At 37.9% G+C, this 72,089-nt stretch overlaps 1 non-coding gene across 1 annotated transcript; it reads left to right on the top strand.

Annotated features, from left to right (window-relative positions):
- The first annotated feature begins 51,344 nt into the window (after positions 1-51,344).
- On the top strand, positions 51,345-51,455 carry LOC121211990 (small nucleolar RNA R71). Its single transcript, XR_005907203.1, has one exon. It is a non-coding gene; the product is annotated as a small nucleolar RNA R71 (small nucleolar RNA).
- Positions 51,456-72,089: the final 20,634 nt, after the last annotated feature.

The following is a 72,089-nucleotide window of genomic DNA, read 5'->3' as shown; positions in this document are numbered from 1 at the left end:
ACACACAACCGACTTCTGAACCTCAAACAATCGTTATCATCAATTTGAAACTCTGATTCCATATTCAGAACACATTCAGCCCGTTTTGCAGCCAATTCATCATCGACTTTCTGGGCTTCACGAATTTGATGAATCAATAATGGTTTGGCCTTTAATTCTGCCACTAACACATTGTGGGATAGAACAGACAAGTGTACATTCATCGCTCGTAAAGCAAACAGTGATTTATGACTTAAGGCATCCGCAACCACATTAGCCTTTCCCGGGTGATAGTCAATGACAAGCTCATAATCTTTTAACAACTCGAGCCAACGTCTTTGTCGCAGATTCAAGTCTCTTTGAGTCATCAAATATTTGAGACTTTTGTGATCCGAATATACATGGCACTTCTCACCAAATAAGTAGTGTCGCCATATTTTCAAAGCGAATACGATGGCAGCTAGTTCGAGATCATGGGTCGGATAATTTTTCTCATGTGGCTTTAATTGTCTCGACGCATAGGCCACAACTCGACCTTCTTGCATCAATACGCAACCCAACCCAAGTAGGGATGCATCACTATAAATGACGAACTCCTTGCCTGATTCGGGCTGCACTAGTACTGGAGCTTCCGTCAAGTGAGTTTTCAATTGTTCGAAACTTTTCTGACACTTTTCTGTCCATTCAAACTTAACATCCTTCTGAAGTAGTTTCGTCATTGGTGTGGCTATCATCGAGAAACCTTTCACAAACCGTCGGTAGTAACCGGCAAGTCCCAAAAAGCTCCGAACCTCAGTAATATTTCTCGGAGGCTTCCAGTTAAGTATGGCTGAAATTTTGCTAGGGTCAACTCGAATACCCGATGCGGATACCACATGACCCAATAAGCTAACCTCTCTTAACCAGAACTCACACTTACTGAACTTAGCATATAACTGCTTATCCCGTAAAATTTGCAACACTAATCCCAGGTGTTCAGCATGATCGGTTTCATTTCTCGAATAAACCAAAATATCATCGATAAACACGACTAAAAACCGATCCAAATACGGTCTGAAGATCCGATTCATCAAATCCATAAATACCGCAGGGGCATTAGTGAGCCCAAACGGCAGCACTAAGAACTCGTAGTGGCCGTATCTCGTTCTGAACGCAGTTTTGGGTATATCTGAATCTCGAATTCACAACTGGTAATAACCCGATCTCAAATCTATCTTTGAAAACATCGAGGCTCCCTTTAGTTGATCAAACAAATCATCAATACGCGGTAACGGATATTTATTCTTTATTGTCACTTTATTCAGCTGACGATAGTCGATGCACAACCTCATGGTTCCGTCCTTCTTTTTCACAAACAATACTGGTGCACCCCAAGGTGAGAAACTTGGTCGAGCGAAACCTCTTTCCGTCAACTCTTGCAACTGAGCTTTCAACTCTTTTAACTCGGTTGGTGCCATACGATACGGAGCTATCAAAATTGGCGTAGTCCCAGGTACAAGCTCAATACCAAACTCTACCTCCCGAATAGGTGGTAAACCCGGTAATTCTTCGGGAAAAACATCCGAGTATTCACAAACCACCGGCACAGATTCTGGTTTCCTTTCTAACTCTTTGTCATCGAGTACATACGCAAGGTATGCTTCGCACCCCTTTCTTACATATTTCTGAGCCAACATTGATGATATTACCACTGGCAACCCCTTTAAGTCCGTAGACTCAACTCAGATTATCTCGTTATTTGCACACCTCAAATCAATAGTCTTGCTTTTGCAATTCACAACCGCATCATGCATGGTCAACCAATCTAAACCGAGGATAACATCAAATTCATCAAACGGCAAAAGCAACAAGTCCGCCGAAAAACAGGAACCTCGAATTACCAGGGGACATTTCTTACACACTTTGTCGACAAGCACGTAACAATCCAAGGGATTTGACACCCGAATTACGAACTCAGTAGATTCAATAGGTAAAGTCTTACTGGATGCTAAGGTTTCACATATATAAGAATGAGTAGAACCAGGGTCAATCAAAGCAATCACATTAGTATCAAAGAGAGTAAAAGTACCGGTAATAACATCTGGCGAGGAAGCATCCTCGCGTGCGCATATAGCATAAGCCCTAGCAGGAGCACGAGCCTCAGATCTGGTCGTAGCATCTCTAGATCCTCTCTGACCACCACTAGCATTGCCCGTATTTCTAGATGGTCTACCTCGAGCAGTGGTAGCACCCGGTTTCCCACTCTGATTTACATTCTGTTCAGACAACCTCGGGCAATCTTTAATGAAGTGGTCAACTGATCCGCACTTGTAACAGGAGCGATCATGGAATCTACAACTCCCCGAGTGCCATTTACCACAATACTGACACTCCGTTCTGTCTCGACGATCATTCCCAACACTGGCGACCGAAGTGACTCGTGCACTAACAGGGGGTCGATCACGGTCTCGTCTAGAAAAACCTGAAGTGTCCCTAGACCAGCCTAAGTCATCTCTAAATTTCTTCGATGACTGTTGAAAGGGCTTTCTTGAAGATCTCTTACGAAACTCCTTTGCTCCCACATCGGCTTTCCTTTTCTCCTTACTGAGCTTCTCGGCTTTGCAAGCTCGCTCGACAAGTACCACAAATTCTCGGATTTCTAAAATGCCAACATACAGCTTTATATCATCATTCAGTCCATCTTCGAAATGTTTACACATCACAACTTCTGAAGAAATGCATTCTCGCGCGTACCGGCTAAGCCTCACAAATTTTCGTTCATAGTCGGTAACCGACATGGAACCTTGTTTGAGTTCAAGAAATTCCTTTCTTTTTTGGTCAATGAATCTCTGACTGATATACTTCTTTCAAAACTCGGTTTGGAAGAACTCCCAAATTACTTACTCTCTGGGCATAGCAAAAGTCAACGTATTCCACCAATAGTAGGCAGAATCACGTAGCAAGGAGATAGTACACTTTAGGCACTCATCGGGTGTGCAAGATAGCTCGTCGAGTACCCGAATAGTGTTGTCCAACCAAAATTCAGCTTGCGCGGCATCATCGCTGTCCGTAGCTTTAAATTCAGTAGCCCCATGCTTTCGGATTCTATCAACTGGGGGCTTATTTGACCTTATTTTGTCAGCTACCGGAGGTATCGTAGGTACGGGGGTTGTGTTTGTCGGGAATGGAGGTTGTGGAACAGCCGTATTAGTTCGAATGTATTGGTTGAACCAATCATTCATCACGCTATAAAAAGCTTGTCTAGCTTCATCATTCGGATTACTAGCATTAGGTTGAGAGTCCGCTAGCGCTGTCCCTTGTGCGGGAGCGGGCGCTACACTCTCGAGATCATCAGCTACCGCTCGGTCAGGATCGGGATCCATTACTATAAATACACACATTTGCAAATGTCAGAAATCACCACACTATCAAATAATCACATAATGGCATGTATAGCTAGACCCAAACGTAGTACGGTAGTCCTAGAATCGACTAAACCGTAGCTCTGATACAAATGAAATTGTAACACCCCGTACCCGAGCCCGTTGCCGGAGTCGAACACGAGGTGCTAACAGACATAATACATTTATTTCCACAGTCCATTTAAAAATTTCCAGACAAACGGGTTACTGCGTCACTGTCGCCTTAAAAATCATATCTTGAGTTTCAAAACTCGAAAACTAGTTTCGTAAAATTTTCCTGAAACTAGACTCATATATCAATCTACAAATGTTTTTATAGAATTTTTGGTCGAGCTAACTAGTACAGTCTATTAGTTAAAGTCTCCGCTGTTTCAGGGTTTGACTACTCTGCCCTTCACACATTACGACATGGATATCTCCCTGTACAGGGCTTCAATACTGATGCCGTTTGTTTCTATAGAAAGTACACTCGAAAAGGAATCTATACATATTGGCATGACTTCTAATTATCTCTGGTTAATTTGTAATGAATTTCCAAAGTCGGAACAGGGAATCCAGAAACCGTTCTGGCCCTATTTCACGAAAACTTAAATATCTCTTAACATACGACTCATATGATCATTTTGTTTCTTCCATATGAAAATAGATTCATCAAGGTTCGATTACATAATTTATTCACTATTTAATTCCATTCCTACTGCTTTTAGTGATTTTCCAAATCCACACCATTGCTGCTGTCAGCATCTGTTTTTAAGGTAAACTTTACCTATTTCATGGTTTTCCATGAATCAACTAGAGGTTGTCATACATAGTACCAAAATGATCATGATTAACCATTCCAATGGCTAATCGTTACCAAACATTTCCATACCTCTCAACGAACAACATACAAAACGATTATAATGTTATGATCAAAGTATATTTAAGCCATTTTCACATGGCTATCCAAATTTATACAAAACCCAAGGGTACATGACCAACAACAAAAAGGGCAGTCCTATACATGCCATTACAAAGTTCAACCAAAAGTGTACCAAAAGGGGCTTTGATAGTGTGGGCGACTTCGACTTCAATAATCCCGAGTCCGATAACTGACGAACCAAAATCTATAAAACAGAGATTCAAAGAAGCGGAGTAAGCATTTAATGCTTAGTAAGTTTTGAGCCATAAAATTAGACACAACTAAAATGTAGCATTCATATGGCTAAACGGATAATTTCATATGCACAAATTCTCAATATCATACTTACTTCACATTACCAACCCTTATATTCACACACAAAAGATCAACTTAGCCAAAGGCCGGAAGTTCATTAATCGACTGAGCGAATACTACTTAAAAGGAATCAATTAATCCAATGCATGTACAAAACATACCTCATTGTTGGGATTTTACGAGCGTATTAATTGAAATTATTACAGCAAGATCGCTCATTCCCAACCCAAGTATCTTCGGGATTTAGCCGGATATAACCACTCGCACAAGGCCTTCGGGTCTTAGCCCGGATATGGTCACTAGCATAAATGCCTTCGGGACTTAGCCCGGATATAGTCGCTAGCACAAATGCCTTCGGGTTTTGGCCCGGATATAGTAACTCGCACAAATGCCTTCGGATCTTAGTCCGGATATAGTCACTTAGCACAAAATCCTTCGGGGCTTAGCCCGGATATCATTCGAATAACCATGCACATATATAAATAAATCATGACACATCCATATTTCATTTTCATTACCAAAGCTCAAGCACAAGACACTTATCACACTTACAAATTTAAGCTTAATAGCCACATACAAAGAATTTCAAGATGTATTTCCAGAGGAACTTCCTAGATTACCTCCAAACAAAGAAGTCGAGTTCGGAATCGACTTTTTACCTGGAACAGCTCCAGTGTCCATTGCGCCTTAAAGGATAGCACCAAAGGAGTTGGTAGAATTGAAAGCTTAGATTCAGGAACTGTTGGATAGAGGGTTTATAAGACCAAGTGTTTCCCCGTGGGGCGCACCAGTGTTGTTCATAAAGAAGAAAGACGGGACCATGCAGATGTGCATTAACTATCGACAGTTGAACAAACTGACGATCAAGAACAGGTATCTTCTGCCAATAATCGACGATCTGTTCGACCAACTAAGAGGAGCCTCGGTATTTTCTAAGATCGACCTTCGGTCAGGATATCATCAGTTGAGAGTCAAAGAAGTGGATATTCATAAGACGGCATTTAGGACTCGATATGGTCATTACGAGTTTCTGATTATGCCTTTTGGTTTGACTAATGCACCGGCATCATTCATGGATTTAATGAATCGGGTGTTTCAGCCATACTTGGATCGATTCATAGTCGTTTTCATCGATGATATCTTAGTGTACTCGGAAACGGAACAGAGGCATGATGAACATCTTCGTATTGTGCTGTAAGTGCTAAGAGAAAAGCAACTTTACGCAAAGTTTAGTAAGTGTGAGTTTTGGCTGAAGGAAGTAACTTTCTTGGGGCATGTTGTGTCTGCTGAGGGGATCAAGGTGGACCCTCGAAAGATTGAGGCAATTCTGGAATGGAAGCCACCGAGGTCGGTAATAGAAATTCAAAGTTTTCTGGGGTTGGCAAGTTATTATCGAAGATTCGTGGAAGGATTTTCTATGTTGGCAGCACCGTTAACGAAACTTATAAGGAAGGGAGCACCTTTTATTTGGACAAATAAGCAGCAAGAGGATTTTGAGAAGCTAAAAAAGGTTTTGACTGAGGCACCAGTGTTGATTCAGCCAGAGTCTGGCAAAGATTTCACTGTGTACAACGATGCGTCACACGTAGGTTTGGGCTGCGTGTTGATGCAAGAGGGTAAAGTGGTCGCTTATGCTTCACGACAGCTTAAGCCTCACAAGGTAAACTACCCTACGCATGACTTGGAGTTGGCAGCAGTGATTTTTGCGCTTAAAATATGGAGGCACTACTTGTTTGGGGAGAGATGCATTATTTATACGGATCACAAGAGTCTTAAGTACTTGTTAACTCAAAAGGAGCTGAATCTGAGACAGCGAAGGTGGATAGAGTTGTTAAAGGACTATGACTGTTCGATTGAGTACCATCCAGGTAAGGCAAATGTCGTGGCTGATGCATTAAGTCGAAGGACTGTGGCGGAATTGAAGGCAATGTTTGCTCGTTTAAGTTTGTATGACGATGGAAGCTTATTGGCAGAGTTACCAGTGAGACCGACTTGGGTGGAGCAGATTAAAAAGCAGCAGTTGGAGGATGAGTCATTGGTTTCTCGGTTTCAGCAAGTCGAGAAGGGGGAGAATCAAGATTTTGGGTTAAATAATGATGGGGTTCTTTGTTTTCGAGGAAGAATTTGTGTGTCGAAGGACCCTGATTTAAGGTTGATGATTTTAAGGGAGGCACATAGTGGACCATGTGCTATGCATCCAGGAGGGAGTAAGTTGTATCGAGACTTGTGAGAGCTATATTGGTGGCCTGGGCTTAAGCGAGAAGTGACCGAATTTGTGGGGAAATGTTTGACGTGTCAACAAGTAAAGGCCGAGCATCAATTGCCTTCAGGATTGTTACAGCCAGTAAAGATACCACTTTGGAAGTGGGAAAGGGTAACTATGGATTTTGTAAGTGGGTTAACATTGACACCTTCCAAGAAGGATTCAGTTTGGGTAATTGTGGATAGGCTCACAAAATCTGCCCGTTTCATACCTGTGCAAACCAATTACTCACTTCAGAAGCTAGCCAAGTTGTATGTAGCAGAGATAGTGCACTTACATGGGGTGCTAGTATCGATAATTTTTGACCGAGACCCAAGGTTTACATCTCAGTTTTGGCAAAAGTTGCATGAGGCGTTGGGAACGCGATTGTATTTCAGTACGGCTTTTCACCTTCTGTCGGATGGGCAGTCAGAGAGGGTCATTCAGATTCTAGAAGACATGTTGAGAGGTGGTGTTATTGAGTTTAGGGGCAGTTAGGAGGATTACTTGCCATTGGCGGAGTTCGCGTATAACAACAGTTACCAAGCAAGTATTCAGATGGCCCCTTATGAGGCACTATATGGGCGAAGGTTTCGTTCGCCTACTTGTTAGGCAAAGCTGGGGGAAAGGCAAGTACTTGGCCCAGAGTTGATAACGGATACTGAAGACAAGGTGAAGGTGATCAGGAATCGGTTAAAGGAGGCAGTGGATCGACAAAAGTCGTATGCCGATCTGAAGCGTAAGGATATTGAATATGCGGTTGGGGACATGGTCTTTTTGAAAGTTTCACCTTGGAAGAAGATATTGAGATTTGGTAAGAAGGGCAAGTTGAGTCCACGGTTCATTGGGCCTTATCGAATTATTAAACGGATAGGGCCAGTGGCTTATGAGCTAGAGTTACCTCCAGAGCTGGATCGTATTCACGATGTTTTTCATGTGTCCATGCTAAGGCGATATCGTTTTGACCCAACTCATATCGTGCCAGTTGCAGAAATCGAAGTACAGTCGAATTTGACGTTCGAAGAAGAACCTGTGCAGATACTTGATCATGACGTCAATGTGCTAAAAAGGAAGTCAGTCCCATTAGTGAAGGTACTTTGGAGAAACCATGGTAAAGAAGAAGCTACTTGGGAGACAGAAGACACGATGCGTCAATAGTACCCTCAACTGTTTGGATCAGGTAAAATTTTGAGGCCAAAATTTCTTTAAGGAGGGTAGAGTTGTAACATCCTGATTTTCGGGTTTTTTTGTGATTCGCGAGATTTTGGTAAATTTTTAAAAGTTGGTATATGGTTGTGAAATTAATAATTGGAGTGTGTAAATGGGCTTATGGAAGGCCCATGTGATGGCCAAAACCCGATAGAATTTTTGAATTTTGGACTTAAGAAGTTAGAGGCTGTGGATAGGTGGTCTTATTAAAAATTGTGGGTAAAATGTATCATAAGAGAGCCTCTAGTAACGTGGCTAAGTGATGCCACTAAGGAGCTAAAAAGGTGGCGTGTAAGTGGTAGTAGGAAAGCCTAGGTTCGATTCCCTGTGATGACAAGTGTGATGTTAATGATTATGCTTTGAGCATGCAGGAGTTGTAGCCGAATGGAACTCTGTGGGAGAGAGTTTGAATCAGTCAAACGCATGGATTAAGGAGGGATAAGGGGAGAGATTTTAGGGATTTGAGAGGGAGATAGAGTTAGCCGAATAGAGGGGATTAGAGAGGGGATTTCGGCAAAGGGGTATTAGGTAAGTATTTTCAGCATTAGGGACTTAGGTTATGTCATTTTCTTCTTTAGGATTAGTCTTTTCTTTTTCTTTCTTCTTCTCTAGCCGAATCTACCACCCTTACATCCAGCATTCCTTCCTTTTCTTTTCTCCAAACCCAACCCACTACTCCCTTCCGTTCACCTACTACTTCTTTCCTTACCTCCACATTTGCCGAAAAGCAGCAAAAAGCCGAACCTGTTAAGCTTGGTGGTGCCGTTTCTTTATTGACCAGCAACCTTCTTTTTCCCTTCACGTTTTGGTGGCCAATCCCTTTATCTTCTAAGTTTTAAACGGTTCAAGGAGGGAGACTGTGGTAAGTATTCATACTCTAAACCGATTCAGTAGTAACTTTGACAAAAGCCGAAACCCCTATAGTTTAGAGAGGTGGCCGATTAGAGATATAATCCTTATTAGGCTTTTTTTTTTACTTTTTATGGTTTGATCGGGATCGTTGGAAAAGGTAAGGGCATGATTTTGTGCACGATGGTAAGTTGGGCCTCGAGGGGCTGAAATCGGGCCCAATGGGCTTTCGGACCCATTCGGGTAAATTTGGTAGAAAATGAAATCCTGTAAAATTGTACGTTAATACTGTTAATACCCTTGTGGAATATAGGCTAAATGGGCCTAGTTGACTAAATCGACATTCGTAGGGCCTATTAGGGGTTTGGGCCCAAAAGCTCGAATTTGATAAAGTGCGTTAAAATAATTGTTTAAACACTTGGAGTGATTGGTAATGGTTAATGAACATGGAAACCCTGATATTTTGGTAAAATTACAAAATTACCCTTATAATATGGAAAATGACTGTTTTGGCCCTAGGTAAAGATGACCATTATACCCCTAGGGTTTAACTATGAGTTTGATGCATGAGACTTTGATATGCGCATGATATGTATGATATGCACATGATGTATTCATTTATGCATGGGTTGGGTTTTATATGGATGGAGGAAGTGCAAAAGGGCTTTTGCCCCAGTTTTCCGAAAAGAGCTTTGCCCTAGTTATTAAAAGAGGCTAGGCCTCTAATTATATGATAAAGCAGCTATGCTGCTAGTGGAGAGTTTGGTTGGGTGGGTTGAGTTATTCCCCATGGAGAGCTTGGTTGGTACGGGTGGAGAGTAGCAGTTGGTGGGTTGAGTAGTCTCCCCAAATGGGCTTGCATACATCCATTAATAATGCATGTGGTATTAATTTGGGCCTATGGGCCATACCGTTTACAGTAAAGGCTTCGGCCCAATGATATGATAATGAAAAGAATTTGGCCCAGTGACATGAATAATGCAAAGGCTTCGGCCCAGTATATGTTGAGATTGAAGTTGGGCTTAGGCCCAGCAGGCTGATATTGTTTTGGCCTCTGAAAGGGGCTTATTGTACACTGAGTTTCCAAACTCATCCCCTTCCTAACCTTGCAGGTGAGCCTTGATTTAGGGACTTGGAGTCGGAGGGGATTCAGAGTGGCCACGATGATCGCTTTTGGGCTTTGAAATAAGTGACTGGTTTTCTTTAGTTTATCTCATTTACTACTTATTTTTGGGTTGTAATAAGGACATTTTAACTTTGTTTTCTTCTCTTTTCTGGGATTATTTTATTTTTAATAACTTTAAACTGGTTGATAATAATTCAGATGGGCTAGACTTAGGGCGCGTTTTCAAAATGGTACTTGTTTTCAAAATAACACAAATTTACAATTATTCGATTTATCTAAGATATCCACTCAAAGAAATTTCAACTCGTTATAACCAAGTGTGGCAATGGTTGTGGGCATGTCTAGGATTGGATCCAACCGAAGAGCTTGGTACTTAAGCAGCCTTCATGGCTCACCTCCTCTGTTATGGATACCTACCTGGTGCCCAGATTCCATTCACTTTGTTAACTTAACAAAATTTAGTTTTTAAAACACTAAAACGAGACATGGATTTTTAACTTTAATGTGGCACGTCAGATTCGGTCATAACGTCTGGCCGGGTTTGGGGTGTTCCAAAATTATTAGTTAAAAGCCTTTCTGAATTGACTTCTGTTAGTGAAGGGATAATATGAAAATTTCTGATGGTAGAATTATATAGTTAAAATAATGTTGAATTGTATTGATGGCTGAGTGTGGTGGTTATAATCGGCAGTTATTATGATCTCTTTTGAGTATTCCATGTGTTCATTTATTCTCAGAAGTATCAGTGATTGTTTGATCTCATAAGGAATTCTTATAATATGGGAATATTAACTAAACATACTTATAGACGGAAGCATCGTTGATCTGTTTGGGTTATGTTCGACATTGTTCTGTCTTTCTCTGATATTTATTCAATTATGTGGATATTAAAATCAATAGCAAAATCTGTACGATGTTAATATTTTGTTTCTACTGAATATGGTTATGTTAAAAATATGCAAGGACTATATTGCTCCTGTTACTGTGGATTCTGATATTTATGGGTGATATTGTTCTTATTGGACATTTTCTGAGATATCATCAGAACTGATACCATTCTTTATGGGTTGTAATTTCTTGGTAATCTAGGTAGCTTCAGACATTAAAATTTCGCTATTCCAGTGTTCTTATAACCCAATGTGATTATCTGTAAGAGACTTCTTTTAGACCGAAATGGCTATTTCTGTTATAATTATAATTTCTGTTCTAAAAATTTGAGAAGTACTGTAGCATTGTTATTAGAGTTATAAAAGTTGTGTTTCTGCACTAGTTGCTGTCAAAATCATATATGGTTTTCTTCTGGGTTCTAATACTTCGTTAACAATTGGAATGTTATCTATTATTTTGGTACGACACTAGTTTCATTATAATATTATGATTTCTATTGGATGATTGTGACTTCTGTATAATGGTATAGTTTAGTTATTTCTTAAACAGAAAGAAATAATTTCTTCGAAAAGACTGATCCAGTTGTTTAGTCTGTCCTTAATTGTTTGATTTAAAAGAAGATTGGATTATATGTGTTTGAATCTATTCATCGGACTGGTAATAAATTTTGAATGTATATGTGTGATCTGAGGAGTAGTTTGGAAGGAGAATGTGTATTCTTGAGGATTTGATACAAAACTATGTTTACTGGAACAATTTTATGTTGGGGTAAAATTAAAGTTAGTTTGATTGATGAAGTGTTAGTTTGATTGATGAAGTATCCCTTATTATGTGAAAATATTGTTAATCGAAACATCAGCTCTGGTTCAGCTTAAGTCAAAAAAAAAAAAGAAGAAGAAGAGAGAGAGATAAGCGATATATTTGATGGTTTGATTATAGCTGAGTTCAAAGTAAGACTGTTATATATCCAACAGTTTTGTGAGACTCAGAAAGTAGATAACGGATTGTTAGTAAGTCAAGGTAAATGTGATTTAAATGTTGACTCAGAGTTCTAGATTGATGCTGAAGATTGTCTGAGGTTCAGAATTGAATATGTGTTCCAAGGAATTTAGAGTTGATTCAAATGATTTTGAATGAAACTCACAGCAGTCGGTTATCTATTCATCCGAGTAGTACGAAGACGTACAATGATCTGAAATAGTTTTATTAGTGGTATGGTATGAAACGAGACATCTCTAGCTTTGTTTTGAAATGTTTAGTTTGTCAGCAAGTAAAAGCCAAGCATCATGTACCTATTGGATTTCTTCAGCCGATTGTGATACCTATGTGAAAATGAGATAGAGACATGATGGGTTTGTATTCGGATTTCAGTTGACATCGAGCAAGAAAGAAGCAGTTTGGGTTATTGTGGATAGATTGACTAAAGCGGCTCATATTGTTCCGATAGAGTCCAAGGTTTATTGGACTGTATGAGATTGTAGAGCTTATAAGGCTGCCAGTTGAGTTAGAAAAGATCCACAATATGTTCCATGTTTCGATGCTTCGTAAATATCAATCTAATTCCTCACATGTAATGAGTCCACTTGAGATTGAGATTAAGTCTGATATGACATATGAGGAAGAACTGATTTGTATCCTGACTCGCGAGGTTAAAGAATTGCTAAATAAGAAAATTCTGTTAGTTTAAGTATTGTGGAATAAACAAGGAGTTGAGGAAACAATGTGGGAACAAGAGGATATAATGGAAGAGTGTTATTCGAACCTATTCATCTATAAGATTTTCGGGGATGAAAATTCCTAAGGGGGGAGAGTTGTAACAGCCCGATTTAGACCCTAATCAGAATGGTGCTTTTTGGGACCACGAAACCGAGTTAGAAAAATATTTTAAAATTATTTTCTGTGTTTATTATGTGTGAATTCATATCTGTGAAATTTTCGTGATTTAATTTTATCGTTTGGGTGTCCGATTAAATAAAAGGACTTAATCACGTAAAAAGAAAATTTGATAGTTTATAGTATAAGGGCCGAATTGTTAGTGGCTTTTTAAATTGAAGTATTTAAGTTGTAATTAGCCATTTGATTACTAGTGGGACGGTGGTAAGTATATACCATATGGTTTTATAATATTTTATTAAAGATATATATATGTGTGTAAATTAAATATTATTTTATATTAAGGTATAATATATATTATAAGGCATAAACGTGAAAGCCATATCATGTGCATTAGCTTATTGTTTGGATGGTAAATGATATATATTATATGATTTTATTCTTATTTCAGTAAAGGCATATGTGAAAACTAAAAATTATAAGCTTTATAATATAAAATATATTATAAAGTAAAATATGAGTGCACATATGTTTTATTTCAACTATGCCGAAACAAAAGAAAAGAAAAAGAAATAAGGGAAGCTTAGGTTCGTTTTTGATAATTTTTACGTTTTTGAGATCGTTGCTTATTGTTCGGCCAACTCCCATGCTCAAATCCAAGGTTCGTTCTGTGTTGGTTTTTGATAATTTTTACGTTTTTGAGATCGTTGCTTCAAGTACTTCAAAACCCATGCTTAAATTTAGAATTTTGATGAATATTTTGACTTCTTCCATTGATGGAAGCTTGTGATTTTTATGGTTTGATGGTGAAATATGAAAGATAAGTGTTAGGTTAACATATTTTGTATTGGAATTTTTAATGGTTTTGAGTAATTAGGACTTAATTGAAAAAATAAAAATTTGAGGGACTAAAATATAAAATTGATGAAATATATGGACTTGTATGGGTATAGGTAAAATTCGGCCCAACATATTGAAATTTTGTATATTTTGTGTTTTGTGTAATAGGGACTAAATTGTAAAAAATGTTAATGTCAGGGGTAAAATGGTAATTTGCCCATTTATGTGTTTTTAGACTAAATTGAATGAAAATATGTTTGAATAAGCTTAATTTGAATTTGTTTAGATCATGAATCAAAGAAATCAGGGGAAAATGAAAGTTGTCGACTAGTTGTTCTGTTCCGTTATACATTGTCCGAGGTAAATTTATAAGCAAATAGACGTTGTATATTTTAATTATATGTGAATTATACATGCTGAAATGGAATAAGTATATATATGTATAAATTAGTCGAATGTGTACAAGTTTGACAGCTATGTTTATGAATTCATCTCAATCAAATTACAATGTTTGAATGACTCGTATGAACCTTAAGAATAGTTAGGATACATATGTCATGGCAAAGGATTCCGATATATGTGTGCGAGTATGACCATGGCATCGATATGTGAGTCCAATATATGTATGCAAGTACGACCCTGTCTGGGACAGTGGCATCAATTTGTGGTTACATGTAAGACCACGTCTGGGATGTTGTTATTGTACGATATATGTGATTATCTGAGTTGCCTATCCGATTCCGAATGGTTCATCAGGCAAAGATAAGTTGTGATTGAACTTGTAAGATGAGCTTAATGAACAGGTATGAGCTAGTTGATTTCCTATTTGAAAATAAGGTAAATTGGTCATTGGATATGTGATAAAAATTATATAAGTTGCTAATGTGAATATATGTACATTGGTGAAGTATATTCAACCATATGTGATGTGTATGCATGTGATATTATTTTTTGATTCATGATTTTACGTATATGAGCAAAAATATATGTATTCTGTTACAAGTGGATTTGATGTATAGTATGTGCTTGATAAATGTATTTTACGATTGTGGAAATGTACATGAAAATTGAAAACATGATTTGATTTTGATGTAACGAATTGAATTAGTTGGTTGTCTACTTAAAACAAGGTAAGTATGTGACTTGAAACTTGTTTAAAACTATGTGTGATACAAATAAGGATTTCATGTGAACTTGGTAAGAACATTCGGAATTTTATATTTAGATATATGTAAATATGATTATGCATATTCCATTCGGATAAATAAAAAGTATATGTACTTCATGTTTTATTATGATTCTCAAGCTTATTTATATGAACATATGTATAAATGATTATATATTGACTTATTAGCTTTGACAGTTGAATGACATTGGTTAATTTGTTCATATTGGTATTCGGCCTTGTGAATGTTATGGAATAAGTTTCAATTATGTACATATGTGATTATTGAATAATCGACCATTTATCTAATATATGTACATGAAATTATTTTGTGAAATGTAAGCTTATGTAATTGCACGTATGTGAACTAAATTTATAAGGACTATTTGACTTTGAAAGTTAAATGATAATAGGTTCATTTTGCTATATGAGTATTCAGCCAAGGTGACGTTAATAAATGAATATGTATACCTATATGAATATGTATTTAAAATATGAGCTTATAAGTGTTGGGATCTAAATGTGTTATGATAATACAGTTTGATTTAGTTTAATTAAGCTGATAATTTTATTGAGTTGTTTATTTGCTTATGACTTACTAAGCTATGATAGCTTACTTTGTGTTTCCATATTTACTTGGTTTTATAGATTTTGAATTCAAGTTACGAATCTGGGAATCGTTAGAGGAGCTTATCACGCTATCAATTGTCTTCGGTATTTTATAAATTACGTTTTGGAACTGTGGCATGTATTGGCTAGCGTATGTTTTGGATAGGTTGGAAGTTATGTAAATGAGCGATGCGAAAATGGCTTAAATTTCCTTACTTAAATATGACTTTGTTTGGTTGTGGCTTAAGTCCATTTTATTATCATGTTATCAATTTCAGATGGATAGTTTTTGTGATATCTATATTGTACGTTGAAGTAGTTGATCATTGGGTTGTGCATATAGTTGATTGGGTTATAGACTATGAATAGGTAAAAAAATATGTATATGTGAGAAAATGGGGTTCCTATAATTGCTTAGTGTTATTCTATGAATGGAATTTATAAAATACTCGGCTATACTTCGGGGTGGTTAAGGTCGATGTTAGTACATGTGCTATAAGCTATGTTTAGTACTTGGGAAAAGGCGTACTAATTTTGGCTCAGTACCGAAGTGAAACAATTAAGTTAAATACGCATGTATTTGAATGAATTTTAAATGCTTAATTTTGGTAAGGATAGCTATATAATGTTTTGACCAAATAGTTACAAGTTGGATATGTTAGTTTAGGTTACTTTGTGGTTCGGCAATTGCAAATAAAATAGGATATAAAATATGTTTTAAAATGTATTCGGTTATGCTTATAATAATTTAACTTGATATTTAGCTATTGCTATAGCAATGTATGGATTTAGTAAAGGTACTTAGAAACGGCCATTATTAGTCAAACTAAAAGTGCATAATTTCGAATAGTTCCTTAAGACACTTTGTAAACCAAAATATAACGTAGGCATATGTCCTGTGCATATATGATGTATGCTTGAATGACTCTTATTTAATAAAAAAAAAACAAATGCAATTACTTGTGAACTTGCTTGTTCAAATTATATTATAGTCACAAAGCTTAGAAACTTTAAATTGCTGGCCTAAAACGTGCATAAACAATTTACGACATTTGGTATTTTGTTTTATTTCTGTAAGTGTTCGAATGCTATTTAATTTTTGAGTACATGATTTGATTAATGTATTGATTAAATAATTATGACTTGAGTCTCAAAACATGTGCATTGACTTGTAAGTGTGACGTATGTTTAATATGGATTTAGTAGAATTTCAACATATCACTCGTGTAATTAAAGTGACTTATATTTTATGTTAAGTTTTAAATAATCATATGTTGCACGTATGTATACAAGTACTCGAATGTAACTTAAGAGAATGTGTAAATTTATGAAAGATGTGTCTTTTTGATAATGCTTCGTAACCCCAAATTTGGCAACTGATACGGGTTAAAGCTGTTACATGATTCGTACACTTTGATGTAAGTAAAAGCCTAAGTTTGAATAAATAAGGAGCTAAAAACTGGTGCATTTGGTGTACAACTTTTTTAGTACGTAGTATAATTCATAATAGTGAAATTCATAGTCTGGGACATGGGTAAATGATATCCTCTCATTGGCATTACATGGTTGATGAAAAGTAAGTGTGGCCATGGGTTGTTCATCTTTGTGATGAATGACTTTATTGGTATTTAATAGTAATTGACTATTCATGAAGAAAGATGTAATGGTTACCATGAGATAAAATAGGATCATATTGGGAGAGCAGCTATTATCTAAAAGAGATTAAGGATATCCTATGAGGGTAACACACTTAAAACAGTGTCATTAGACGAGCATTGAGTAGATGCTTTCGTAATGGTATGACATTAGAGAGAGCTTAGTCATGATACTATAGTGGAATGACTTTGTGAATAAATGAGTTTATAATTAATAGGTGAAAATTCAGAACTTATATAAATCATTTGAGCCCTAATTGCATATATTCAATTGGTCCCTCTGCTCGCTCGTTGAAACTAGAAATGAATTACTTATTTGAATCGAAATGAACGAAATAAATAGAAATAGAGAAATGGGAAACATTCAAGAATGATTATGGTTTTCTCCAAAATAGAGAAATGAAAATTATTTGGAAATGCATGTAGGTTTCTAAAAATGGAAATGGAATGGAAATAGAAATGAGAAATGATACATTTAAAAATGTACATGGATTACTCAGAAGTGATAAGAAGAATGAACTTATGTTTTTTGAGCTATTTTAAAGCCTGAAAATGAAAATAAACCACTCGGACATAGTGAACATGTTGAGTGGTGAAATATTAAATATATTTTCTCAAAAATTTTACCACGGTTAAAATCATCATAATTTTATCGGGGGTAAAATTAGGATTAGAAAATTATTTAATATAAAATATTGAAGTTCATTTTGGGAAATAGAAGAAGAAAATTAGGTTGGATCAAATTACAAAGTACTAGGTCAAAAAGTATGGGAAATATTTGTAATTAGACCCAACATGAAATAAACCCAAAATCCTTTCGTGGAATTTGAAGGGGTGGAAACACTAGTAGGAAACTAAGGGATGTCGTCCACCCTACTCCTACTCTAAGTAGGAACTTGTTTTTCTAGTTGAAATAAACTTTTACAACTCAACAAATGTTCTACTTTCTCTTCATATAAATAGATGGAATCAGTAAAGCTATTAGTACAACTTTGAGAGATTGTTACTCAGCCAAAAAATAGAGAGAATTTATTATCAACTATTAAATATAATCTTATGGAATAACAATTCTACCGATTTTTATGACAGAATAGAGAATTTTAGTTTTCCCTGAAAAAAAAAAGAAAACTTTTTCTAGTTTTGTGTTTTGATTCAATTGGTTCAAGCCTACACTTGAAGCAGTTCATGATACGAGAATAGCGAAGATGATGGTTTGGTTGAAAGTCGAAAAACATGAAGGATCCATTTATTCGAAATATACAAGTATGATTTCGATATAAGGTTTATTGCTATAAATATCACAAACTAGGTTAGTTTTCAAAATTTTAATTTTTCGTTGTGCAAGAAAACCATTTTCCAACCGGATTTGTAATTTAATATGTTTTTTGGGCATGTATATTTTAGACCGTGGACTATCACTTCCACATAGGATTTTAATTTTCTTATTTTAGAATAAAATATATGCGTTGAAAATGGACATAGGAATTTTTCTAAAATTATTTTCTGACAAAACTAGAGAATTGATATGACACAACACGAACCTATCCGAAGGGTAGGGGTTGGTGGTCCAATAGCAGGAAGTTATTGGTGGCTCGACGGTGGCATACGATTACCCATTTTTTCTCGATGATGGCCGAAAATTTTTGTAGTGGCCCGACGATGGCTAGCAGCGACGATGACATGAAAGTAGCAATGGAAAGATAGCAGTGATAGAAACATGAACCAGTACCGCAACAAAAGTCTGTGGTGGCAAAATTGAAGAACCAATGTATGTTTTGGGGGAATTTTATAATTTTATAATTTCATTGTTTTCTAGGCTGGAATCTTGGAAACTTTGGCTTTCCAAAGTTATTTAAATTTTTTGCTTTTATAATTATGTGATAAGCATGATGATATTTATATGACTACAAATATATGTTCATGCATATATGAGATAAGCATGCCATATATATTAGGGAATAATGCAACATGTACTTGTCATGAATATATTTATCATTCATGATTGAAACGAAATTTAAAAACCTTGTATATATTTTTTTAAAAAGATATTGAATGAGAGAAGGTTCCTAAATAAGACCTACAACCTCCATTAATGGTCTTCTATGATGGCATGACAAGTGCACTAGCCTACGGTAGGATTGCAATGTGGATGTCACTGAGGAGATTTTTTGAAAGTAAAAAGAACTATCTTCTATTCATATGATAATTGGACCGACCTATTTGGTAGGTATTATCATATGGAATAGCTAGAAGTTCTATCTTCAACAAGGACTAGTCAAAGCATGCTAATCTATAAGAATGTCCCATGATGACTCATTTTTGGTGCATGATGCGATAGGTGTTGAGTTTATGGTTATACGCTGAAGATCTTCTAGTTAAGTAACTCTTCGTGGAACTCTACTTAAGTTAGAATGATGCTCAACATTACACGTGATACGTGATATTCGTGACAAGTTTTAAAAATTTCTAATTAATCGTTCTTGAAACTAACTATTATCACGATGAAGGCAAGTGTATCTATCGAACAGTAGTATAGTTTTAGCAAGACCGAATTGTCAAACCCAAAGGAACCAAGTGTACTAGTAATTACTTTCTTTTTATTATCTAGCCTAAAAATTGAGGTATTTGTTTATCTAAACTAATTAACTAAACTAAGAGTGCACAGAGAGAGATTGAGGAAAAGCTTTTAGGAAAAATTCAATTGATTAAGACAATATCCAAGGAAAAATCTACCTAGACTTCACTTGTTATTTGACTCTGAATCAGACGATTTATTCATTTGACTTGATCCGTAGAAATCCCTAAGTTATAATATTATCTCTCTCTAGACTAATAACGTCTAACCCTAGGTTGATTAATTGAAATCTCTTTCTAATTAACGCCCTAGTGTTACATTAACTCGATCTATGGATCCCCTTATTAGGTTTTGCCCTAATCCGGCAAAATCTTATCACCTTATCCTTAGGCGTGCAATCAACTCCGCTTAATTATGACAAATTTACTCTTAGACAGGGACTTTTGCTCCTCTGAATAAGCACATTAACTTGAATCAATATCTTGGAATATTAATACAAGAATTAAGAACACATAATTAAGAACAAGTCAAATATTTATCATACAATTCAGATAAGAATAAGAAGATCCGTCTTAGGTTTCATTCCCCTTAGGTATTTAGGGGTTTAGTTCATAATTATAAAAGAAAACATCTCAGAAAAATAATGAATACAAAACATAAAGAAAACCCAAAACCCCTGAATGGAAATTGAAGGGAGACCTTCAGTCTTGACGATGAATCCGGCTTCTGAGTTTGATCAGTCGGCTTCCTTTGAGTAATTCCTTGCCTCCTACTCCGTGTCTCCGTTCTAAGTGCCTCTTCAGGTGTTTAAATAGGCTTTAGAATGCCTAAGAGCCCTCAAAAGTAGCCTTTTCCGAATAGGACTATACTTGGGCTCGACAGGGACACGCCCGTGTGCAATTGCTCCAGCCCGTGGTCAAGCCTGTTAAATAGGCACGAGTGTGTAGTCTCCCCGTGTAAGTCGTACGTCGATCCTACCAAATGGACACGGCCATGTGGCTTACCCATGTGAGGAAGTCTAGGCCTTTTTGATTTCATATGTGGGTCCATTTTCTCCATTTTCAGCCTATTTTTCGCTCTTTTTACTCTCATATGCTCACCTAAGTATAAAACATGAAATTAAAGAATTAGAGCATCGAATTCACCAAATATAAGGAGAAACCATCCATAAATGTGCTAAGCATGGGATAAAAATATGTATAGATTATGGTTTATCAAATACCCCCACACTTAAGCATTTGCTTGTCCTCAAGCAAAATCCTCAACTCACAATCAAAATTAATTCTTCTCAATTTATTATCCCTATCAATAATATCTCAAAATAATCCATAAGTAATCATACATTGAAAATTCAACTAAAAGTACATCAAAGTTTCAAACATTCCAAGTTGAGCATTTTATCACGAAAACATAGGTGTCCCCCCTCATCTAAGTAATCACCTTTGATCAAAATATCATAGAGTTTAACATCCTCACTAAAGTTTCACTCAAATCACTCGAGGTGTTTAAGGACATCAAATAAAGCACTCATTAGTCAATATGAAAATTTATTACCATAGGCTTGCATGAAAATCAAATCTCCACCACTATATACTATATATTGAGATGATACATCAATCAAGAAGGTCTTTAGAGGGTTGTAATGTGGCTTTGGTTAGGAGGTGGGGTCACAAGCTGAAAGAAAATGTTAGAATCAAGATTGAATTGAAAAAATCACATAACTAGAAAAATAACTAATTATCAGTTGAAAACAAATGAGCTTCTTCTCAGAATATGGAATTTAACACTCAAACTCAAAAACGACGAATTACTACTAATATGTATGTAAGTAATGTTTTTTTTAAGAACAAGCCAAATAACATAGAACTTAATTATTGCAACGAAGAATAAAGCATAGCTAAGCAATTAATTCAAATCAAATCTTAACAAAAATAGGGCTCAGATTAGGGGATTTCAACAATAATGGGTTATGGGTTAAATTGAGGGTAAATCAATTAATAGCTTGTTAGGCTCAAAGGGGTTCACTAAGGGTTAATTATGAAGGTAGGCTTTTGTGGAGTAAGTGGTTTAAACCTAAGTGTCTTTATTATCTTGACATATAAAATCAAATGGTGTGGTCTTGACATGCATGATCAAGCAAGTTCTAGAATAACAAATCAATACTGACGCACTTATAATAAAAGTGAGCATGAAAGAAATAACATATGCTCTAAAGGCTAAAGATCTCACAAAAATTATGGCTTTTTGATGTTTAAACTTGTGAGTTTTAACTCAAGATAATATCTAAACTTTCAAAAAAAACCTAAAAATTTTTAATTCTCAAAAATCAACTTATCATGCTTGATTCTCTAATGTCTTAAAGTTTAAACGATCAATGCATAAATGCCTATGTTTTAATTCAAGACATATCAATAAAAATCATAACTTAATAAAAATTCATTCTAATAGTGGTATGAGAAGATAACATGAGAACAAGACAAAATTCAAGGATTCCTGATAATGATATAAAAGACCCCCCACACTTAAGATGTGCATTGTCCTCAATGTACAAAGATAGATATATTGAAAAATATAGATCTATAATCATAAGATAGGGAGAGAAGTGAAACTTCCTGAATGATGAATGAACTCCTTGAATTAGAGTTATGGAGAATAATCGGCCAAGGCAATGATGAGAGTGCAGGAGGATACTCCGATGGTGGTGAAGGTTCATTAGTCTATAAGTCCTGTGCCAAAAGAATATTATATCTGGTAGTAGTTATGGTCGTGGTTGAGTAGGACATGGCAGTCGTGGAGAACCTTTTCCAGTAGAGTTTTTAGTTCCTAAGTGATGATGAGCTTTGGAGCTCTTTATAACTGTGATAAAATCAAGAACTCTTTAGGAAATATAAGGAAGCATAATTACTCATAATGAAATAGCCGAAATTATAAATTATTTAATAAATATAATAGAACCTAAAATCAAAATAATATTAAAGGAAGATAAAAATAAAAGTACTTAAAGAAGATAAATAAAGATAAAAGTGGAAAAAAAAATAAAAAGTCTTTAAACATCGTTATCGCCGAATGGTTCGCGAGGTGGTGGTGGTGATGAGATGTGAAGGTGCGGACAAATCTGATGAAGAGTAGCATCAATGTGACCAAAATGCTGAAAACACTACTGCTCAAATCTAGTAGATCATCCTCGTATGTAGCATGCTCGAGATGCCCTATGGGGACATCTGGCTGACAAGAGTGAGGGGGATGATTGTGCCGCTGTGTTAAGGAACCCAAAGTGCCGAGCCAATCGAGTCACATAGGGCCCGATAGAGATGACTCCTCTCCTATGTCGCTCCGTCTAATGGCGGATGGCAAGCGAAATGAAATAGGCAAGGTCGAAGAAGTGCCCATTTGCCATGCTCCACAAGAAATAGGCGTCGTGAGTGTTGACGACACCAGTGCTCTCTCACCGTCCTATTAGAATGTGGGCCAAGATGGCGTGTAGGTATCGCAAGGATGGGGCGAGGGCTAATGCCTTAGAGCGGCTAGTATAATAGGTGGCCGAGGCAAGGACGAGGTCCTTCAAGGACTTTGAGGGAGAGTAGTGGATGTGGCGATGAAGGGTGTCGAGTTTATTGTCGCCCATGAACTCCTCTATGTACAGCCCTAGTGCAATTCCAAACTCCAGTACGCTCAACTGGCGCACTAGACCACCAAGTCACCATTCCAGGATCGTCGAAGATTGTCATGACAACTTGAAGATGGATGGTCGAACAGAGTTCCATTGTGAGCTCAAGGTACGTCGGCTCAATGATCTTAAAGAAGAGCCCCCACGATTCAGTCGTTAGGAGGGCTTGGACCGCGTCAGCCATTTGAATTTGTTCAAGTGTAGCCCAATCAATGCAGCGGCCCACACCTATGGGTCGGGCCCGTAATATCTGAAATAGTTCCTCCTGGGGTCCTAAGGGAAACTAGAGGAAAGAGTGACAGATCTCAACGGTAGGACCTAAGGATGACATTACTCCTTTCCTTTTCTTCGAAGCGGGGACGACGGTCTTTTTACCACGTGAGGTTGACATAGTATACCTACAATGGCAAGACGAAATAAAAATAAAATTACTCTCCAACACTAGCGTGGAAAAATATGCATGGTAAAACAAATAGAGATACTTCATAGAAGTCATGTACAAAAGAACAACTATGCTAAAAAAATAACCCAACCAGATATATTAAGTCATTACTATGAATAGGACTACAGAAATATCTAGTGAATGAATACATGTGGGTTTGATAAGTATGAAATATGGTGCGGGTAAGCATAAAATTAATGGAAACAAGAAAAATGGATGAATGTAGCAAAATGTATTGACTAACATGGAAATTTTTTTAACAAATAGCATAAGTATTCTATCATTATAACTATGATTAATTACTCAAAATAAAAAAAATATCACGAAATAAGTAAAAGAATGGAGAGATTAGAGGAAAAAAGTGAACAAACGCAAGAGGGAGGAGCTTTGGGTCGTCGAAGGTGGTGTTGTGGTCGGCTCACGGGCATGGCAGTTAGGGCGTGTGAAGTTGCAGCGGCTAGGGTTAGGGATTTTAGGGAAGGGGTGATGAATAGTGTGAGGTATATATAGATTTTGGGGCACACGACCATGGGGCACGCCCGTGTGACCTAATTTTTGCTTATGTGTTTCGTGATTTTTTAAATTTGGGCACGTTTGGCATTAGGCCAACGCCCGTGTTCCTTCGGCGTATGGGTGCACACGGTCGTGTTGCACGGTCGTGTTCTGCTTTGTTCGCTTCTCCCACGCCTGTGTATGGATGTCCACGGCTGTGGTATTTTATCAGTATTAAGCACAGTTGATGGGCAAGGGTGTGTCGCACGCCCGTGCTAAATTCTCAGTTTCAACCACAGTTTATAGACATGGGCGTGTCGCTCATCCGTATTGGTTTGACAGACTCACCCATGGCCACGTCAAACGGCCATGGCAACTTATCGCATCCCGTGTTACAAAAAAATTTTGCCCTGTTTTCACATGGCTGTATCGCATGGCCGTGTCTCTTCCCGTTGTGTGAGTAGGACCTAAGGCAAGTCAGTGTGCCCGACCGTGTGGACTAAAAAACCTGTGTTTCACTGACTCAATTAGTGATTAAATGTCAAAAACTAAAATTTTAAATAAGTTAACATCGTTAGTGCTCAGGTTGCCTCCATAGAAGCATTTATTTATAGTTTAAGCTCGACTTACCTTTCTGTTGCATGGTCATGGTGGTGCGAGGAGTTTACACTCCTCATCCCTGTTATCAATTTTATCAACATAAGGTTTAAGACGAGTAATGTTTACCTTAAAAGTACCGAATTTGGGATGAATTACCTCGACTGTACCATATAGGAAAATACTGAGTACCATAGGAGGGATTGCTCCGTTAGGTTCAGAAGTGGCAATACGAGGGTCTACTACATCTAGTAGTACTTTGTCTCCAACCTTAAGTTGATTTGGTGAGATATTGAGCTCGTCATAGCGTGGTTTTGGTTTATTGTGTGTCCTCGGTTTATTTGTCTTCCATTCATCTAGTTCCTCGATTTATAGCCTTCGTTCTTCATAGATAGGTCCTTTGTCGTTACTCGAACATGGCTTAGATGTGTTCTCTGAACCTGTTTCCTGCAAAGTAGGTTGCACCACATGGTCAGTTTTAAAAGTATGATTTATACAACCACCTTCAATTTTTGATGTGTTTTTCAAATTACGAGCTTGAAGGGTAATTGTTTCGTCTCCCACACGAAGTGTGAGTTTACCTGTACCAACATCAATTATAGTTTTGGCAGTTGCTAAAAAGAGCCATCCTAAAATTAAAGGCACGTTACTATACTCCTCTATGTCTAGAACAACGAAATCAACTGGGAATATAAATTTATCAATTTTAACGAGTACGTCTTCAATAATACCTCTAGGAAATCTGATTGTTTTATCGGCCAATTGAATGCTCATCCTAGTTTGTTTGGGTTTCCCAAGACCTAGTTGTTTAAACATTTTATAAGGCATGACATTGATAATAGCCCCTAAATTAGCCAAAGCATTATTAACATCTAAGCTACAAATTAAAAAAGGAATCGTAAAACTCCCTGGATCCTTCAATTTGTTGGCCAGCTTATTCTGTAGTATGGCTGAGCAAACTGCATTTAACTCCACATACGACGCCTCATCTGTAACACCCCGAACCCGAAACCGTCATCGGGGTCGAACACGAGGTGTTGACTGGCTTTACCCTCTTACAAAATTTATTTTCCAGACACTGCCCAATCTGTGTACTAGTCGTTTTAAAATTCATATCTTGAGTTTCGTAACTCGAAAATCAGTTTCGTAATTTTTCCCAGAAACTAGACTCATGTGCCCATCTATGTATTTTTTTCTAGAATTTTTGGTTGGGCCAATTAGTACAGTTTATTAGTCAAAGTTCCCCAAGTTGCAGGGGTCGACTACACTGACCTTTGCCCATTACGACTGGGATATCTCCCTGCACGGGGCTTCAATACTGTTGCCGTTTGTTTCTATGGAAACTAGACTCAGAGAGGAATCTGCACATATATGGTACGACCCCTAATTATCTCTGGTTAATTTATAATGAATTTCCAAAGTTGGAGCAGGGAATCCAGAAACCGTTCTGGCCCTGTCCCACTAAAATCTGATTATCTCTTAATATACTGCCCATATGATCTTTTCGTTACTTCCTCATGAAAACAGACTCATCGAGCTTCGATTACATAATTTATTCATCAATTAATTCCACTCCTACTATTTTTAGTGATTTTTCAATCTCATGACACTGCTGCTGCCAGCATCTGTTACGAAAGTAACTAGGTCCATTTCATGCCTACCCTCGATCCAACTCAATCGAACATTCGTGCCATTTTCGCATGGCTTAAAGTTTACATGCCATAATTCAAACACAACGTACTAGCTTATACATGCCAAAATGATCTTCTAAGCACACTAAGAAGAAAGTACCAAAACTAGCTATCTGGTGTGATGACTTCGTTGACGGCCCGACCCCGCAAAGATTGATGAGTCCAAGCAACCTATAATGGGTGACAAGGAAACACCGGGTGAGTTTATAACTCAGTAAGTCATAAGCAATGCTCTACTATACATCAATAACATTATCACAAGAGGAATAAAATGGAATGAGACAATTTACTCCATCCATACCGAACCATACCATAGTTCCACCAACCTACCGATTCAATTTCATATCAATTCATGCCTTCACAATTCATATACTCATCAATAGGACATTGAAGCATTTTCATAAATCAATTTATTTTCGTTACAATCAAACCACAAAACGGCCTTTCACCCATCCTACGATAAATTTTTATGTACGTGACTTCAAGTATAGTTGTCACATAGGTTCAACTTACCGAGCTCAACACCAAGTATACGCATAGCACATATTAGCCATGTCCTCAAGACACTTACCCGATCCGCTGTCCGCGATCAGCTCAATAGTGTCGCACACATAGTGTCCATAATGATTCACGAATGTATATTGAGCCCGCACACTCAGTGCTATATAATCAACTCGCACATTTAGTGCCACGTAATCAAATCGCACACTTAGTGCTACATAGTCAAACCCGCACACTTAGTGCCGCATGGTCAATTCGCACCCTTAGTGCATCATATTCATTTCGCACACTTAGTGCAACAAAGTAGAATCGCACACTTAGTGCTGTACAATTTAATCCCGCGCACTTAGCACCAATCTCATGGTCATAAATGGTTATCCCGCACATTTAGTGCCGAGATCAACAACTCATTACATCTCACCTCATTTATTTCATTCAACAATTTCATCATCACATACGTACATGCATATATATATGTACATTTATTCTTTCCATTCAGCATCAATACACAACATTATGACCATTGAAATAATACCAACTACATGCTTAATGACTTACCTCGTGTTGGGTAAGACGGTTCCAACTCGGCTACTCGATAACCTTTTCTTTGCCTTTGCTCGATTCACCTCCTTTAGCTCCTTGAGCTATATCAATAATTTAACTAGTTTAACCACCTTGCTAAATATTTACAATCCAATCTCACATGTATATGTATGTTAGTATATTCGGCTAATAATCTCATGCAACTACCAAAGCCGAATCAATTAAATATACTTATGTATACACACATATATCATCATCGAAATCACCTAAGCTTAGACATCGATTTTTAATTTCAAGTAAGTTGCCGAATGCAACCTTACTAAATTCTCATGGATTCAATATACCATTACCATGAAATCAACAACCAAATTCATAGACAATTTAGGAAAATCACATTACAATTCTCATATTCAAGCAAAGACCATGGCCGAATGCACATATGACCTCATAACAAAAATATTGAACCTTTGGTTGCCCAATTAGCTTAACATCCATCAAATTTTTAAATCAAGAAGCTCACCTCATCTATAATCAACTCTCAATGCCCTAAGGCATCAAAAACAACATCAAAGAAATACAACCATCCATGGCCGAATGTCCTAGCCGAATTGTTTTAACCATGAGTAACATAACAAGCATAGATCGTGTTTATGGATATACCGTGGCCGATTCAAGCTAATCACCTCCAAAATCATCAACCATTTTCGTTGCATATAACATATATAAACATGAATAAGTTTCATATAATCCCTTAACACATTAATTTCTTTCATCAACAACCTTTTCCTTGAACACTTTCTCATGACCGATTGCTCATGTTATCAACAAGATTCAAAGTTTAAACATGGGCTATTTAAAACATGCATGCATCTCAAAGACAACATCAAACATACCTTAGTCTAACCACCACCATAGCCGATTTTTCTCAAGCCTTTTTCCCCTTCCTTTCTTTCCTCTATTCGGCCAAGGATGTTCAAGAATGAACTCTTTTTTTTTTTTTGTTTTCTTTCTTCAATTCACGGCAACAAGGGGGGGGGTGAGACCATGTACTTTTTTTTTCTCCATCACCCTTCTTTCATTATTTAATCACCATGCTTATTATTTTATTATTCTTAACATGCATCACTAGCATAACATGTTGGAGACATGTTTCCACCTATAGCATGGCCGGCCACTACATATTAGGGAGGGGGAATTTGACATGCAAGTCCCCTTTTTCTTCCACATGCATTAATAGGTCCTCATGCATTGACCTATCACATTTTAAAATTTTCTCATATAAGTCCTATTGACTAAATTCACATGCAATCGACTAAATCGAAGCTTGAAATTTTTACACATTCATGATTACATATTCTAGACAATAAACATCACATTCAAACCTTTCGGTGACTCGGTTTAGCGGTCCCGAAACCACTTCCCGGCTAGGGTCAATTTTGGGCTGTCACAACTCTCCCTCACTTAAGAAATTTTCGTCCTCGAAAATCTTACCAGTAAATAGGTTTGGATATCGTTCCTTCATCGAGCTCTCGGGTTCCCAGGTTGCTTCCTCGATCCCGTGTTTGAGCCACAACACCTTAACCAACGGAACCCTTTTGTTTCGCAACTCTTTCACCTCACGAGCTAGGATACGTATCGGTTCTTCTTCATAACTCATATCGGCTTGAATTTCAACCTCTGATGGGCTAATTATATGCGACGGATCAGATCGATAGCGTCGAAGCATCGAAACATGAAAGACATCGTGAATCTTTTCAAGCTCAGGGGGCAAAATCAATCTATACGCAACTGGCCCCACTCGTTCGGAGATTTCGTACGGCCCAATGAATCTCGGGCTCAACTTGCCCTTACGGCCAAACCTAAGTACCTTTTTCCAAGGCGAAACTTTAAGGAACACTTTATCTCCCACCTGATATTCAATGTCCTTCCGTTTCAGATCCGCATACGATTTCTGACGATCTGTGGCTGCCTTCAAACTTTCACGGATTACTTTTACTTTCTGTTCAGCATCTTTAATCAAATCAACTCCGAAAATTTTACTTTCACCAAGCTCGGTCCAAAACAATGGTGTACGGCATTTACGACCGTACAAAGCCTCGTAAGGTGCCATCTTAATACTTGATTGAAAACTATTGTTGTAAGCGAATTCAATCAAAGGTACATACCGTTCCCATGAACCACTAAACTCAAGGATGCAGCATCTCAGCATATCCTCGAGTATCTGAATTATCCGCTCGGATTGACCATCGGTTTGGGGATGAAAAGCGGTGCTAAAATGCAGCTGGGTACCCAAAGCTTCTTGCAATTTCTTCCAAAATCGCGAGGTGAATCTCGGATCTCTATCCGACACGATAGAAATAGGTACTCCATGTAATCTCACAATCTGAGAAACATACAACTCGGCTAGTTTATCCAATGAGAAATCCGTACGCACGGGGATAAAGTGAGCCGACTTAGTCAGCCTATCAACAACAACCCAAATCGCATCCTTCTTACTTGCGGACAATGGCAGTCCGGACACAAAGTCCATTGTGACTCGGTCCCATTTCCACTCGGGTATCATGATCGGCTGAAGTAACCCTGAAGGCACTTGATGTTCCGCTTTCACTTGCTGACATATTAAACATCTCGAAACAAAGTCGGAGATGTCTCGCTTCATACCATGCCACCAAAATCGACGTTTCAAGTCGTTGTACATTTTCGTGCTCCCCGGGTGAATTGACATTCGGCTACAATGGGCTTCGTTCAGGATCATCGGAATGAGTTCCGAATTCCTTGGAACGCACAAACGACTTCTAAACCTCAAACAACCATCATCATCAATCTGAAACTCCGATTCCTTGTTTGGAACACACTCAGCTCGTTTTGCAACTAATTCATCATCGACTTTCTGAGCTTCATGAATTTGATGAGTCAATAATGGTTTGGCTTTTAATTCAGCTACTAACACATTGTCAGGTAGAACAGACAAGTGTACATTCATCGCTCGCAAAGCAAACAGTGATTTCCGGCTTAAGGCGTCCGCAACCACATTAGCCTTTCCCGGGTGGTAATCAATGACAAGCTCATAATCCTTCAACAATTCAAGCCAACGTCTTTGTCGCAGATTCAAGTCCCGTTGAGTCATCAAATATTTGAGACTTTTGTGATCCGAAAACACATGGCACTTCTCACCAAACAAATAATGTCGCCATATTTTCAATGCAAACACAATGGCGGCTAGTTCGAGATCATGGGTCGGATAATTTCTCTCGTGTGGCTTCAATTGTCTCGACGCATAGGCCACAACTCGACCTTCTTGCATCAATACACAACCCAACCCGAGTAGGGATGCGTCACTATAAACGACAACTCTTTACCCGATTCGGGTTGCACCAAAATTGGAGCTTTAGTCAGATGAGTTTTCAGTTGATCGAAGCTTTTCTGACATTTCTCCGTCCATTCGAACTTAACATCCTTCTGAAGTAGCTTCGTCATTGGTGTGGCTATCATCGAGAAACCTTTGACAAATCGTCGGTAATAACCGGCGAGCCCTAGAAAGCTCCGGACTTCGGTAACGTTTCTCGGAGGCTTCCAGTTAAGTATGGCTGAAATTTTGCTCGGGTCAACCCGAATACCCGATGCGGATACCACATGACCCAAGAAGCTAACCTCTCTTAGCCAGAACTCACACTTACTGAACTTAGCATATAACTGCTTATCCCGCAAAATTTGCATCACTAGCCTCAGATGCTCAGCATGTTCGGCCTCATCTCTTGAATAGACCAAGATGTCATCAATAAACACAACTACGAACCGATCCAAGTACGGCCTAAAGATCCGATTCATCAAATCCATAAACACCGCAGGGGCATTAGTGAGCCCAAACGGCATCACTAAGAACTCATAGTGACCGTACCTCGTTCTGAAAGCAGTTTTGGGTACGTCCGAATCTCGAATCCGTAACTGATAATAACCCGATCTCAAATCTATCTTTGAAAACACCGATGCTCCCTTTAATTGATCGAACAGATCATCTATACGCGGTAACGGATACTTATTCTTTATCGTCACTTTATTCAGTTGACGATAGTCAATGCACAACCTCAGGGTTCCGTCCTTCTTTTTCACGAACAATACTGGTGCACCCCAAGGCGAGAAACTCGGTCGAGCGAAACCTCTATCCGTCAATTCTTGCAACTGAGCTTTCAACTCTTTTAACTCAGTTAGTGCCATACGATACGGAGCGATCGAAATTGGCGTAGTTCCAGGTACAAGCTCAATTCCAAACTCTACTTCCCGAACAGGTGGCAAACCCGGTAACTCTTCAGGAAAAACATCCGGGTATTCACAAACCACCGGCACCGATTCGGGTTTCTTTTCTAACTCCTTGTCATCAAGTACATACGCGAGGTATGCTTCGCACCCTTTCCTTACATATTTCTGGGCCAACATTGCTGATATTACAGCTGGCAACCCCCTTAAGTCCGCAGACTCAACTCGGATTATTTCGTTATTTGCGCACCTCAAATCGATAGTCTTGCTTTTGCAATTCACAACCGCATCATGCGCGGTTAACCAATCCAAACCAAGAATAACATCAAACTCGTCGAACGGCAAAAGCATCAAATCAGCCGGAAAACAGGATTCTCGGATTAATAGAGGGCATCTCTTACACACTTTATCAACAAGTACGCATTGACCCAAAGGGTTTGATACTCGAATTACGAGCTCAGTAGACTCAACAGGTAGAGTCTTACTGGTTGCTAAGGTTTCGCATACATATGAATGAGTAGAACCAGGGTCAATCAATGCAATCACATTAGTATCAAAGAGAGTGAAGGTACCAGTGATGACGTCGGGGGAGGATGCCTCCTCTCGTGCGCGAATGGCATATGCTCTAGCAGGAGCACGGTTCTCGGCGCGATCGGCCGTATCAGAAGCCCCCCTCTGACTACCACCCCTGCCTCCAAAAATTCTCGGTGGTCTACCTCTAGATGTCACTCCACTAGGTCTTGCACCTTGAATCTTATTCTTCTCATCCAGCTCCGTGCAATCTCTAATGAAGTGGTCCTTCGAACCGCATCCGTAACAGGCCCTGTTAGTAGACTTGCCCCAACATTCACCTAGGTGTCGTCTTCCACATTGGGGACATTCAGGTTTCTCGTGCCGATTATTGCCCACACTAGCTACCGAAGTAGCTCGGGAGCCCATCGATGGTCTTGCCCTGATGGAAATTCCCGTAGTCGCCCTCGACTTACTAATGTCCTCCCTGAACTTCTTCACAGCTGAGAACGGAGCTTTACCCGTCGATCTTTTACGATAATCTCTAGCTTCAAATTCAGCCTTCCTCTTCTCCTTTCCAAGTTCCTCCGCCTTGCAGGCTCGTTCGACTAGTGTTACGAATTCCTTTATTTCCAGAATACCCATTAGTAGCTTTAAATCTTCGTTCAATCCTTCCTCAAATCTTTTGCACATAGCAACCTCATCAGCTACGCACTCCCGGGCATACCTACTAAGTCTTACGAATTCATGTTCGTATTCAGATACAGTCATACGGCCTTGCTTGAGTTCCAAGAACTCCTTACGCTTCTGGTCAATGAACCGTTGGCTAATAAATTTCTTCCGAAATTCCGTTTGAAAGAAGTCCCAAGTTACTCGCTCGTTCGGGACTATGGAAATCAATGTCCTCCACCAATAGTAGGCTGAGTCTCGCAACAAAGATACAACACATTTTAGACATTCATCGGGTGTGCATGACAATTCATCGAACACCCGAATGGTGTTATCAAGCCAGAACTCGGCCCTTTCGGCATCATCAGTTACTATGGCCTTGAACTCCTCGGCCCCACGCTTCCTAATCAAGTCTACAGGTAGCTTACTCAGCCTCACAGGATCAGCGACTGACGGCCTTACAGGCTCTTGGGGTGGGTTATTCAAATTTGGGAATTGTTGGACAGCCGGGTTGGCTCGGGCATATTGCGCGAACCACTCATTCATCATGGTAAAGAAGGCTTGTTTAGCCCCCTCACCTTGATTATTCGCAGATGACTGGGGTTCAACAGGCGGCGTCCCTTGTGCAGGAGCAGCCGCTACGCTCTCAACGTCATCCGCTAGGGTTCTTTCTTCACCGGGATCCATTTACTAATCAAGACAAAAACATTTCAACCGTCAGAAGTCATCACCCTTTTAAACATTAACATTATGGCATGTATAGCTAGACTCATACGTGCTATGGCAGTCCTAGAACCGACTAAACCATAGCTCTGATACCAATAAAATGTAACACCCCGAACCCGAAACCGTCATCGGGGTCGAACACGAGGTGTTGACTGGCTTTACCCTCTTACAAAATTTATTTTCCAGACACTGCCCAATCTGTGTACTAGTCGTTTTAAAATTCATATCTTGAGTTTCGTAACTCGAAAATCAGTTTCGTAATTTTTCCCAGAAACTAGACTCATGTGCCCATCTATGTATTTTTTTCTAGAATTTTTGGTTGGGCCAATTAGTACAGTTTATTAGTCAAAGTTCCCCAAGTTGCAGGGGTCGACTACACTGACCTTTGCCCATTACGACTGGGATATCTCCCTGCACGGGGCTTCAATACTGTTGCCGTTTGTTTCTATGGAAACTAGACTCAGAGAGGAATCTGCACATATATGGTACGACCCCTAATTATCTCTGGTTAATTTATAATGAATTTCCAAAGTTGGAGCAGGGAATCCAGAAACCGTTCTGGCCCTGTCCCACTAAAATCTGATTATCTCTTAATATACTGCCCATATGATCTTTTCGTTACTTCCTCATGAAAACAGACTCATCGAGCTTCGATTACATAATTTATTCATCAATTAATTCCACTCCTACTATTTTTAGTGATTTTTCAATCTCATGACACTGCTGCTGCCAGCATCTGTTACGAAAGTAACTAGGTCCATTTCATGCCTACCCTCGATCCAACTCAATCGAACATTCGTGCCATTTTCGCATGGCTTAAAGTTTACATGCCATAATTCAAACACAACGTACTAGCTTATACATGCCAAAATGATCTTCTAAGCACACTAAGAAGAAAGTACCAAAACTAGCTATCTGGTGTGATGACTTCGTTGACGGCCCGACCCCGCAAAGATTGATGAGTCCAAGCAACCTATAATGGGTGACAAGGAAACACCGGGTGAGTTTATAACTCAGTAAGTCATAAGCAATGCTCTACTATACATCAATAACATTATCACAAGAGGAATAAAATGGAATGAGACAATTTACTCCATCCATACCGAACCATACCATAGTTCCACCAACCTACCGATTCAATTTCATATCAATTCATGCCTTCACAATTCATATACTCATCAATAGGACATTGAAGCATTTTCATAAATCAATTTATTTTCGTTACAATCAAACCACAAAACGGCCTTTCACCCATCCTACGATAAATTTTTATGTACGTGACTTCAAGTATAGTTGTCACATAGGTTCAACTTACCGAGCTCAACACCAAGTATACGCATAGCACATATTAGCCATGTCCTCAAGACACTTACCCGATCCGCTGTCCGCGATCAGCTCAATAGTGTCGCACACATAGTGTCCATAATGATTCACGAATGTATATTGAGCCCGCACACTCAGTGCTATATAATCAACTCGCACATTTAGTGCCACGTAATCAAATCGCACACTTAGTGCTACATAGTCAAACCCGCACACTTAGTGCCGCATGGTCAATTCGCACACTTAGTGCATCATATTCATTTCGCACACTTAGTGCAACAAAGTAGAATCGCACACTTAGTGCTGTACAATTTAATCCCGCGCACTTAGCACCAATCTCATGGTCATAAATGGTTATCCCGCACATTTAGTGCCGAGATCAACAACTCATTACATCTCACCTCATTTATTTCATTCAACAATTTCATCATCACATACGTACATGCATATATATATGTACATTTATTCTTTCCATTCAGCATCAATACACAACATTATGACCATTGAAATAATACCAACTACATGCTTAATGACTTACCTCGTGTTGGGTAAGACGGTTCCAACTCGGCTACTCGATAACCTTTTCTTTGCCTTTGCTCGATTCACCTCCTTTAGCTCCTTGAGCTATATCAATAATTTAACTAGTTTAACCACCTTGCTAAATATTTACAATCCAATCTCACATGTATATGTATGTTAGTATATTCGGCTAATAATCTCATGCAACTACCAAAGCCGAATCAATTAAATATACTTATGTATACACACATATATCATCATCGAAATCACCTAAGCTTAGACATCGATTTTTAATTTCAAGTAAGTTGCCGAATGCAACCTTACTAAATTCTCATGGATTCAATATACCATTACCATGAAATCAACAACCAAATTCATAGACAATTTAGGAAAATCACATTACAATTCTCATATTCAAGCAAAGACCATGGCCGAATGCACATATGACCTCATAACAAAAATATTGAACCTTTGGTTGCCCAATTAGCTTAACATCCATCAAATTTTTAAATCAAGAAGCTCACCTCATCTATAATCAACTCTCAATGCCCTAAGGCATCAAAAACAACATCAAAGAAATACAACCATCCATGGCCGAATGTCCTAGCCGAATTGTTTTAACCATGAGTAACATAACAAGCATAGATCGTGTTTATGGATATACCGTGGCCGATTCAAGCTAATCACCTCCAAAATCATCAACCATTTTCGTTGCATATAACATATATAAACATGAATAAGTTTCATATAATCCCTTAACACATTAATTTCTTTCATCAACAACCTTTTCCTTGAACACTTTCTCATGACCGATTGCTCATGTTATCAACAAGATTCAAAGTTTAAACATGGGCTATTTAAAACATGCATGCATCTCAAAGACAACATCAAACATACCTTAGTCTAACCACCACCATAGCCGATTTTTCTCAAGCCTTTTTCCCCTTCCTTTCTTTCCTCTATTCGGCCAAGGATGTTCAAGAATGAACTCTTTTTTTTTTTGTTTTCTTTCTTCAATTCACGGCAACAAGGGGGGGGGGTGAGACCATGTACTTTTTTTTTCTCCATCACCCTTCTTTCATTATTTAATCACCATGCTTATTATTTTATTATTCTTAACATGCATCACTAGCATAACATGTTGGAGACATGTTTCCACCTATAGCATGGCCGGCCACTACATATTAGGGAGGGGGAATTTGACATGCAAGTCCCCTTTTTCTTCCACATGCACTAATAGGTCCTCATGCATTGACCTATCACATTTTAAAATTTTCTCATATAAGTCCTATTGACTAAATTCACATGCAATCGACTAAATCGAAGCTTGAAATTTTTACACATTCATGATTACATATTCTAGACAATAAACATCACATTCAAACCTTTCGGTGACTCGGTTTAGCGGTCCCGAAACCACTTCCCGGCTAGGGTCAATTTTGGGCTGTCACATCATCTAACTTCCACTTATTTGCCGAAAGCTCCTTTAAAAATTTGACTGCGTTCGGCATCTGCGAAAGAGCTTCAATAAAAGGTAAGTTAATATGTAATTTCTTTAAAAGTTTAAGGAATTTACCAAATTGTTTGTCTGAGTGGTCTTTCCTTGTTGCATTTGGGTATGGTACACGTGGTTTATACACTTTACTTACCTGTTTTGGTCATTGTGGTCCACCGCACCTTTACCTTTACTTCCACAGTTTCTTGCCTCGGTTCTGGTTTAGGTGCAACTAAGCCTTCCACATCTTGAATGGTAATTGCATTGAGCTGCTTCTTTAGGTCAGATTCAGTGTTACTCGGCAGGCTACCTTGTGGTCATTCAGATATCAATTTAGCGAGCTAGCCTCTCTGAGTTAGGAGCCCTTGGATCAACGCTTGTTGATTCTTAAGTTGTGACAACACGAATTAGGGCCTAATCGGAATAGTGGTTTTGTGACCACAAATCCGAGATAGAAATAATTGTTTTATAATTATTTTGGGGTTTATGATATGATTTCATGATTTCGTGAAAATTTCGTGATGAAATTCTGTGCATTGAGCGCTTAAGTTGAGATTAGGGACTAAACCGAATAAATTGTAAACTCGTGTTTTAGAAGTTTTTAGTATGAAATTGCTTTGAGATATTAACTAGAAGGTCTTAAATAGCAATTTTATCCATTCCTAAGTTATGGAAAAAAGTTGGACATGGAGGGAATTTTTGGAAAGTTTAGTAGTAAAGGCATTTCGGTCATTTGTATATTAAATGAAATAAAATGGGAAAAATAACACAAAATTGGTCATCATCTTCACTAGTTGCTGCCGAAATTTGCTCTCCTCCATAGCTAGGGTTTCTTCAACTTTCAAGCTTCATAGTAAGTGATTTGAAGCCCCGTTTTTAATGTTCTTCATATTTTTGAATTCCTCGTAGCTCAATTTACCTATTTCTACCATTATTTTGAGTAAAGGTTTATGTTTAAAATTTTACCCATGAATGATAGGCATGTATTGTGTTGTTTGATGGTAGAATATGAATGTTTGAAGTTAGGAGAACGATCTTTTCTAAGCGATTTTTAACGAAAACGAGCAAAACAACATAATTGATAAAAATACCTATTGTTCATAACTATGTGTTAGAGTGAGAATTTGATGTTGCCATAGAAGAGAAAAATGATCAGTAGGTCATTAAACATAAGAATAAGGGCTGAAATTAAATTTGCGAGCCTTGGGACAAAATTGTAATTTTGTAAAAGTTAGGGGGCAAAAAGGTAATTTTTGTATAATGTGATTTTTGGATTAAAATAAATAGTTCGAGTGTTAAATAAGCTAAATATGTTGTTATATATCAAGAAAGGCGTGGAATCGACCTCGAACGGGGGAAGGAGAAAGTTTTGGACTAAATTGCAAAATTCCCATATTTTGCACCGAGGTAAGTTTGTATGTAAATAATGCATTAATTTCATTTACATTCTTATATTTTAGCCTATTATATATATATACTAGTTGATGTTGAAGTATAAATTGACTATTTGAAGAATAGAAATAAGTAATAGAGAGAGAGATCCCGATTGAACATTCGGAGAGATCGAATAAAATAGAGGGAGCGTAGCTAGGTCACATGTATGGTGCTGAGTGCACATCATGTGTACAAGAAAGCTACGAGATACTATGTAGTAGCTAGGTCACATGTGTGATACGGGATGTATCCCATGTAGACAAGAGAGCTACGTGAGAGATAAATGTAGCTAGGTCGCATGCATAATTCCAAGTGAAGGACACCATGTAGACAAGAGAGCTACGAGACAAATCGGCTAGGTCGCATGAGTGGTACTAAGTGTTCACCATGTGTACAAGAGAGCCGAATTAAATGAAATATGATGGTGGGGCTGTGTGCTGAAACCATCAAGTATCGAGGATTAATCCGAATTGTTCAACGGGATGGCTTTGTGGTGACATTGTAGTCATGGGCCTATACTTGTGATGTATGAAATGTGGTGAAAATAATTTGTGATATATATATATAAGTTAAAATGAGGTTAGTACAAAGAATGTGTGAAAGAGTGAAATTAGCATTAAAACTGTTTTGGACAGTAGCAGTGACGTGAATTTTAAAAATCACCAAAAATAGAAGGAATTTAATTAGAGGTTGAATGAAATGTGAAATTAAATCTTAATAAGTCTACTTTCATATAAAAGAAACAGAGCAAGCAAATGAACTCTATATTTTGAGATATTTACAATTGTGTGTGACTTGCTCAGGATGACTATGTGATCCCCTGTTCCAAATTTGAAAAATTATTAAAACTTGTACAAAACAAATTAAGAAATATAGTTTATATGGCTAAATTCCTTATTGATACTAGTTTTAAATGAAATAGGTTTCATGGTTATTTGAATTGTGTATTGAGAGAAATTCAATTTGTAGTGAACAGATGTCAGATCAGTTGAGCTGTGTAATAGGGGAAACTTTAACTATTAAACTGTACTAATTGGCTGAACCAAAAATTCTAGAAAAAATTTAGTGAGAATTTTTATGAGTCTAGATTTAGGGAAATTTTATGGATTTGAATTTCGAGTTTCGTAACTTGAGTTATGATTTATTTAGTGATCATGACGCAGGAGGGACAGCTTGATCAAATTGAAGTAAATAGTAAAATTAAAATATGATATAATTGAGTTATGTTGTAAACATATTAGATTCCTTATTTGTTATTTATATACTTACTTACTAAGCTACAAGCTTACTTTCTTTTCTCTCCTTTGTCTTATAGTGTCATCCAGCTAGCACAGGAGTGAGAGGTCGTTGAAGATTCGCCCGCACTATCAATACTCTTGGTATTCGAACTCAACATTTTGAAATATGGCATGTATAACAGACTTAGTTATTTTGTTACGTGTCATAATTGTCTAGGTTTAAAATACTAATTATAGTATCAAACAAATCATTTTGTACGAAGCCTTTGAAATTGGTTTGTATTGTTAATGGCATATGTTATAATGATTCATGATCAAATTGCACGCCATATTTTTGTTGGGTTTTATTTAATAGTATATACTATAATTTGTTAATACCTCGTACCCTGTTCCGGCGACGGATACGGGTAAGTGGTGTTACATTTAGTGCTATCAGAGCTATGGTTTAGTCGGTTCTCGGACTAATAAAGTGTGTGTAAAAGTCTAGCTATACATGCCATAAAAATATTGTGATAGTGTGGTGACTCCTGATTATTCTAAACTGTGTTTTGTTTTAATATAGTAATGGATCCTGAAGGAACTGCTGCTGATGATGCTGTTAGTAATGCACCGGCTCCCGCACAAGGGACCGCGCCTGTGGAAAGTAGACCTGAGACATTGAGACAGGGAGATGAGGCTCGGGATGCCTTTCTCCAAATGATGAATAATTGGTATACTGAGTTTATTCGAGCAAATCCGAATTCTCAACCTCCTCCACCCCCTCCCATACCTCAGACGATTCCTGTAGCTACTCAAGGCATAGATTTGGTAAGAATGAACAAGCCTCCGGTTGACAAGATTCGAAAACAAGGGGCCGAAGAGTTTAGAGCAAAGATCGATGATGATCCTAAGAAAGCGGAGTTCTGGCTTGAAAATTCTACCCGTGTATTTGATGAGCTCTCATATACACCCGAGGAGTGCTTAAAATGTGCTGTATCACTTTTGAGAGATTCAGCCTACCACTGGTGGAAGACTTTGGTAGCAGTGGTGCCAAAAGAAAGAGTTACTTGGGATTTCTTCCAGGAAGAATTTAGAAAGAAATACATAAGTCAGCAATTTATTAATCAAAAACGGAAGGAGTTCCTTGAATTGAAGCAGGGCAAGATGTCTGTGGCAGAGTATGAACGCGAATTTGTAAGACTCAGCAAGTATGCCCAGGAATGTGTGTCCACCGAGGCCATTATGTGCAGAAGGTTTGAGGATGGGCTAAATGAGGACATTAAAGTGCTTGTTGGAATTTTGGAGTTGAAAGAATTTGTAGTATTGGTTGACCGAGCTCTTAAAGCCGAAGACTTGAACAAAGAAAGAAGAAAAACTGCTATTGAGGCTCGAGATGCTAGAAAAAGGCCGATAAACAAGTCATTTCAATCTTAATCAAAGAGGTCCAAAGAGACGAACCCTCGAATGACAGTTTCAACTGGGGATTCACACAGAGATTGTGGTAGAGCATATTCGGGGTCTAAAGCTCAAGCTACTTCGGTGGCAAGTGTGGGTAATGTGCGACTTAGAAAGCCCGAGTGTCAGCAATGTGGCAGGCAACATTATGGTGAGTGTTGGGGAAACGAGCGAGCTTGTTTCAGGTGTGGTTCTCGCGAGCATTTTATTAGAGACTTTCCAGAGAAAGTTAAAGAAGAAAGATTTTAGAGTGCTAGACAGAATACCACCGCTAGCAGAGGTAGACCACCGAGAAATACTAGAGGTGGGACTAACAGTAAAACTACGATGAAAGATTCAGCGGTGAGATCAGAAGCTAGAGCGCCTGCTAGAGTTTATGCTATACGTGCCCGAGAAGATGCATCATCTCCCGATGTCATTACTGGTACATTTTCTCTTTATGATACTATTGTTATTGCATTGATTGATCCCGGATCAACTCATTCCTATATTTGCATGAATTTAGTGTCTAATAAAAAGTTGCCTGTTGAGTTTACTGAGTTTACGATTAAAGTGTGACAGCCCAAAATTGACCCTAGTCGGGAAGTGGTTCCGGGACTGGTAAACCGAGTCGTAAAAATAATTAACCGTCATAATTGATGCTCATTATATGTACATGTGCATGTGTGAAAATTTCGTGTTTGAATTTTGTTAATTGTAAGTGAATTTCATCAAATAGGACTTATGTGAGAAAATTTTAAAATGTGATAGGTCAATGCGTAAGGACCTAGTAGTGCATGTGGAAAAAGGGGGGACTTGCATGTCAAATTCCCCCCTATTAGTAGTGGCCGGCCATGACAAGCATGGTAGACCAAGTGTGATGGGCAAGACATGTCATAGACATGTCTTGTTGGTGCATCATGGGTGGAAAAAAATAAAATAAGGAGAAATGGCATAATAATGAAAGGAAATGTGATGAAAACAAAAAAAAATGTGTGGTTGTCCCCCCATTTTGCCGAAACTAGAAAGAAAAACAAAAAAAAGTGCTCATCCTTTGGTTCATCCTTGGCCAAAAATTTTAAGGAGGAAGGAAGAAGAAAGGTTGAAGAGGTTCGGCCATGCATGTGACTAGGCTAAGGTATGTTTAGTGATGTTCCATGAGATGCATGCATATTTTAGTTGTTAGCTTGAGTTCTACCTAGCCCATGGTCTAAATCTTGCTATGTGATGGAAATGACACTCGGCCATGGATGCATCATTCTTGGTTGATGTTTGATGTTGTGGTGATGAGGCATGAAGATGAGTTAAGTTTCGGCTAAGGTGGATTTGTGTTGATGTCATTTGCATGCTAAGTGTAAAGCTTTGTAATGATACATGTGATGGTGGATTGATGATTCTTGAATCTTCTTTTTAGCATTTTTGAGTGAGCACATATGTGTATTGGTTGCTAAATGGAGAAGAATCGGCTAGCAAGTTGTGTGCTAAGGCCGAATATAATTTTTGTATATTAATGAGTAATGCATGTGTTAAATTGATGGAAAGGGAGAGGATGCTTTACTAGTGTATATATGTGTGTATTAGCCAAGTTTTGAACTTGAAACAAAAGGGTGTTTAGTCAATACAAGTGACCATACTTGTAGAATGTATTAAGTGTTGAAATCGGCCCCAAAATAGACATGCATATTCGGCCAAGGGGGAAAAATTAGCTAAAATGTTGAGTTTGATTCATGATTCCGTACATATGTGACTTTAATGTCTAATGTATAAATATGGGCTAAGTGCCTTGTGTTCCTCTTTTCGATGCTCAAATGATTAAATCAATTTATTTGTTTAATTAAGCTCAAGAGCAAAGGGGAAATAAATCCGATAAAGGGAAGGAAAAAGTGGTCGAATAGCTATCGGAATCGTTCGACAACACCCGAGGTAAGTTCTTGAGTAAGAGAGCTTAAATTAAGATTTGATTAGATCATGTTTTAAGCAAACAAAATCATGCTCTTTGTGTGTGGCTATTGAGCCGAAATTGCAAGAATGATAAATGTCTTGTGTTTGAGTTTTGCTAACGAAAACGAAATACGAATGTGCCATGATTTATTGTTAAATGTGCATGGTTATTTGAATGATGTCCGGGCTAAGTCCCGAAGGCTTTGTGCTAAGTGACCATATCCGGACTAAGATCCGAAGGCATTTGTGCGAGATACTAATTCCGAGCTAAGCCCGAAGGCATTGGTGCGAGTTACTAAATCCGGGTTAAGTCCCGATGGCATTTGTGCGAGTTACTAAAGCCGGGTTAAGTCCCGAAGGTATTTGTGCGAGTTACTATAACCGGGCTATGTCCCGAAGGCATTTGAACGAGGAGCTATATCCGGTTAAATTCCGAAGGTACGTGATTTGGGAATGAATGATCTTGCTGTAAAAATTTCAGTTAATGCTATAGAAACATCCCAACATTGAGGTATGTTTCGTATGTGCTTGAATTTAGTTGAGCCCTTGCAAATAAGAATTCGCTCAGTTGATAAACGAGCTACCGGCCTTTGGCTAAGTTGATCTTTTGTGTATGTACATAAGGTTGGTAATGTGAAGCAAGTATGATATCGAAAATTTGTGCATATGAAATTATCCGTTTAACTATATGAATGCTATACTTTTGTTGTGCTGGAATTCCTTGCTCAAAACTTACTAAGCATAAATTGCTTACTCCGTTTCATTGCTCCTCTGTTTTATAGATTTGGTTCTCCAGCTATCGGACTCGGGATCTTGAAGTCAAAGTCGCCCACACTATCAAAGCCCCCTTTTTGGTACAATTTTGGTTGAACTTCGAAATGGCATGTATAGGACTACCCGTTTGTTGTGGGTCGTGGACCCTTTGGACTTGTATAATTTTGGATAGCCATGCAAAAATGGCTTATATGTGTTTGAGTATAATGTTATAATCATTTGGTGTGGATATGCTTGACAAGGATTGGCCATGGGAATGGTTAATCACTTTCATAAATTGTGCTATTTATGCAAAAAGGGCTAGTTGAATCATGGAAACCATGAAATAGGTAAAGTCTACCTTAAAGGCAGATGCTGACAGCAGCAGTGATGTAGATTTGGAAAATCACTAAAAATAGTAGGAATGAAATTAAATAGTGAATAAATTATGTAAACGAACCTTGATGAATCTATTTTCATAGGAAAGTAACGAAACAATCATACGGACAGTATGTTAAGAGATATTCAGGTTCTCGTGAGACAGGGCCAGAACGGTTTCTGGATTTCCTGTTCCGACTTTAGAAATTCATTAAAAATTAACCAGAGACAATTAGGAGTCAAGCCATATATGTATAGATTCCTATCTGAGTCTAGTTTCTATAGAAACAAACGGAATCAGTATTGGAGTCCTGTACAAGGAGATATCCAAGTCGTAATGCGCAAAGGTCAGGGTAGTCGATCCCTGTAACATGGGAGACTTTGACTAATAAACTGTACTAATTGGCCCGACCAAAAATTATAGAAAAAAACATGTAGATGGGCATATGAGTCTAGTTTCAGGGAAAATTTACGGAACTGGATTCCGAGTTTCTGAACTCAAGATATGATTTTTAAAGCGACTATTATGCAGATTGGCAGTGTCTGGAAATTTTTTTAAAAGTCTGTTAACACCTCGTGTTCGACTCCGGTGACGGTCTCGGGTTTGGGTGTTACATAAAGTGTCGAACCCCTTAGGCCAATATGTGCTAGTTGACAAGGTTTGCAAGAATTGTCCATTAATGATTCAAGGTCACTGTTTTCCGGCTAATCTGATGCTGTTACCATTTGATGAGTTTGACGTTATTTTGGGAATGGACTGGTTGACATTGTATGATGCCAAGGTAGATTGTAAACAAAAAACACTAGAGTTGAAATGTGAAAATGGAGAAATTCTGTGGGTTGAAATAGATGAATCAAAAAAATTGCCTATGGTGATTTCGCACATGTCTGCACAGAAATACATGAGGAAAGGATGTGAAGCTTATCTGGCTTATGTAATGAATACTGAGTTGCCTCAACTGAAGTTTTAATTAGTAACGATAGTCTGTAAGTTTCCAGATGTATTTCCAATGGAATTGCCTGGGTTGCCTCCAAACAGAGAGATAGAGTTTGCCATTGATTTGTTGCCGGGTACTACACCGATCTCGATTGCTCCATATAGAATGGCTCTGACTGAATTAAAAGAATTGAAGGCTCAGTTGTAGGAGTTAACGGATAAGGGATTTGTGGGACCGAGTTTCTCTCCTGGGGTGCTCCTGTATTGTTGTTAAAGAAGAAGGATGGTTCAATGAGACTTTGCATTGATTACCGTCAGCTTAATATGGTTACTATAAAGAACAAGTACCCATTGTTGAGGATTGATGATTTATTCGATCAGTTAAAGGGGGCCACAGTGTTTTCAAAGATCGATTTGAGGTCTGGTTACTACCAGTTGAGAGTTAAGGAGTCAGATGTGCTGAAAACCGCCTTTAGGACAAGGTATGGACATTATGAGTTTCTTATGATGCCTTTCGGCTTAACAAATGCTCCAGCTATATTTATGGACTTGATGAACCGGATCTTTCGGCCATATTTGGACAAGTTTGTAGTTGTGTTTATAGATGACATTCTAATTTATTCTCGGGATGAGTCTGAACATGCCGAACACTTGAGAATCATATTGCAGATCTTGAGAGAAAAGAAACTGTTTGCTAAGTTTAGTAAAAGTGAGTTTTGGCTTCGTGAAGTCGGATTTTTGGGACATATAGTCTCAGGTGATGGTATTCGGGTGGATCCAAGCAAGATTTTCGCGATCGTTGATTGGAAACCTCCAAAGAATGTATCCGAGGTTAGAAGCTTTTTAGGCTTGGCCGGGTATTATAGATGTTTTGTTGAGGGATTTTCGATGATTGCCTCTCGTATTACTAAGTTGTTGCAAAAGAATGTTAAGTTTGAATGGACTGATAAATGTCAGCAGAGTTTTGAAAAGTTGAAAGCACGATTGACTGAAGCACCAATTTTAGTATAGCCCGAGCCACAAAAGGAGTTCGTAATTTATAGTGATGCATCATTGACAGGCCTTGGATGTGTGTTGATGCAAGAGGGTAAAGTGGTAGCTTATGCTTCGAGACAGTTAAAACCGCATGAGAAGAACTATCCTACACATGATTTGGAATTGGCCGCTATTGTCTTTGCCTTGAAGATTTGGCGACATTATTTGTATGGTGAAAAATGCCGAATTTTTACAGATCACAAAAGTTTGAAGTATTTGATGAATCAAAAGGATTTGAATCTGCGACAGCGGAGATAACTTGAATTATTAAAGGATTATGAGCTAGTGATTGATTATCATCCGGGAAAAGCAAATGTAGTTGCTGACGCCTTGAGCAGGAAATTTCTTTTTACTTTGAGAGCCATGAATACGGGGTTAGCATTGCCTGATGATGGGTCAATCTTAGCAGAGATGAGGGCTAAACCGTTATTTCTCCAGCTGATTTGTGATGCTCAAAAGAACGATAGTGAGTTGCGAACCAAGAGAACTAAATGCGAATCAGGTTACGACTCAGATTTTCGAGTTGGACCAGACAACTATTTGATGTTTCGAGACAGGATATGTGTACCGAAAAACGATGAATTGATTCAGAAAATATTACATGAAGCGCACAGTTGCTGTTTATCAGTTCACCCTGGTAGCACAAAAATGTATAATGATTTAAAGAAGTTGTATTGGTGGCCAGGTATGAAAAGGGATATATCTGAATTTGTGACCAAGTGTTTGATCTGTCAACAAGTAAAAGCTGAACATCAAGTGCCTTCAGGACTACTTCAACCGGTAATGGTGCCTGAGTGGAAATGGGACAAGATTACCATGGATTTTGTAATCGGTTTGCCTTTGACTCCTAAAAGGAAGGATGCTGTCTGGGTAGTGGTTGATAGATTAACAAAGTCAGCCCACTTTATACCAGTACGTACCGATTACTCACTTGATAAATTAGCTGAATTATATATTGCTGAAATTGTGAGGTTGCACAGAGTACCTATGTCTATAATATCAGATAGAGATCCGAGATTTACCTCGAGATTTTGGAAAAAGTTACAAGAAGCTTTGGGCACAAAATTGAACTTTAGTACCACGTTTCATCCACAAACAGATGGTCAGTCGAAAAGAGTAATCCAGGTACTCGAGGATATGCTTAGATGCTGTGTCTTAGAATTTGGAGGTAGTTGGGAAAAATATCTATCTTTGATTGAATTTGCCTACAATAACAGTTATCAGTCAAGTATACAAATGGCACCGTATGAAGCCTTGTATGGTCACAAGTGTCGGACTCCTTTATATTGGACCGAACTTAGTGAGAAACAGATTCACGGAGTTGATCTAGTTAAAGAAACCGAAGAGAAAATAAAAGTAATTCGGGATTGCTTGAAAGCTGCTTCAGATCGACAAAAGTCATATGCAGATTTAAAAGAAAAGAGATTGAATTTCAGGTGGGTGATAAAGTGTTCTTGAAGGTGTCACCATGGAAAAAGATTCTGAGATTTAGCCGAAAAGGCAAGTTGAGTCCGTGTTTTTTTGGGCCGTACGAGATTACTGAGAGGATTGGACTAGTGGCATATCGGTTGGCCTGACCGGTAGAGTTAGAAAGAATTCATAACGTGTTTCATGTATCAATGTTGCGACGTTATCGTTCTGATCCTTCACATGTGATTTCTCCAACAGAAATTGAGATTTGACCGGATATGACCTATGAAGAGGAACCAATAAAGATTTTGGCTCGGGAAATTAAACAGTTAAGAAATAAAAGTATAGCCTTAGTGAAAGTATTATGGCACAGACAAGGGATAGAAGAGGCTGCGTGGGAACCTGAGGAAGCTATGAGGAAACAGTACCCGAACCTCTTTACCGGTAAGATTTTCGAGGACGAAAATCTCTAAAGGGGGGAGAATTGTGACAACCCGAATTATGGCCTAATCGGAATAGTGGTTTCGTGACCACCAATTTGAGATAGAAATAATTGTTTTATAATTATTTTGGTGTTTATGATATGACTTCATGATTTCGTGAAAATTTCGTGATGAAATTCTATGTATTGAGCGCTTACGTTGAGATTAGGGACTAAACCGAATAAATTGTAAAACTCGTGTTTTAGAATTTTTTACTATGAAATTGCTTTGGGATATTAACTAGGAGGTCTTACATAGCAATTTTATCCATTCCTAAGTTATGGACAAAAGTTGGACATGGAGGGAATTTTTGGAAAGTTTAGTAGTAAGGGCATTTTGGTCATTTGCATATTAAATGAAATAAAATGGGAAAAATAACACAAAATTGGTCATCATCTTCACTAGTTGCTGCCGAAATTTTCTCTCCTCCATAGCTAGGGTTTCTTCAACTTTCAAGCTTCATAGTAAGTGATTTCAAGCCCCGTTTTTAATATTCTTCACATTTTTGAAATCCTCGTAGCTCGGTTTACCTATTTCTACTATTATTTCGAGTTAGGGTTTATGTTTAAAAATTTACCCATGAATGATAGGCATGTATTGTGTTGTTTGATGGTAGAATATGAATGTTTGAAGTTAGGAGAACGATCTTTTCTAAGCGATTTTTAACGAAAACGAGCAAAACGGCATAATCGATAAAAATACCTATTGTTCATAACTATGTGTTAGAGTGAGAATTTGATGCTGCCATAGAAGAGAAAAATGATCAGTAGGTCATTAAACATAAGAATAAGGGCTGAAATTAAATTTCTGAGCCTTGGGGCAAAATTGTAATTTTGTAAAAGTTAGGGGGCAAAAATGTAATTTTTTTATAATGTGATTTTTGAATTAAAATAAATAGTTCGAGTGTTAAATGAGCTAAATATGTTGTTATAGATGAAGAAAGGCGTGGAATCGACCTCCAACGGGGGAAGGAGAAAGTTTTGGACTAAATTGCAAAATTCCCATATTTTGCGCCGAGGTAAGTTTGCATGTAAATAATACATTAATTTCATTTACATTCTTATATTTCAGCCTATTATATATATACTAGTTGATGTTGAAGTATAAATTGACTATTGGAAGAATAGAAATAAGTAATAGAGAGAGAGATCCGGTTGAACATTCGGAAAGATCGAATAAAATAGAGGGAGCGTAGCTAGGTCACATGTATGGTGCTGAGTGCACATCATGTGTACAAGAAAACTACGAGATACTATGTAGTAGCTAGGTCACATGTGTGATACGGGATGTATCCCATGTAGACAAGAGAGCTACGTGAGAGATAAATGTAGCTAGGTCGCATGCGTAATTCCAAGTGAAGGACACCATGTAGACAAGAGAGCTACGAGACAAATCGGCTAGGTCGCATGAGTGGTACTAAGTGTTCACCATGTGTACAAGAGAGCCGAATTAAATGAAATATGATGGTGGGGCTGTGTGTTGAAACCATCAAGTATCGAGGATTAATCCGAATTGTTCAACGGGATGGCTTTGTGGTGACATTGTAGTCATGGGCCTATACTTGTGATGTTGAAATGTGGTGAAAATGATTTGTGATATATATATATAAGTTAAAATGAGGTTAGTACAAAGAATGTGTGAAAGAGTGAAATTAGCATTAAAACTGTTTTGGACAGTAGCAGTGACGTGATTTTGAAAAATCACCAAAAGTAGAAGGAATCTAATTAGAGGTTGAATGAGATGTGAAATTAAATCTTAATAAGTATACTTTCATATAAAAGAAACAGAGCAAGCAAATGAACTCTATATTTTGAGATATTTACAATTGTGTGTGACTTGCTCAAGATGACAATGTGATCCCCTGTTCCAAATTTGAAAAATTATTAAAAATTGTACAAAACAAATTAAGAAATATAGTTTATATGCCTAAATTCCTTATTGATACTAGTTTTAAATGAAACAGGTTTCATGGTTATTTGAATTGTGTACTGAGAGAAATTCAATTCGTAGTGAACAGATGTCAGATTAGTTGAGCTGTGTAATACGGGAAACTTTAACTATTAAACTGTACTAATTGGCTGGACCAAAAATTCTAGAAAACAATTAGTGAGAATTTTTATGAGTCTAGATTCAGGGAAATTTTACGGATTTGAATTTTTAGTTTCGTAACTTGAGTTATGATTTATTTAGTGATCATGACGCAGGAGGGACAGCTTGATCACATCGGAGTAAATAGTAAAATTAAAATATGATATAATTGAGTTATGTTGTAAACATATTAGATTCCTTATTTTTTATTTATATACTTACTTACTAAGCTATAAGCTTACTTTCTTTTCTCTCCTTTGTCTTATAGTGTCATCCAGCTAGCACAGGAGTTAGAGATCGTTGAAGATCCGCCCGCACTATCAATACTCTTGGTATTCGAACTCAACATTTTGAAATATGGCATGTATAGCAGACTTAGTTATTTTGTTACGTGTCATAATTGTCTAGGTTTAAAATACTAATTATAGTATCAAACAAATCATTTTGTACGAAGCCTTTGAAATTGGTTTGTATTGTTAATGGCATATATTATAATGATTCATGATCAAATTGCACGCCATATTTTTGTTGGGTTTTATTTAATAGTATATACTATAATTTGTTAATACCTCGTACCCTGTTCCAACGACGGATACGGGTAAGGGGTGTTACATAAGTGCTGTTTCGGTATTCTGAAAACAAGTTTCAGACACTGAGATGAATTTTCCTAGCATCTCCTCAAGGTTTGGCTTCTTTTCCTGCTGTAGGGTGGTTGTTGGAATCCTGGAGGTGTGGTGGTCTCTGATTTCCTTGGCCTCCCCATGAAAAATTTGGGTGGTTCCTCCAACCTGCATTGTAATTGTTACTATAAGGATTATTTTGAGATCAAGGATTATTACCCATGTAATTTAACTGCTCGTTCTCTATGTTGTGGCCATGGGGTGGGTATTCTGAATTGCTTGATCCATCTCCACTTGCTTTGCACTGCATTACTGGGTTAACCTATGAAGAACCAAAAAAAGGGTCAATTTTTCTATTCAAAAGTTCTACCTGATTAGAGAGCATGGTGACCGAATCGACGTTAAAAACGCCGGCTATTTTCGTTGGTTTTGTCCTCATGACTTGCCACTAATAATTATTTAGTGACATCTCTTCTATAAATTCTTAAGCATCCTCAGGTGTCCTATTATTGATAGTTCCTCCAGCAGCTGCGTCAATCATCTATCTAATAGAAGGATTCAGGCCATTCTGAAACATTTGAACCTATAGCCAAAGTGGTAACCCATGGTGAGGGCACCTTCGCAAAAGGTCCTTGTATCTCTCCCATGCATCATAGAGTGTTTCTAAATTCATATGCACAAAAGAGGAGATATCATTAAATAATTTGGCTGTTTTAGCCGTCAGAAATTCTTTTCATAAAAATTTTTCGGTCATTTGTTCCCAAGTAGTGATTGACCCTCATGGTAATGAGTTCAACCACTGTTTAGCTTTGTTTCTCAATGAAAAAGGGAATAATCGAAGGCGAATGGCATCATCAGAAACGCCATTAATTTTAAAAGTGTTGAAAAATTCTAAGAAATTCACCAAATGAGCGTTTGGGTCCTCGTCCTGCTAACCATCAAACTGAACAAACTGTTGGATCATTTGAATGGTGTTAGGTTTCAGTTCAAAACTATTTGCAGCAATAGCAGGCCTAACTATGCTCGATTCAATTCCTATTAAAATAGGTTTACCATAATCATACATAGTACGCGGAGCAAGATTCTGATTTACTGGATCAGCGGCAATCGCAGGAGGTAGTGGATTTTCCTAGTTTTCAGCCATCTCGTCGATTGTGGTTGAGGTATCGTTCTCTTGCTCTTCCTATGTGTATCTTAAGCTTCACCTTATTTTTCCTCGATTTCTACGAACTATGCGATCGATCTCACTATCAAACAATAATAGTCCCTACGGGTTTCTTCTAGTCATACACTATAAAAACCTGCCAGAAGCAAATAAAAGAAAAATTAGAAAATAAAATAAAATTTTAAATTGCAAATAAAGTAAAATGGCTAAAGTAATAAAAATCAAGTGTTCCTAATATCTTAGTTCCCCGGCAACGGTGCCAAAAACTTGATACGTGATATTCGTGACAGATTTTAAAAATTTATAATTAATCGTTCTTGAAACTAACTATTATTATGACGAAGGCAAGTGTACCTATCGAACAGTAGTATAGCTTTAGCAAGACTAGATTGTTGAACCCAAAGGAACCAAAAGTACTAGTAATTACTTTTTTTTATTATCTAGCCTAAAAATTAAGGGATTTACTTATCTAAACTAATTAACTGAACTAAGAGTGCACATAGAGAAATTGGGGAAAAGCTTTTAGGGAAAATTCAATTGATTAAGACAATAACCAAGGAAAAATCCACTTAGACTTCACTTGTTATTTGACTCTGAATCAAACGATTTATTCATTTGACTTGATTCGTAGAAATCCCTAAGTTATATTATTATCTCTCTCGAGACTAATAACGGCTAACCTTAGGTTGATTAATTGAAATCTCTTTCTAATTAAAGCCCTAGTGTTGCATTAACTCGATCTATGGATTCCCTTATTATGTTTCACCCTAATTCGGCAAAATCTTATCACCCTATCTCTAGACATGCAATCAACTTCGCTTAATTATGAAAAATTTACTCTTAGACAGGGACTTTGGCTCCTCTGAATAAGCGCATTAACGAGAATCAATATCCTAGAATATTAAGACAAGAATTAAGAACAAGTCAAATATTTATCATACAATTCAGGTAATAATAACAAGATTCGTCTTAGGTTTCATTCCCCTTAGGCATTTAGGGGGTTTAGTTCATAATTATAAAAGAAAACATCTCAGAAGAATAATGAATACAAAACATAAAGAAAACCCAAAACCCCTGAATGGAAATTGAAGGGAGATCTTCAGTATTGATGATGAATCCAGCTTCTGAGATGAATCAATCGACTTCCCTTGAGTAATTCCTTGCCTCTTACTTCGTGTGTCCTTTCTAAGTGTCTCCTCATGTGTTTAAATAGGATTTAGAATGCCTAAGAGCCCTCAAAAGTAGTCTTTTCCAAATAGGACTATACTTGGGCTCGATAGGGACACGTCCGTGTGACATGCCTATGTGACACGCCCTTGTGCAATTGCTCCAGCCTGTGGTCAAGGTTGTTAAATAGGCACGGGCGTGTAGTCTCCCTGTGTAAGTCATGCTTCGATCCTGCCAAATGGACACGGCCATATGGTTTACCCATGTGAGGAAGTCCAGGCCGTGTTGATTTCCCATGTGGGTCCATTTTCTCCGTTTTTGGCCGGTTTTTCGCTCTTTTTACTCTCCTATGCTCACCTAAGTATAAAACATGAAATTAAAGAATTAGGAGCATCGAGGTCACCAAATCTAAGGAGAAACCATCCGTAAATGTACTAAGCATGGGATAAAAATATGTATAGATTACGGTTTATCAACACGATTATTAGTGCGTGTGAGTGACTAAGGAATTAGGTTCATGTTCTAATTGGATAGAAATCCACGTTCTTATTAGTTGATCAAGATCATCTCACTGTGGCTTGATTCAATGGGTGTGGGATTACAAATGTTTTCAAGGTTTAATGTAAGACACGTGCATAATCTTAGTGCATATCATAATGTTGCAAAAATAAAATAAAATTCAAAAATTTGCATAGACAAAGATATTAATAAATGAACGTTTTGTTTTAGTTCGAAAATGGCACTCACTCCCTTATTGAACATACTCACTAAAAACAAACTAAATGAAAATAACTATAACGAATTGAAAAGGAACTTGATAATTGTCCTAAGCTGTAAGAAACTTAAAATAGTTCTTGATAATAAATGCCTTCCGACCACTCAAACTGAGGCTAGAAAATGCTAGGAATAGTCTAATGAGATAACTCATTGCTATATGCTAGTAAGCGTGACTAGCATACTGTATAAGCAAATAGAGATTTATAAGACTGCTAAAACGATTCTAGATAAGCTAGAAGACATGTTCAGAGGCCTAGTTGTCTTGGCTCGATAGTCTGATAACTAGCTTGATGAATGCCCATCAAAAGCCGGTTACTCTGGTCACGGACCATATGGTCACTCTTATAGGCTATTTTGTCGAGGTTGCAGAGAATGAGGCCAATTTGGACCAGAATACCCAAATTGAGATGGTGTTCAAAAGCTTATCCAAGGATTTTGTTGGCTTTCAGGTCACTTATATCCTTGGAAACAAGAACCTGATGCTTACACAACTCATGAAGGAACTACAATCCTATGACTTGATTTAGAATGACAGTCAACTGGTCCAAACAGAAGAAGCAAACATAATTGTCACTTTTTGCTCAAAAGGGAAGGGAAAACACATTAATAAATATAAGACTAAGGTCTCTAGGCTACCACATATGGAAAGGAACATAACTAGGAAGCCTAAAGACTTATCTAAATCTAAATGCTTCTTCTACAACAAGAAATGTCAGTTTAAGACAAACTGTAAAGGGTGGAAGGAATAGCTGGGTAGCAAAGGCAAAGGTATGAACTCTTAACGATAGAATTGTATTTAGTGGAGAGTTCAATAGACCACTGGGACATTGATTCGGGGATGTTTGTGTTTCTTTACAAGGTTTAAGGAAATGAGAGGTCTCAGAGATAAGAGCTTATCGTTGTGGATCAAGAACGATACAAATGTCGTAGCTAAAGTAGTGAGAGATGTACATCTTTATTTTGATAATTTTAGGAAGATTATTTTAAGAGTCATTTTCTATATGCTAAGTTTCAAAAGAAACTTATTTTCTATTGCATGCTTATATAAAGACGGCTTGACTATGACTTTTAATAATAGAATTGTAATATCTAAAAATCATAATCTTACCTGTAATGGATGGATGTCAAATGTAATAGCCCGTTTTAGGGTCAAATTGGAACAGTGGTTTCGGGACCACTAATCCAAAGTAGAAATATTTATTATGATATTGTTTTAAGGTCTAAGTATGATTGAATGATTGTGTAAAAATTTTGTTAAGAAATTTTATCGATAAGGTGTCTAATTTGACTAATAGGACTAAATTGCAATAGGTGCAAAATGTGTGTTTTAGAAGTTAGAGGTGTCTAATTGATATGAAATTTTAAATTGGAGGTCCTTAAATGGTAATTAGACCATTTTACTTATAGTTGGACAAAAATGAACATGGTAAGGTGGAATTTCAAAGTTTGGCATTAAGGGCATTTTGGTCATTTGGCTAATAAAGAAAAAATTTAACAAATGAAAGATGTCATCTTCTCAATTTCATCCTCCCATAGCCGAAAATCACAAGAGAAGACATAGCTAGGGTTTGCCAAGCTTTCAAGCTCGATTGTAAGTCCGTTCTAGCCCTGTTTTTAATGATTTTCATATTTTTAAGATCCTTGTAACCTAATTTAGCTATTTCAAGGACTAAATTGAAAGAATGATGAAGTTTAAAATTTTAACCATATTAGATATTTGTGTATTTTGATGTCCAATGGTAGAAAATGCATGTTTAGCATTAGATAAACAACTTTTGCTAAGTGATTTTCGGTAAAAATGTCAAAAAGGACTTATTTGTAATAGTTATAAAATGAGTAGTAAAAGTCTGATTAAGTGGAAAATATGGGCTGACTTGAGTATGAAAATGGTTTGGCTAGGCATGGGTTTTGAAGAAATTGAATACATTTCATTTTACAAGCCTAGGAACTAAATTGTAAAAATGTGACACATTAAGGGCAAAAATGTAATTTTGCCATAAAGTGATTTTTGGGATAAATTGAATAATGTGAGTATTAAATGAGTTAAATTTTTTATTATAGATAAAAAAAAGAGGTTCAGACCTAGATCGGGGGAAAAACAAAGTGTTTGACGATTAGGTCCAATTATACTATTTTTTTGTACCGATGTAAGTTCAAATGTAAGTAATGCATAGTTATTTTTATGTTTTAAATGCTTTAATATTACATGAATTGTGTAATTGACTCTTTGGACGTATTTGAAAAGGTTTCGACAAGCAAAAATTCCCAGTTGAACCTCAGGAATAGAATAGGATACGAGTGAGATGTCTCTAGGAACACCATGTGTACATGTTTCTGTGATCTGGGTGTTGGCCTTGTACATCCTACCAGTGGCAGGGTATTCTGGCATATGTTGTAGTTACCTAACAGTTTGTGTGAGCAACAATGTGTAGCTACGTCTTAACTGACAGCTTGTGTGAGCAGGCCCGTGACTAGCTTAAGAGTGAGCCTACATGTGTTATGAGATATGAGGTAGCTTTGACTACATATGTGGCACTTATGTGCAAGATTTTTCGAGTATTCGATAATATTCCAAGTGTTCAACGGGAATGTCAAAGATGTGAAAGGATGTGGTTATGTTATGAGTTGGTACAGGTATGTACATAGAACTTATAAGTAATAAACTCGATGGGTGATGAACTCTTAGTATGGTTGTCATTGAGCAAGTTATGACTATGAGATTTTACTAACATTCATGTTATCTCACTATAAATAAATTCCGTGATTAAAGTGTTGTTAAGATGCATATTATTTGCATATGAACTTACTAAGCTATATAGCTTACTCCCCTTTCTTTCCCTTGTCTTATTGTGACACCAAGCTATCTCGGGTTTAGAGATCGTAGGAGATCCATTCACACTATCAACAATTATTTTACTACCAATGAAGTCAACATTTTGAGTTTTGGCATGTATATTGGACTTGGTCACTTTGTTATGTGTCGTAATTGATTTGGCCAAATGTGTTGACTTATATTGGTTAGAAGTATATTTTGTGTAAGGCTAATGGAAATGAGCCAATATTGGTTATAAGTATATTCCTATAATGATGCCTTTCATGAATGATGTGTTGAAGTCTTGGTTGTGGATGTTTGGTTGTATGTATATGTTTGGATTGGTGCTATCTTATGTTGTGTAGGTGTGTGCATTAAAGGGTGGCAAAATGGCTTGGTAAATAGCCTTATTTTTATCCACATGGGTAGACACACGAGCGTGTGTCTAGGCCATGTGCGACACACAGTTTGCCCCATGGGCATGTGTTTAGGCCGTGTGTCCCCTGCACCTAAATTTTGAGAAATAGAATGCTCAGAATTAAGCACACAAGTAGATACACAAACGTGTGTCTTAGCCATGTGGACGGCACAGCCTCAAACACGGGCATGTGCCCTGGCCGTGTGAAGTCTGCACCTATTTATGAAAATTAATTTTCCACACGCCTTACCACAAGGGCATGTGACTTGGCCGTTTGACCTCAATTTGTTCATAGGTTACAAGTCAGTGAGTTACATGGGGTCGGGACACGGGTGTGTGTAGCCATAAGGCCTGCCGACACAGGCGTGTCCCATATCCACACGGGCATATGACCCATGTTTAGTGGAAAATTTTCTAAGTTCTATAAAATTTTCTAAAGTTCTCGGTTTAGTCCTAAATCACTTCCAATGCACGTTTTCAGCCTCGTAGGCTTGTATCAGGGACTTTATGATTAAATGCGGATGGTTTTAATTTGGACGCAAATTCATGACTTAAAATTGTATGGTTGTTCGTGTGATAAGTTTGGTAATGCCTCGTATCCTATTTTGGTGTTGAATGTGCATAAAGGGTGTTACATTTAGTAGTATCAGAGCTATAGTTTAGTCGATTCTTAGACTAACGTAGCATGTGTAAAAGTCTAGCTATACATGCCATGAATTAACTATGATAGTGTGATGACTACTGACAATTTTAAAATGTGTCTTCATATAGTAAATGGATCCTGATCAAGCTGTAGCTGATGTGGTAGAATGTAATGTACCGGCTCCTGCTCAAGGGGCAGCGCCATCTGAAAGTAGACCTCCCACGGTTTGTTAGGCAGGAGGGGCTAGGGAAGCCTTTTTTCACATGATGAATGAGTGGTATTTAGAGTTTGTTCGAACAAATACGACTACTCAACATCTTCCACCCCCTCCTTATCCCTAACCGATTCCCGTAGCTGCTCAAGGTGTGGAATTGGTAAGACTAAATAAGCCTCAAGTTGATAAGATTCGAAAGCAAGGGGCTTAAGAATTTAGAGCAAATGTAGATGATGACCCCGAGAGAGCTGAGTTATGGCTTAAGAATACTATCAGGGTATTTGATGAGTTATCATGTACACTTGACGAATGCTTGATCTATGCTATATCATTATTGAGGGACACAACATATTACTGGTGGAATACACTAGTATTTGTGGTGTCGAGAGAGAGGGTTACATGGGAATTCTTTCAAGAGGAATTCTGAAAGAAATATATTAGTTAGCGGTTCATCGATCAGAAACGTAAAGAATTTCTTGAGTTGAAGACAATGTATGAGCGAGAATTTGTCAGGCTTAGTAAGTATGCCCGAGAGTGTGTTTCCTCCGAGGCTATTATGTGTAAAAGGTTCGAAGATGGGTTGAATGAGGACATCAGACTGTTAGTTGAAATCTTAGAACTAAAAGAATTTGTTGTATTGGTTGAACGAGCTTGCAAAGTCGATGAACTAAGCAATGAGAAAAGAAAGGCCGAGAGTGAGGCTAGAGGTGCAAGAAAAAGACTAATGAGTAAGTCATTTCAATCTCAATCAAAGAAATCCAGAGAGATGTATTCTCGTTTGAATGTTTCAGCTGGGTATTCACACAGAGACAGCGGGAAACAATATTCGGTTCCGAAAACTCAAGCGACATCAATGGAAAGTATGGGTAATGTTAGATCTAACAAACCTGAATGTCAGCGTTGTGGTAGACAGTATCCTAGCGAGTGTAGGATGAATGACCGAGCTTGTTTCAAGTTTGGTTTTCAAGACCATTTTATCTAATATTGCCTTCAGATGGTTGGGGAAGAAAAATTTCAGAGTACAAGGCCGAGTAATACTACTAACAGAGGTAGGCCACTGAGAAATACTGGGAATGGAAGTAGCAGAAAAGGTGTGACGAAGGATTCAGCTGTGAGATCCGAACCTAGAGCACGTGCTAAAGCTTATGCCATACGTGCTCGTAAGGATGCGTCATCTCCCGATGTGATTACTGGTACATTTTCTCTTTATGATGCTAATATTATTGCATTGATCGATCCTAGATCAACTCATTCTTATATTTGTGTGAATTTGGTATCTAGTAAGAATTTGCCTGTTGAGTTTACTGAGTTTGTGATTAAAGTGTCAAACCCTTTAGGCAAATATGTGCTAGTTGATAAAGTTTGCAATAATTGTCTTTTGATGATTCGAGGTTAGTATTTTCCAGCTGACTTAATGTTGTTGCCATTTGACAAATTCGATGTTATTTTGGGTATGGGCTGGTTGACACTGCATGATGCCATAGTAAATTGTAGACAAAAAATAATTGAATTAAAATGTGAACATGGTGAAGTTCTTTGGATTGAAACCAATGAATCAAGTGAATTACCTATTGTGATTTCATCTATATCTACTCAGAGGTTCGTAAGGAAAGGTTGTGACACTTATCTTGCTTATGTGTTGAATACAAAGATGTCTGAATTGAAAACTAAATTAGTGCCAGTAGTATGTGAATATCCAAATATGTTTCCCGAAGAGTTGCCTAGGTTACCTCCTATCAGAGAGATTGATTCTACCATTGATTTAGTACCTGGGACTTCACCAATACCGATTGCTCCGTATAGGATGACTTCAACTGAATTGAAAGCTCAATTGCAAGAGTTGACAGATAAGGGTTTTGCGAGACTAAGTTTTTCTCCCTAGAGTGCTCTAGTGTTATTTGACAAGAAGAAAGATGGGTCTATGAGACTTTGTATCGATTACCGATAGCTCAACAAGGTGACTATTAAGAACAAGTATCCTATGCCAAGGATTAATGACTTGTTTGATCAGTTAAAAGGAGCAATAATATTCTCGAAGATTAATTTGAGATCAGGCTATTATCGATTGATAGTTAAAGAGTCGGATGTGTCGAAAACCGCTTTCTGGACAAGTTATGGGCAATATGAATTTCTTGTTATGCCTTTTGGATTAACTAATGATCCTGCCGTATTTATGGATTTGATGAATCAGATCTTTCGACCGTATTTAGATAAGTTTTTGGTTGTGTTCATCGATGATATTTTGATTTATTCTTGAGACGAGTCCGAGCATGCTGGGCATTTAAGAATTATATTGCAGACCTTAAGAGATAAGAAATTATTTGTTAAATTCAATAAAAGTGAGTTTTGGCTCTAATAAGTCGAATTTTTGGGACATATCATTTCAGGTAATGGTATTTGGTTTAATCCAAGCAAGATTTCTATAATTGTTGAGTGGAAACCTCCAAGGTATGTATCAGAAGTTAGAAACTTTTTGGGTTTAGTCGGCTATTACCGATGTTTTGTCAAAGGATTTTCGATGATTGCTACTCCTATGACCAAGTTGTTGTAAAAAGATGTTAAATTTGAATGGTCTGAAAAATGTCAGCAAAGTTTTGAGAAATTGAAAGTAATTTTAGTACAGCCTAAATCAGGAAAAGAATTTGTGATTCATAACAACACTTCATTGAATGGTTTGGGTTGTGTGTTGATGCAATAGGGCAAAGTGATAGCTTATGCCTCGAGATAGTTGAAACCGCACGAGAAGAATTATCCGATGCATGATTTGGAATTGGCTGCCATTGCTTTTGCTTTGAAAATTTCGTGTCATCATTTGTACGGTGAGAAATGCCATATTTTTTCTGATCATAATATTTTATAATATTTGATGACTCAGAAAGATCTAAACTTGTGACAACGGAGATGGCTCGAGTTATTGAAAGATTATGAATTAGTAATTGACTACCATCCAGGAAAGGAGAATGTAGTCGCAGATGCCTTGAGCAGAAAGTTCTTATTTGCTTAGAGAGCAATGAATACGAAGCTGACTTTGTCTCCTAATGTTCAATTTTGGTCGAGATGAGAGCTAGATCAATATTTCTTCAGCAAATTTGTGAAGCTCAGAAAAATGATAGTGAATTGCAAGCCAAAAGGGCTCAATGTGAATTGGGTAGTGATTCGGACTTTTGGATTGGTTCGGATGATTGTTTGGTGTTCCGAGATAGAGTATGTGTACCGAAAAATGATGAACTTATTCAGAAAATTTTACATGAAGCACACAGTGGTTGTTTTTCAATTCATTCGGGTAGTACGAAAATGTATAATGATTTGAAGAAATTGTATTGGTGGTCAAGCATGAAACAAGATATCTTTAAATTTGTATCGAAATGTTTGATTAGTCAACAAGTAAAAGCTGAACACTAAATGCCTTCGGGTTTACTTCAGCCAGTGATGGTACCCGAGTGGAAATGGGATAAGATTATGATGGACTTCGTAATAGGTTTACCTTTGACTCCGAAATAGAGAGATGCCATCTAGGTTGTTATTGATAGATTGAAAAAATCAGTTCATTTTATTCCGGTACGTACCGACTACTCACTTGATAAGCTAGCTGAATTGTACATTGCGAAATTATGAGATTGCATGGGGTGTGGATAGAGATCTGAGATTTACTTCACGATTTTGGAAGGAGTTGCAAGAAGCTTTGGGTACAAACTTGAACTTTAGGACTGCATTTCATCCGTAAACCGACGGTCAATCTGAAAGAATGGTTCAAGTTCTCGAATATATGCTTCGTTGCTGTGTTTTAGAGTTTGAACGTAGTTGGGAAAAATATAGTCGAATTTGCTTATAACAACAGTTTTCAATCAAGTATAAAGATGACACCGTATGAGGCATTGTATGGCCACAAGTGTCGAACTCCATTGTACAGGACCGAGCTCAGTGAGAGACAGATTCACGGGGTTGATTTGGTTAGAGAAATCGTAGAGAAAGTGAAAGTAATTCTTGATTGTTTGAAAGCCGCTTCGGATAGATAGAAATTGTACACAGATTTAAAACAAAAAGAAATTGAATTTCAAGTTGGTGATAAGGTATTTCTAAAAGTATCTCCGTGGAAGAAGATTCTGAGATTTGGCCGTAAAGGCAAGTTAAGTCCACGTTTCATTGGGCCGTATGAGATTATTGAAAGAATAAGGCAGGTGGCATATCGGTTAGCTTTACAAACAAAGTTGGAAAGGATGCATAATATGTTTCATGTGTCGATGTTGTGATGATATCGTGCTGATCCTTTACATGTAATTTCACCAACAGAAGTTGAGATTCGACCTGATATTACTTATGGTGAGAAATCGATCAAGATTTTAGCTAAGGAAGTTAAATAGTTGAGAAATGAAAGCATAGCCCTAGAGAAAGTTTTATGGTAATGACATGGGGTTGAAGAGGCTATGTGGGAACCTGAGGAAGCAATGAGAAAACAGTACCCAAACCTCTTTTCCAGTAAGATATTCGGGGACGAAAATCTCTAAAGGAGGGAGAGTTGTAACAGCCTATTTTAGGGTCAAATTGGAACAATGGTTTCGGGACCACGAATCCTAAGTATAAATATTTATTGTGATATTGTTTTAAGGTCTACTGTATGATTGAATGATTGTGTAAAAATTTCGTTAAGAAATTTTATCGATAAGGTGTCTAATTTGACTAATAGGACTAAATTATAATAGGTGCAAAATGTGTGTTCTAGAATCTAGAGGTGTCTAATTGCTATGGAATTTTAAATTGGAGGTCCTTAAATGGTAATTAGTCCATTTTACTTTAAGTTGGACAAAATTGGACATGGTAGGGTGAAATTTCAAAGTTTGGCATTAAGGGCATTTTGGTTATTTGGCTAATAAAGACAAAATTCAACAAATAAAAGATGTCATCTTCTCAATTTCATCCTCCCATGGCTGAAAATCACAAGAGAGGACATAGCTAGGGTTTTCCAAGCTTTCAAGCTCAATTGTAAGTCCGTTCTAGCCTCTTTTTAATGATTTTCATTTTTTGAGATACTTGTAACCTAATCTAGCTATTTCAAGGACTAATTTGAAAGAAAGATGAAGTTTAAAATTTTACCTATGTTAGATATTTGTGTATTTTGATGTCTAATGGTAGAAAATGCATGTTTGGTTTTAGATAAACAACTTTTGCTAAGTGATTTTCGGTAAAAATGTCAAAAAGAACTTATTTCTAAAAGTTATAAAATGAGTAGCAAAAGTGTAATTAAGTGGAAAATGTGGGCTGATATGAGTATAAAAATGGTTTGGCTAGGCTTGGGTTTCGAATAAATTTAATACATTTCATTTTACGAGCCTAGGAACTAAATTGTAAAAATGTGAAACATTAGGGGCAAAAATGTAATTTTTCCATATTATGATTTTTTGGCTAAATTGAATAATGTGAGTGTTAAATGAGTTAGGTTTGTTATTATAGATCATGAAAAATGAGGTTCAGACCTAGATCGAGAGAAAAACAAAATGTTTGACGATTAGGTCCAATTCTACTTTTTTTTGTACTGAGGTAAGTTCGTATGTAAATAATGCAGTGTTGTTTTTATGTTTTAAATGCTTTAATATTGAATGAAATGTGTAATTGACTCTTTGGATGTATTCGACAAAGTTTCGACAAGCAAAAAATCATGGTTGAACCTTAGGAGTAGAATAGGATACGAGGGAGATGTCACTAGGAACCCCATATGTATATGTGTTTATGTGAGCCGGGTGCTGGTCTTGTACGTCCTACTAGTGGTTGGGTATTCCAGTATATGTTGCGGTTACCTGATAGTTTGTGTGAGTAGCAATGTGTAGTTACGTCCTGATTGACAGCTTGTGTGAGTAAACCCGTGAATAGCTCGAGAGCGAGCCTATATGTGATATGAGATATGTGGTAGCTTTGACTACATATGTGGCACTTATGTGCAAGATTTTTTGAGTATCCGATAATATTCCAAGTGTTCAATGAGAATGTCAAAGATGTGAAAAGATGTGATTATGTTACGAGTTGGTACAAGTATGTACATAGAACTCATAAGTAATAAACTCGATGGGTTATGAACTCCTGGTAGGGTTGTCATTGAGCAAGTTATGGTTATGAGATTTTAGTAACGTTCATGTTATCTCACTTTATAGAAATTGCATGATTAAAGTGTTGTTAAGCTGCATATTATTTGTATATGAACATACTAAGCTATATAGCTTACTCCCCTTTCTTTCCCTTGTCTTGTAGTGACAGCATGCTAGCTTGGGTTAGGAGATCCATTCACACTATCAACAATTATTTTGGTACCAATGAATTCAACATTTAGAGTTATTGTATGTATAGGGGACTTAGTCATGTTGCTATGTGTCATAATTGATTTTGCCAAATGTGTTGGCTTATATTGGTTAGAAGTTTATTTTGTGTAAGGCCAATGGAAATGAGCCAATATTTGTTATAAGTATATTCATATAATGATGCCTTTCATGAATGATGTGTTGATGTCTTGGTTGTGGATGTTTGGTTGTATGTATATGTTTGGATTGGTGCTATGTTATGTTGTGTAGGTGTGGGCATTAAAGGGTGGCATGGCTTGGTAAATTGCCTTATTTTTGTCCATATGGGTAGACACACGGGCGTGTGTCTAGGCCATGTACAACACAAGGTTTGCCCCACGGGCATATGTTTAGGCCATGTGTCCCTTGCACCTAAATTTTGAGAAACATAATGCTCAGAATTAAGAACATGGGCGGAGACAAGGGTGTGTCTCTCAGTCGTGTGGATGGCACGGCCTTAAGCAGGGGGTGTGCCTGGCCATGTGTGACAGCCCAAAATTGACCCTAGTCGGGAAGTGGTTTCGGGACCGCTAAACCGAGTCACCGAAATGTTTGAATGTGATATTTATTGTCTAGAATATGTAATTATGAATGTGTGAAAATTTCAAGCTTCGATTTAGTCGATTGCATGTGAATTTAGTCAATAGGACTTATGTGAGAAAATTTTAAAATGTGATAGGTCAATGCGTAAGGACCTATTAGTGTATGTGGAAAAAAGGGGGGACTTGCATGTCAAATTCCCCCCCTAATGAGTAGTGGCCGGCCATGACAAGCATGGTAGACCAAGGGTGATGGGCAAGACATGTCATAGACATGTTGTGTTGGTGCATCATGGGTGGAAAAAAATAAAATAATGAGCATGGAAATTAAATAATGAAAGGGAATATGATGGGAACAAAAAAAAAGGTGTGTGGTTGTCCCCCCCCCCCATTGCCGTGAGTTAAAGAAAAGAAAAGAGAAAATTTTGTTCATCTTTTTTCACTTCTTTTGGCCGAAATTTCTAAGGAAGGAGGAAGGAGTTCTTGCTTCATGTTTGGTTTGGAAGAGGATTAGGAGGAGGTTTGGCCATACTTGTATCTAGATTAAGGTATGTTTGAGGTTGTACCATGAGATTCATGCATGTTTTTAGTTGCTAGCTTGAGTTCTAATTAGCCCATGGTTCAAATCTTTGCTATGTCATGGGGATGATATTCGGCCTAGGTGGATTTTGTGTTAATGCCATTGCATGCTAAATATGAAGCTTGTTAATGATGCATGTGATGGTGGATTGATGATTCTTGAATCTTCTTTTTGACATTTTTGAGTTAGACATCAAGTTCTTTGTGTAACCCATGACCAAAATTGAATGGTATGGTGTCTTGATGCATTCGGCCATGGTAGAAAATAGATGTGAAATGGTAGCAAGGTGAAGTGCAAAATGATAGTATTTGATTACTAGTGTATATATGCGTATTAGCCGAGTTTTGAACTTGAAACAAGATGATATGTAATCAATACAAGTAACCATACTTGTAGGAAGTATTAAGCATATAATCGGCCTCAACATAGACATGCATATTCGGCCATAGGAAGAAGATTGGTGTTGCATGTATTCGGTTAGAGGCAAGCATATTGATGCTTTTGTCTTGGCTTAGAAAATTCGGCCAAGGGGAAAAATTAGCTAAAATGTTGAGTTTGATTCATGATTCCGTACATATGTGACTTTAATGTCTAATGTATAAATATGGGCTAAGTGCCTTGTGTTCCTCTTTTCGATGCTCAAATGATTAAATCAATTTATTTGTTTAATTAAGCTCAAGAGCAAAGGGGAACTAAATCCGATAAAGGAAAGGAAAAAGTGGTCGAATAGCCATCGGAATCGTTCGACAACATCCGAGGTAAGTTCTTGAGTAAGAGAGCTTAAATTAAGATTTGATTAGATCATGTTTTAAGCAAATCAAAATCATGCTCTTTGTGTGTGTGGCTATTGAGCCGAAATTACAAGAATGATAAGTGTCTTGTGTTTGAGTTTTGCTAACGAAAATGAAATACGAATGTGCCATGATTTATTGTTAAATGTGCATGGTTATTTGAATGATGTCCGGGCTAAGTCCCGAAGGCTTTGTGCTAAGTGACCGTATCCGGACTAAGATCCGAAGGCATTTGTGCGAGATACTAATTCCGGGCTAAGCCCGAAGGCATTGGTGCGAGTTACTAAATCCGGGTTAAGTCCCGAAGGCATTTGTGCGAGTTACTAAATCCGGGTTAAGTCCCGAAGGCATTTGTGCGAGTTACTATAACCGGGCTATGTCCCGAAGGCATTTGAACGAGGAGCTATATCCGGTTAAATTCTGAAGGTACGTGATTTGGGAATGAATGTTCTTGCTGTAAAAATTTCAGTTAATACTCTAGAAACATCCCAACATTGAGGTATGTTTCGTATGTGCTTGAATTTAGTTGAGCCCTTACAAATAAGTATTCGCTCAGTTGATAAACGAGCTACCGGCCTTTGGCTAAGTTGATCTTTTGTGTATGTACATAAGGGTTGGTAATGTGAAGCAAGTATGATATCAAAAATTTGTGCATATGAAATTATTCGTTTAGCTATATGAATGCTATACTTTTGTTGTGCTGGAATTCCTTGCTCAAAACTTACTAAGCATAAATTGCTTACTCCGTTTCATTGCTCCTCTGTTTTATAGATTTTGGTTCTCCAGCTATCGGACTCGGGATCTTGAAGTCGAAGTCGCCCACACTATCAAAGCCCCCTTTTGGTACAATTTTGGTTGAACTTCGAAATGGCATGTATAGGATTACCCGTTTGTTTGTTGTGGGTCATGGACCCTTTGGACTTGTATAAATTTTGGATAGCCATGCGAAAATGGCTTATATATGTTTGAGTATAATGTTATAATTATTTGGTATGGATATGGTTATTGAGAGGTGTGGATATGCTTAACAAGGATGGGCCATGGAAACTATGAAATAGGTAAAGTCTACCTTAAAGGCAGATGCTGACAGCAGCAGTGATGTAGATTTGGAAAATCACTAAAAATAGTAGGAAGGGAATTAAATAGTGAATAAATTATGTAAACAAACCTTGATGAATCTATTTTCATAGGAAAGTAACGAAACGATCATATGGACAGTATGTTAAGAGATATTCAGGTTCTCGTGAGACAGGGCCAGAACGGTTTCTGGATTCCCTGTTCCGAATTTGGAAATTCATTATAAATTAACCAGAGATAATTAGGAGTCATAACATATATGTATAGATTCCTCTCTGAGTCTAGTTTCTATAGAAACAAACGGCATCAGTATTGAAGCTCTGTGCAGGGAGATATCCAGGTCGTAATGCGCAAAGGTCAGTGTAGTCGATCCCTGTAACATGGGAGATTTTGACTAATAAACTGTACTAATTGGCCCAACCAAAAATTCTAGAAAAAAATATGTAGATGGGCATATGAGTCTAGTTTTAGGGAAAAATGACGAAACTGATTTTCGAGTTGTGAAACTCAGGATATGATTTTTAAAGCGACTAGTACGCAGATTGGCAGTGTCTGGGAAATTTTTTTTATAAGGGGTTTAAAGTCTGTTAACACCTCGTGTTCGACTCCGGTGTCGGTCTCGGGTTCGGGGTGTTACATTTGATTGGTATCAGAGCTACGGTTTAGTCGATTCTAGGACTACCGTAATGCGTTGGGTCTAGCTATACATGCCATTTTATGTGATTATTTGATAGTGTGGTGATTTCTGACATTTGCAAATGTGTTTATTTATAGTAATGGATCCCGATCCCGACCGAGCAGTAGCTGATGATCTTGAGAGTGTAGCGCCTGCTCCCGCACAAGGGACAGCGCCGGCGGACTCTCAACCTAATGCTAGTAACCTGAACGATGAAGCTAGACAAGCTTTCTATAGCGTGATGAATGATTGGTTCAACCAATACCACCCCCGCACCTACAATACCTCCGGTAACTGACCAAATAAGGTCAAATAAGCCCCCAGTTGACAGAATCCGAAAACATGGGGCTACTGAATTTAAGGCTACGGATAGCGACGATGCCGAGCAAGTTGAATTTTGGTTGGACAACACTATCCGGGTACTCGATGAGATATCTTGTTCACCCGATGAATGCCTAAAGTGTACTATCTCCTTGCTACGCGATTCTGCCTACTATTGGTGGAGTACTCTGACTTCTATTGTGCCCCGAGAGCAAGTAACTTGGGAGTTTTTCCAAACTGAGTTTCGAAAAAAGTATATCAGTCAGAGATTTGTTGATCAAAAACGGAAGGAATTTCTTGAGCTTAAGCAAGGTTCTATGTCGGTTACTGATTACGAGCGAAAATTTGTTAGACTTAGTAGATACGCTCGGGAATGTGTTTCGTCCGAGGCTATCATGTGTAAACGCTTCGAGGATGGGCTGAATGAAGATATAAAAATGTTCGTTGGAATTCTTGAAATACGAGAGTTCGTAGTACTTGTTGAGCGAGCTTGTAAAGTCGAAGAGCTTAGAAAAGAAAAACAAAAAGTTGATGAGGGAACTGGAGAGTTTCGTAAAAGATCCTCGGGAAAGTCTCTTCAACAGGCATCGAAGAAATTTCGAGATGATGCGGGCCAGTTTAGAGGCACTTCGGGCCTTTTTAGACGAGATTGTGATCGACCCCCTGTTGGTACACGAGGCACTTCGGTCGCCAGTGTTGGGAATGAACGTCGAGACAGAACGAAATGTCGATATTGCCGTAAATGGCATTCGGGGAGTTGTAGATTCCCTGACCGCTCCTGTTACAAGTGCAGATCAGTTGACCACTTCATTAAAGATTGCCCGAGGTTGTCTGAACAGAATGTAAATCAGAGTGGGAAACCGGGTGCTACCACTGCTCGAGGTAGACCATCTGGAAATACGGGCAATGCTGGTGGTGGTCAAAGAGGATCTAGAGATGCTACGACCAGATCCGAGGCTCGTGCGCCTGCTAGAGCTTATGCTATACGTGCCCGCGAGGATGCTTCTTCGCCTGATGTTATTACCGGTACTTTTACTCTCTTTGATACTAATGTAATTGCTTTGATTGACCCCGGTTCTACTCATTCTTACATATCTGAAACGTTAGCATCCAGTAAGACTTTACCTATTGAGTCTACTGAGTTCGTAATTCGGGTGTCAAATCCCTTGGGTCGTTACGTGCTTGTCGACAAATTGTGTAAGAAATGTTCCCTAGAAATTCGAGGTTCCTATTTTCCGGCGGACTTGATGCTTTTGCCGTTTGATGAATTTGATGTTATTCTTGGTTTGGATTGGTTGACCGCGCATGATGCGGTTGTGAATTGCAAAAGCAAGACTATTGATTTGAGGTGCGCAAATAACGAAATAATCCGAGTTGAGTCTACGGACTTGGAGGGGATGCCAGCTGTAATATCAGCAATGTTGGCCCAGAAATATGTAAGAAAAGGGTGCGAAGCATACCTTGCGTATGTACTTGATGACAAAGAATTAGAAAAGAAACTCGAATCTGTGCCGGTGGTTTGTGAATACCCGGATGTTTTTCCTAAAGAATTACCGGGTTTACCACCTATTCGGGAGATAGAGTTTGGTATTGAGCTTGTACCTGGGACTACGCCAATTTCGATAGCTCCGTATCGTATGGCACCAACCGAGTTAAAAGAGTTGAAAGCTCAGTTGCAAGAATTGACGGATAGAGGTTTTGCTCGACCAAGTTTCTCACCTTGGGGTGCACCAGTATTGTTCGTGAAAAAGAAGGACGGAACCATGAGGTTGTGCATTGACTATCGTCAACTGAATAAAGTGACGATAAAGAACAAATATCCGTTACCGCGTATCGATGATTTGTTTGACCAACTGAAGGGAGCCTCAATGTTCTCAAAAATAGATTTGAGATCGGGCTATTATCAGTTGCGAATTCGAGAATCAGATATACCCAAAACTGTCTTCAGGACGAGATATGGTCACTACGAGTTCTTAGTGATGCCGTTTGGGCTCACTAATGCCCCTGCGGTATTTATGGATTTGATGAATCGGATCTTCAGACCATATTTGGATCGGTTCGTAGTTGTGTTCATTGATGACATCTTGGTCTATTCAAGAGATGAGACCGAACATGCTGAGCATCTGAGGCTAGTGTTGCAAATTTTGCAGGATAAGCAGTTATATGCTAAGTTCAGTAAGTGTGAGTTCTGGTTAAGAGAGGTTAGCTTCTTGGGTCATGTAGTATCCGCATCGGGTATTCGAGTTGACCCGAACAAAATTTCAGCCATACTTAACTGGAAACCTCCGAGAAATATTACTGAGGTTCGGAGCTTTTTGGGGCTCGCCGGTTATTACCGACGATTTGTCAAAGGTTTCTCGATGATAGCCACACCAATGACGAAGCTACTTCAAAAGGATGTTAAGTTCGAATGGACGGAGAAATGTCAGAAAAGTTTCGATCAACTGAAAACTCATTTGACTGAAGCTCCAATTTTAGTGCAACCCGAATCAGGCAAAGAGTTTGTCATTTATAGTGACGCATCCCTACTTGGGTTGGGTTGCGTATTGATGCAAGAAGGTCGAGTTGTGGCCTATGCGTCGAGACAATTGAAGCCACATGAGAGAAATTATCCGACCCATGATCTTGAACTAGCTGCCATCGTATTTGCTTTGAAAATATGGCGACATTATTTGTTTGGTGAGAAGTGCCATGTATTTTCGGATCACAAAAGTCTCAAATATTTGATGACTCAGCGAGACTTGAATCTGTGACAAAGACGTTGGCTTGAGTTGTTGAAAGATTACGAGCTTGTCATTGATTACCACCCGGGAAAGGCTAATGTGGTTGCGGACGCCTTAAGCCGGAAATCATTGTTTGCTTTACGAGCGATGAATGTGCACTTGTCTGTTCTACCCGACAATGTGTTAGTAGCTGAATTAAAAGCCAGATCATTATTGATTCATCAAATTCGTGAAGCTCAGAAAGTTGATGATGAATTGGTTGCAAAACGGGCTGAGTGTGTTCTGAACAAGGAATCGGAGTTTCAAATTGATGATGATGATTGTTTGAGGTTCAGAAGTCGTTTGTGTGTTCCAAGGAATTCAGAACTCATTTCGATGATTCTGAACGAAGCCCATTGTAGCCGAATGTCAATTCACCCGGGGAGTACGAAAATGTACAACGATTTGAAACGTCAATTTTGGTGGCATGGTATGAGACGAGACATCTCCGACTTTGTTTCGAGATGTTTAATATGTCAACAAGTGAAAGCGGAACATCAAGTGCCTTCAGGATTACTTCAGCCGATCATGATACCCAAGTGGAAATGGGATCGAGTCACAATGGACTTTGTGTCCGGACTGCCATTGTCAGCAAGTAAGAAGGATGCGATTTGGGTTGTTATTGATAGACTGACTAAGTCGGCTCACTTTATCCCCGTGCGTACGGATTTTTCATTGGATAAACTAGCTGAATTGTATGTTTCTCAAATTGTGAGATTACACGGGGTACCTATTTCTATCGTGTCGGATAGAGATCCGAGATTCACCTCACGATTTTGGAAGAAATTGCAAGAAGCTTTGGGTACCAAGCTGCATTTTAGCACTGCTTTTCACCCCCAAACCGAGGGTCAATCCGAGCGGATAATTCAGATACTTGAGGATATGTTGAGATGTTGCATCCTCAAGTTCAGTAGTTCATGGGAACGGTATTTACCTTTGATTGAATTCGCTTACAACAATAGTTTTCAATCAAGTATTAAGATGGCACCTTACGAGGCTTTGTACGGTCGTAAATGCCGTACACCATTGTTTTGGACCGAGCTCGGTGAAAGTAAAATTTTCAGAGTTGATTTGAT

This window comes from Gossypium hirsutum, chromosome A12 (assembly GCF_007990345.1).
Source record: "Gossypium hirsutum isolate 1008001.06 chromosome A12, Gossypium_hirsutum_v2.1, whole genome shotgun sequence".
Taxonomy (NCBI): Eukaryota; Viridiplantae; Streptophyta; class Magnoliopsida; order Malvales; family Malvaceae; genus Gossypium; species Gossypium hirsutum.
The sequence above is the reverse complement of the archived record's forward strand: the minus strand, read 5'-3'. Positions and strand labels throughout refer to the sequence as shown.